At 43.3% G+C, this 57,659-nt stretch overlaps 1 protein-coding gene and 3 pseudogenes across 3 annotated transcripts, besides 1 other annotated feature; 2 read left to right on the plus strand and 2 right to left on the minus strand.

The window, feature by feature from the left end:
- On the plus strand, window positions 725-6,904 carry SSX19P (SSX family member 19, pseudogene; annotated as a pseudogene).
- Window positions 6,055-6,314: a silencer, noted in NCBI's record as "fragment chrX:48186958-48187217 (GRCh37/hg19 assembly coordinates)". NCBI's record gives its function as "represses an EF-1alpha promoter that drives an FKBP-Casp9 reporter gene in an ReSE screen in HepG2 liver carcinoma cells {active_cell/tissue: HepG2}" and the evidence as "EXISTENCE:reporter gene assay evidence [ECO:0000049][PMID:32094911]".
- S100A11P9 (S100A11 pseudogene 9) lies at window positions 15,429-15,729 on the minus strand (annotated as a pseudogene).
- Window positions 24,959-35,235, minus strand: SSX3 (SSX family member 3). 3 transcript variants are annotated; one of them, NR_176964.1, is made up of 9 exons: window positions 35,166-35,235; window positions 33,713-33,801; window positions 33,164-33,278; window positions 32,531-32,626; window positions 30,632-30,681; window positions 28,519-28,654; window positions 28,072-28,119; window positions 26,032-26,980; window positions 24,959-25,567 (listed from the first exon to the last, which is right to left on the minus strand). NR_176964.1 is itself a non-coding variant. In NM_021014.4 (8 exons), the coding sequence occupies exons 2-7, from the start codon at window positions 33,779-33,781 to the stop codon at window positions 26,036-26,038; spliced, it is 567 nt and encodes a 188-aa protein (NP_066294.1). In that variant the 5' UTR covers window positions 33,782-33,801; window positions 35,166-35,235; the 3' UTR covers window positions 24,959-25,567; window positions 26,032-26,035. The 3 variants fall into 3 exon arrangements, 2 of the variants coding, with proteins under 2 accessions (NP_066294.1, XP_011542187.1); NM_021014.4 differs by lacking the exon at window positions 28,072-28,119 and having other exon boundaries at window positions 26,032-26,136; XM_011543885.3 differs by lacking the exons at window positions 24,959-25,567; window positions 26,032-26,980 and having other exon boundaries at window positions 27,929-28,119.
- LOC791093 (ornithine aminotransferase pseudogene) lies at window positions 35,521-38,991 on the plus strand (annotated as a pseudogene).

The raw sequence follows: 57,659 nt of genomic DNA on the forward strand, positions 1-57,659 counted from the left end.
TCCTGACCTTAGGTGAGGTGCCTGCCTCAGCCTCCAAAGGGCTGGGATTACAAGCGTGAGCCACGGCACCTGGTCCAGTCTTTCTATTCTCTACCTCTGCAACTTCTATTGGATGAACGTTGAAACTTCTGGGCTCTATCCTCCATTTCCTTTACTATTTTCATTTCATACTTTCTATTTCATAATCCTTTTCTCCTATACGGTGAAGTAGTGCCATGCCTGAACACATTTTTTCATTGGGTTGTTCCAGTTTCTCTTACTGATATGCAAAATCTTTGTTGTATATTAGAGATGGTTACTGTTAATTTATTGAGGATGCTTCACCAATTTCCCCAACATTTGCCTTTTTAAACAGTTTTGTGGTGTTTTTTGAATTAGATGATACTTTAATTTTTACATTGTTATGTCAGATTCATTGTTCATAGCCTTAGTGTAATATCAGGAAGTGCCTATGACACCTCCAGATGTCTTACACTGTAATATTTTGCTAAATTTTCATCTAGTTCTTTATGACTTCACATTTTCACGTTTAAGTAACTGATTTTTTAGAATTTATTATTTTATGTGGTTTAAAGTAAGGATTTAATCTTTATTTTTTCAAATAGATAGATACTTGTCAAGCAATCATTTATTATACAACCCATCATCTTTTGCCCACTGTTTGAAAATGCATGCTGAAATTTGCGTATAGATTAGTCTGTTTCTTGACTTTCTATTTTGTTTCACTAATAAATGTTTCTATGTGCATTCATTTTTTATTGCAGCTGTAACAAATTTTCAATAGCTTAGACAACGCTAGGTACAGTGGCTCAGGCCTATAATCCCAGCACTTTTTGGAAATCTTTACCAACAAAGAAAAATTCTGATGTATTCTCTTTCAGTTGAATGTCCTCAGATGACTTTCAGCAAACTCTAGAGAATCTTCCCGAAGGTGAGTATCTCTCAAATCTAAATGGCCAGAGAACCTTTGTCCCTCCATGGATGCGAAAACTGGTAAGAGTGGGAGAATATCAAAAATGCCCTCACTGTCTCTTTTTCCCATGTCTATCACAACACCTGATGTAGCATTGACGGCTTGATAACACTGACAGTTGTAATCCTTAATACTTCTTTTGTTTTCATAGTGCTGCCAGATATTCTAAGCAGGTTACATGGATTAATTTATTTAATCCTTAAGAATACGTCTATGACGTTGTTTCTGTTATTATCTCCAAAGAATAACAAGTCACACACTTTGGTTGTCATCCATATAAAAGCCATGTAACTTGGCGCAAATCTTCTAAGTTCTCTGAGCTCCAGATTCCTGGTCCATGAAATGGAAGTAAAGAATCATAGTTTATGTTTTAGATCATAGTTATCAGCAGCATAATAATAAAATGAGGCTATCATTGTACAGAGATGTTAAAGAGTTTTCCTGGGGCACAGTGTCAGTGGTAGTCTAATCCAGAGCTCCAAGCCATTTAAAGCTCATTCACGTTTGCATTTGTTTATGAAGTTCAGATGTTGCTCACTAGGGCTTTACCCCATAGGGCCTGCTGGTGCTTCCATTGAGACACCCACTCTCGCAACAGGAAGGACCAGCTGGCCTCTGATCCGTTACTAGAGCCACTCGCATGGCTTAGGAATCGGTTTGACTGTTGGCCCCTCCCTACTGCGAGCTCCTTGAGGGCTTTGTCTATACCTGGTGCATCCAAGAAGCCCCCGTCCCAGCCCAGGGGATTCCTTGGAGGCCCCTGAATGAGTGACTCCACAAGTACGTATTATACTCCGGTTTAGAGGGTAAAGGAATCTGGGATTGGGTTGCCAGTATGGAGGCCAAATTCAAAGAAGGATCATGAAAGGTATTAATTGTTATTATTACTATATTTAAACAGTGTTTATAAGCTCAGAGAGGACTTTCCCTTAGCCTATTTTACATGTATTATTCACTATTACATAATTGAGGAAGCTGAATAAGTGTGGCTTAAGACTGTTGGTCAGTGACCCACCCCAATGCAGCAAGAATTGATATGGGTACCACCTCACTGAATTCCACATTCAATGTTGATGCCTCAGTAGGGTGGTATGCCAGATCTGGTACTGCTTTCTTTGCTGCCTAGATTAATTTCAGCAAACCATTTCTTTCCCTCTCCCTTCCCTGTATACATCTCCCCACACCATCTTTCCCAGCAGTGTTTTGTCCCCTCCCTATGTTTTTACATTTACTCTCCCAACAGCTGTCTACAAGCTTATATGGGATCCCTTGTATTTTATAGAAGCTCTTCCTTTTGTAGACCTGTGAATTCTTAGAATGCTATGCCCCAAATCTTCTGTATATCACACTCTCAATTAAATGGAGATTTTTGCTGTTTGCAAGAATGTGAGTCTTAAAAGAGTGTGAAGATAACCAATCTAACCCTGGAAACCCCATTCCTTTAGACCAATCCTTTCCCTTCTAACCTCCCCTCCCAGGTTTCTCCTAATTTAGGCAAGTGTAACTCTCCCAGCAAAGTTGAGAACATTGATTAAGGTAATGCATGTGAAGACTCTTTGTAAGCTCTAAAGCACTATAGAAATGTCACCGATACTGTTTATCTGTGACCTTCATATTATAAAGATCATGCCCAAGAAGCCAGCAGAGGAAGGGAATGATTAGAAGGGAGTGCCAGAACCATCTGCCCTACAAAACGATCTGAAGCAGCTGTGCCCCCCGGGAAAAGCAAATACCTCTGAGAAGATTCACAAGAGATCTGGTAAGAGGAAACAATTCGGGAACAAACCCTCTGGCTTTCCTGGCTATGTTCAGGTGTGTGGATTGGGTGTGTGGCATGGACCCCAGACAAGTCTAGGTCCCAGCTGGACTGAGGAGCTTGCCCAGCTCCAGAAGAGATGTCAGACATGACTTCCAGAGACACAGAGTGGAGTTGTCATCCATATAAAAACCACGTGACTTGGGGCAAGTCTTTCAAATTTTCTCAGCTCCAGATTCCCAGTCTATGCGATGGAAATAAAGAATCATAGTTCACAAATTGTTTGGAGGCATTAAATTTAATCTAGAAGGCCTGATGACATGAAAGGTGCTCAAGCAATTCTATCTGTAATTACCTGGGATCATATCTTACGCAGCTCAATGCCTGATAACCAATCAGGTGTACTTCAGAGATATTGCAGGTTCTGTTCCAGACCACTGCAATAAAGTGAGTCACACATTTTTTTGTTATTGTCATTTCACAGTGCATAAAAACTTTATGTTTACACTATCCTGTAGTCTATTAAGTGTGCAATAGCATTGTCTAAAAATGTACATACCTTAATTTTAAAATAATTCATTTATAAAAAATGCTAACAATCTTCTGAGCCTTCAGTGAGTCACACTCTTTTTGCTGGTGGAGGGTCTTGCCTCGGTGTTGATGGCTGCTGGCTGATCAAGGTGGTGGTTGCTGAAGATTGGAGTGGCTGTGGCAGTTTCTTAAAAGAACACAGCAATGAAATTTGCCACATTGATTAGCTCTCCCTTTCATGAAAGATTTCCCTGTACTGTGTGATGCTACTGGATAGCATTTTACCCACAGTAGAACTTCTTTCAAAGTTGGAGTCAATCCTCTCTAGCTATGAAAGTCCTAGATGGCATCTCCTTCCAATAGAAGGCTATTTTATCTACATTGAAAATCTGTTGTTTAGTGTAGCCACCTTCATCAGTGATCTTAGCTAGATCTCCTGGATAACTTGCTGCAGCTTCTCCATCAGGGTTTGCTGCTTCACCTTGCACTTTTATGTTATGGAGATGGCTTCTTTCCTTAAACCTCACGAACCAACTTCTACTAGCTTCACGTGTTTCTTCTGCAGCTTCTTCACCTCTCTCAGCTTTCATGGTCGTGAAGAGAGTTCAGGTCTTTCTCTGAATTAGACTTTGGCTTAAGGGAATGTTGTGGCTGGTTTCATGTTCTGTCCTGACCACGCAATCTTCCTCTATTTCAGCAGTAAGGCTGCTTTACTTTCTTATTCGTCTGTTCACTGGAGTATTAGTATCATTATTTCCTTCAAGACCTTTCCTTTGCATTATATACTATTATTTCCTTCAAGAACTTTTCCTTTGCAATCACAGCTTGGCTGTTTGGTGGAAGAGGCCGAGCTTTCAGCCTGTCTTGGCTTTCAGCATGCTTCCTCACTAAGCTTAGCCATTTCTAGCTTGTGATTTAGAGTGAGAGACATGCGACTCTTCCCTTCCTTTGAACACTTAGTGGCCATTGTAGGGTTGTTCATTGTCCTAATTTCAGTATTGCTGTGTCTCAAGAAATAGGGAGGACCAAGAAAAGGAAGGTAGGCAAGGAAGAGCTCATCGGTGGAGCAGTCAGAACACACACAACATTGATCAATTAAGTTTGTCATCCTCTGTGGGTGCAGTTCCTGTTACCCCTAAAACAATTACCCACAACAGGGTGATTATTATCAATAATTACTTAATTGTACATTTAAAAAAACTAAAAGAGTGTAAATGAATTGTTTGTAACACAAGGATAAATGGCTGAGGGGATGGATACCCTATTTTCTATGATGTGATTATTATGCATTGCATGCATGTATCAAAACATCTCACGTACCCCATAAGTATATACACCTACTGTGTACCCACAAAAATAAAAAAAATATTTTAAAAGACTAAAGAACAACAAAACAATTGCAATCATAATATCAAAGCTCATTGATCACAGATCACTATAACAGATATAATAATAATGGAAAAGTGTAAAATTGGTGAGAATTTCAAAAAAAAATTACAGTATCTGCGAAGCAGGATAAAAATGAGGTGCCATAAAGCAAGGTTTGCCTTGTGCCCTTAACAAATACGTGCAGCATGAAAGGAGGTATGGGTGAGTGTTCCCATAAGTGAAGAGGTTGGGAATCTAAACCTGACAACGGAAGGAGCCAGAAGCTAAAACTTTAATTGGTATTTGTCGTGTATTGGTGTGGATCTAAGGCCTCAGCCTCTCTAAGCCAGAGAATGTGAAAAACTGGATAAAGAAGGCCCATGGGCACTTGGTGGTGGGGAGGCATCTACTTTTTTGAGAAAACAGAGCCTAACACTCTCCAACCCACCCAACCCTCACTTTCCAACTCTTCTCCATCATAGGACCCAAAAGTGGGAAACATGCCTGGACCCACAGACTGCATGAGAGAAAGCAGCTGGTGATTTATGAAGAGATCAGCGACCCTGAGGAAGATGACGAGTAACTCCGTAAGTGAACCTCCCGCTCATCCCCCACATCCCTGCAGATGTGCTATTCTGTTATGATACTGGTATCCCATCTGTCACTTGCTCCCCAAATAATTCCCTTTTCTAGGGTACAGCATTGAGGCTGAATGATGAGATTTCCCATTCTCTTTCTTTCTTTCTTTTCTTTCTTTCCTTCTGTCTTTTTTTTTTTTTTTTTTTTTTTGGAGGGATTCTTGCTCTGTCGCCCAGGCTGGATGTGGTGGCCCGATTTCGCCTCACTGCAACTTCTGCATCCCGGTTCAAGCAATTTTCTTGCCTCAGCAACCTGAGTAGCTGGGATTACACGTGTGCACCCCACACACCCGGCTAATTTTTGTATTTTTAGTAGAGATGAACTTTCCCCATGTTGGTCAAGCTGGTCTCGAACTTGCCTCTCCACCTGCCTCGGTCTCCCAAAGTGCTGGATTTACAGGTGTGAGCCACCGCACCCGGCCGATTTCCCATGCTCTTTCTACTCCCTGCCCTGTATATCCAGAGATGCTCCCTACCCAGGATGCTGTGGGTTCCCAAACCCCAGGTCAGCCCTGATATGCGGGCCACACCTTCCTCTAGCCTAGGAATCGATAAACCAGGTGAGGAAGTCACTGTAGCATGAGCAGATGGTTCACTTCGAGGAACCGTGGAAGGCGTGTGCAGGCCCTGAGGTAGGGCAGAATCAGAGTGTGCAGGGTCTGCAGGTCAGGAGGAGTTGAGATTGAGTTGTCATGTGGTGGGAACTCACTGCCACTTTCTTTCCTTCTCTCTTCTTGCCTCAGCCTCAGGGATATGACACATGCCCATGATGAGAAGCAGAATGTGGTGACCTTTCACGAACATGGGCGTGGCTGCGAACCCCTCATCATAAGGTGCATAGCAAGTGAAAGCAAGTGTTCACAACAGTGAAAAGTTGAGCGTCATTTTTCTTAGTGTGCCAAGAGTTCGATGTTAGCGTTTCCGTTGTACTTTCTTACAGTGTGCCATTCTGTTAGATATTAACATTTTCACTGTTCAGCAATACATGCTTAATGCATATTTCGGTTTGTGTATCCATGCACCTACCTTAGAAAACAAGTATAGTCAGGTATTCTCTCCATAGAACAGCACTACCCTCCTCTCTCCCCAGATGTGACTGCTGAGGGGAGGTCTGAGTGTTTAATTTCAGATTTTTTCCTCTGCATTTACACACCCCCCCACACACACACACACCAAGTAACACTATAAGCACCTCCCATCTGCTTGTACTCCCCTCATCCGATTCCCCTCTATCAGTCACTGACAGTTAATAAACATTTGCAAACGTTCCCCAGTTGTTTGCTCCTCTCATTATTGTGCACACAGCTCTCTGCATGTGTATGAATATTTCTTTAGGAAAGATTCTTAGAAGTGGAATTGCTGTGTCAAACGAGTCACTTATTCAACAAAAAACTAATGAGTGCATACTCGTGCTGAGCGCTGTTCTAGGTGCTGGAGAGACATCAGGGAACAAGGCAGACAGATGTTTCTGACCCCCATTCTAGAGGAGGATGTTTCCCGTTGTTGGGTTTCTTGGTTTGTTTGTTTGTTTCTTCTAGAGATGGGGTCTTGCTCTATCCAGGCTAGAGTGCAGTGGCATGATTATAGCTCAATGCAGCCTTGAACTCCTGGGCTCAAGTGATCCTCCCACAGCAGCCTCCAGAGTAGCTGTGACTACAGGCATGCACCATCACGCCCCGCTGATTTTTTTAGGTTTTGTCTAGAGAGTCTCACTATGTTACCCAGGCTGGTCTCCAACTCCTGGGCTCAAGCAATCCTCCCACCTTGGCGTCCTAATATATTGGGATTACAGGCGTAAGCCACCGCACCTGGCCTTCAGTTTTTATTTTGATAGAGACTATACACTTCAGTCCTGGAGCAGGATTCTGCAGCAGGTGGTTGGGCATCTTGGCCTTCGCTCTCTGAACCATTTTCGGGTTCTAGGGCTAGGACAGTCCATTTGGGAGTATGTGGGAGGAGACACAGATGAAATCGTCATCTGGGGAATGTGGAGGGATGAGGAAGATGCGTGCACTGTAGACCCTGTGATGGCCAGGGAATAGAAGAGTCCACTTAGTCTCCATGCAAAGGATCAATGGTGGAAAAGTCTCCTGAACAGAAGCATGAGACTGCCCATCAAGGGTCTCACCAACCAAGGGCCTGGGGGCTGGGGTGGGGACGATGATTTGGGAATGGGACAGTTCTTTCTCACAGGTCCCACTGCACGGTGCGGAGGTGAAACAGTTGTGGGGAAGGGATGGGCAGAGGGAAGTCCGTTTTAGAACAAACCAGTGTGTGTGAATGAAGACATTAAACCTCCAGTCACACACAACAGACTTGAAACACCAGCCCCAGGTGGAGGCAGGATTGGAGCTGTTTTGAACATCCATAGCCCATCACCTTGGCCTCCTGTTTCTCCCCAGCCTCAGAAGGAGCACACTATCATCATTATGCCTATATGATAGATGAGAGACAGAGTCCCAGAGAGATGGTAGGCGTCTTGTCACAGGTCCTACAGCTGGCAGGTGCAGGAGGGGCTGAGTTTGGAGCTCACTGACTTCAGAAACATTAAGGAGGAAAGGTGTGTGTGGTGGAGGGAGGGAGAATTGAACAAACTCCGGGTTCTGTCCCCAGTCGCAAGGTAGAGGTTGTGGGTTCATTTTCCAAGACAAGGAGCCCTTAGAGATGGAGAGTGCAGGGAGGAAGAGGCAATCGTGGACATAGTGGGGACAGTGGGAGACAGAGATGTGCAGCCTGGGCAGAAGAAGGGCAGGCAAAGAAGCAGGGGATACCCAAGGCCAAGTGTGGGCTGTCACAGCCACCAGAGGGAGAGGGTGCCAGGAAGGAGGTTGTGGGGCTCCAGGAGAAACAGAGGTTCCCCAGATCTGTGAGCATGCCCTGCCTGGCACTGCAGGAAGAGGTGGCTGCCCCCCAGGTCAGTGTGGACGTACCTCCACCTGTGTCTCAGAGGAAACAAATTCTATTTTATCCCAATATAGTTCTGTATTACACAAATGTAATATTCCGATACTAGAAATTGAGTGCCTTATCCTCCATGCAAATAGAGGAGAGGATACCCTAAAGGAGATACTGAAGGATTTGATTTTTCTTTCTCCCTGGGAAGATGGGATCCATAAGTGGGGTCCCCCAGCCCACAAGACAAGTGCAAGGAAGGGTGGCTGGAAGATTGTGAGTTATGACAGGGAATATTTTTCCTTAGGTTCCATGAGTATATAAAGCTCCCAACTATCTGTCTATCATGGATAGATAAAGAGTGAACATGGTCCCCTCTCCACAAATGTGTTTCTCTCCTTCACTATTACAGTGAAGGTCTGAAGTTCCGTCAAGTTCTGATACATTACTTTTATTACTATTTTTCGTTTTTTTCTTTTTTCTGAGACAGAATGTCACTCTGTCGCCCAGGCTGGAGTGCAGTGGCGAGATCTCCCACTGCACTTCCCAGTTCGAAGGAATGTTGAGTAGGGCATGGGATCTATCTGCCATCTTGCTCCAATCATCTGGTTTTAGATATTTTATGTACCTTTGTCACTATATACGTGTAATTTTTCTCAATTAGGATTTCTAAATGGTTATTATTGGTATGCAGAAAACCTATCTATTACTATATATAATATTTTGTTACCTGTCTGGGTGCAGTTTCCCCTGCCTTTTGGCACAAGACTCAATCTGTTTTATTCTCAAAAAAAAAAAAAAAAAACTGATAATCTGGGTGTGGTGGCTCATGCCTGTAATCCCAGCACTTTGGTAGGCTGAGGTGTGTAGATCACCTGAGGTCAGGAGTTCGAGACCAACGTGGCCAAGATGGTGAAACCGCATCTCTACGAAAAACACAAAATAAAAAAAAATTAGCCACGCCTGGTGGCGCATGCCTGTATTCCCAGCTACTAGGGCAGCTGAGACGGGAGGATCACTTGAACTCGGGAGGCAGAGATTGCAGTGAGCCGAGGTGGCATCACTGCACTCCAGCTTGGGTGACAGACATTCTATCTCTAAATAAAAAGAAAAAGAAAAAAGAAAAATCACTTCACAGGCAATAGATAGTTATAAAAGGATACTTTATGGAAGATTTCATAGAGGAGACTGATGGAAAGAAAGAAGTGTATATTTTACAGAGCTGAGCAGTTCACAGCAAAAATCACCAGAACTGCCTTTTTCTCCAAAATTATTACCCCTAAGCTATTCTACTACTGGTTCTTCTAGTCCTTCCCTCTATTCCAAATCCTCAAATTGTCCATTTTCTTATTGCAATAATTTTCCTCTGTGCAGATCTAGGTCCTCCACAACACTTAGCACTCTCTTCGAGTGTTTGCATGCCCATTGTTTTAGCTCAGGTTCCCAACGAAACAGAATTTGGGCCATTCCAGACACCTCTAGACAGACTATACCGAGAAACCATGCCTGGAACGGTGCAGGGGGAGAGGAGAGGAGAGGGAATTTACATACCTGGCTCTCACTCCTGGTTCCTTTTCTTAACGGTCAAAATTTATCCCACAGGCACGAGCTCCCCTACACTTCTAGATTGCATCATCTGCCCCCTTGGCAGCTGTCTGGGAAGCCAGATCCCACACTTGGAAGTGTAGTGTTTCATACAATCCAAAAGTGGTAGCAGAGGCCAGGTGTGGTGGCTCACGCCTGTAATTCCAGCACTTTGGGAGGCCGATGCAGGCAGATCATGAGGTCAGGAGTTCGAGACCAGCCTGGATAGCATGGTGAAACCCCGTCTCTACTAAAAATACAAATTTAGCTGGGCATGGTGGCGTGCACCTGTAATCCCAGATACTCGGGAGGCTGAGGTGGGAGAATCGCTTGACCTCGAGAGGCAGAGGTTGCACTGAGCTGAGATCTCACCATTACACTCCAGCCTGGACGACAGAGAGAGACTCAATCTCAAAAACAAAACAAAACAAACAAACAAACAAACACAAAAGTGGTAGCAGAAGTCAGAAAGTCCAGGTATGTAGCTACTTTGCCTAGTTGTAAAGCAGCAGCCAAGGGTGAAAACTGAATACTCCCAGGCAAGTCCTAAGTTCACCGAGTAACTGGAGTACCCATCTGTGTTAGTTAATTGCCTTTATCTGAAGGAAAAGTAAAACTCATGTCTCTGTGACAACCAGGTGCTTACAGCTTGGAGCGAGGCACCTAGGCTAAACTCCTCTGGTGACAGGGAGACAAGGACATCATCTTCCTCAATGTTCACATTTCAAAGAGATGGCACCAAGGCCCTGAAGAAAGACATTCCTAGGGGATGGGCGTGGTGGCTCATGCCTGTAATCCCAACACTTTGGGAGGCTGAGACTGGAGGATCACTTGAGGCCTGGAGTTCAAGTTCAAGACATTCCTGGGTTCTAGGATGGCCAGAGGCTTACAGATCAAAGGAAGAATTTACAAATACAAATTTTCTCAAGAAAATGCTCTAAGGAAAGTGAAATGGGGAAAGGTCTCTTCTTCCCTTTTGGCAACAGGAAAAATTCAATTTTATGTTTAGTTACCCTTACAATTTCCCCCTTTTGTTATTGTTTTATAGTAACACTGCAATTTTCTAATTATCTCCACTGCTGTTTCTATCTTTCTCTGTGTAGTTTGCAGCCACCTAGATATCCAACAAATCCATAGTAAGATGCAAAGCAAAGCAATTATCAGGATTATAATAGAATGATTTTTTTTTTTCAGGACGGAGTTTCACTTTTGTTGCCCAGGCTGGAGTGCAACGGTGCGATGTCGGCTCACTGCAACCTCTGTCTCCTGAGTTCAAGCGATTCTCCTGCCTCAGCCTCCCGAGTAGCTGGGATTACAGGCATGTGCCACTACGCCCAGCTAATTTTGTATTTTTTGTAGATATGCAGTTCCACCATTTTAGCCAGGCTGGTCTTGAACTCCTTACCCCAGGTGATCCGCCCACCTTGGCCTCCCAAAGTGTTAGGATTACAAATGTGAGCCACCATGCCCTGCCTAGAAAGAATTCTTAAATTCAGTATAATACTCCCCTTGTTTGGGCGGGGGGACCTTTAAACACATCATACTGGTTAATTGTGTCAAAGTCAAAGTAAATTATAGAGACAAATCCCTAAATCAAATGCTGTATTTGGGAATCACAAAATTGCAATCCAGGGCATATACAAGGACTAGGGTGGTCTTCAGTGTGTCCAACGAACAAACAGAAGTTGGAAATTTTATTAGAAAGAAAAATGTTACATATTGTTTTGAAATGAGGCTCATTGGCCCTAGAGAAGCTGGTTCATTCACACAATCAGCTTTCATATTCCCTCTTTTGATCAACATCTTTGTTTGAAAACCTCACTGATTAACCATATTAAAGTGAGGCTTCATTGTCACTCCATGCCAGGATGGACATGGGCCGGTTGTCTTTGTCCCATGTCAAGGGAAAGGTAAGGGAGTCTAGATCAGGGACATGGGCCATATTTGAGCCACAAAGAGGCCAGAAGGAAAAAAAATTCAGGTAGGTTTGTCTGGAGTTCAGCATCAAATTCCATCTTGTTAGTCCCATCTATATTAGCATTCATCTTGAAGCACTAGGCCAACATTTTCCTGTTGGTAGAACTGGCTTAACAAATATTAGACAGGCAACAAGAATGGAGCTCAAAGATCATAATACAAAAGTAATTAGCTATCGTTATTTTATTTTATTTTATTTTATTGCAATGCAGTCTTCCTCTGTCGCCCAGGCTAGAGTGCAGTGGCGTGATCCCGGCTCACTGCAACCTCCACCTCCTGGGTTCAAGCGAATCTCCTGCCTCAGCCTCTCGAGTAGCTTGGATTACAAGTGCTCACCACCACACCCGGCTAATTTTTGTCTTTTCAGTAGAGACAGGGTTTCATCATGTTGGCCAGGCTGGTCTCGAACTCCTGACCTCAAGTAATCCGCCCTCCTTGGCATCCCAAAGTGCTGGGATTATAGGCACAAGCCACCGCACCCAGCTATAATTAGCAATAGTAGAATAAATTTAGTTTGTACAATGATTTTGAACTAAGATCCCAAGCCTAAGGGCCACCAGCTAAACAAATCAAAAGACTATGGGGGAATTGAATGAGACCTCTTATAGTCTTTGAGTAGCATTTGAGGACTGGGTTGAATTAAAGCAGAGTGCCAACTCTATAAAAGGGACCACTCTATAAAAAGGATTCACTAGGTGAATCAAAGGATTTGGGAGTCATGGTCTGCCAAGTGAAAAATGTAGACATTAAGGGGATAAGGGTCTCATTATGATATGAAGACTTATTCTGATGTCTTCGGAAAAGCTGTCTACAATGTGGAATCGTCAACTTCTCATCCTGATTTGTGGTTCGAATGTCTCTGGTTATGGCATTCGACAGTTTGGCGAACTCTTTGTGTGGTCCATACATCAGACACGAGACTTGTTCCTTAAAATGTATGCAGTTTGGATGGGTGCAGTGGTTCATGCCTGTAATCCTAGCACTTTGGGAGGCTGAGGTGGGCAGATCATGAGGTCAGGAGATAGAGACCATCCTGGGTAACTCGGTGAAACCCCGCCTCTACTAAAAATACAAAAAATTAGCCGGGGATGTTGTCACGTGCCTGTAGCCCCAGCTACTCGAGAGGTTTGGGCAGGAGAATCGCTTGAACGCGGGAAGCGGAGGTTGCAGTGAGCCGAGATCTCACCACTGCACTCCAGCCTTGGCGACAGTGTGAGACTCCGTCTCAAAAAAAAAAAAAAAAATTATGGTGTTTTTATCTTAGAGTATTTGTAAACCAAAAATAGCATCCTAAGCACCCCCACCCTTAACCATCTGAATGGACGTCCTCCTCAGCAAGGGCTCTTTTAAAATTAACCTGGGAGACTGTTTTAGGCCATGACAGGACGTGTTCGTCAGACATGCCTCATTATACCTCTCTGGCATCAATATCAACACAGACTTAAATCTCACAAGAAACGTGTTACAACCTAGTCTCTCTGAAGACTAGTACCTGAAGGCTTCCTCTGCAAATAAGAACTTGGGTCACCACAATCCTTTATCTTAACCCAGGCATTCCTTTCTGTTGATCCTAGGCATGTTTGTTTGTTTGTTTGTTTGTTGTTTTGAGACAGAGTCTAGATCTGTTGCCCAGGCTGGAGTATAATGGTGCATTCTCTGCCAACTGTAACCTCTGCCACCCGGATTCAAGCAATTCTCCTGTCTCAGTCTACCCAGTAGTTGGGGTTACAGGCACCCGCCATCACATCCAGCTAATTTTTTTGTATTTTTAGTAGAGACGGGGTTTCACCATGTTGGCCAGGCTGGTCTCCATCTCCTCACCTCAGGTGATTCATCTGCCTCAGCCTCCCAAAGTGCTGGGATTATAGGCATGAGCCACCAGGCCCGGCCAATCGTAGGTTTTTAGAAAACCCAACCAATTGTCAACTAGAAAATTTTTTAATCTACCTATAAACTGGAAGCCCCTGCTTCAAGTTGTCCTGCCTTTCTGGACCAAACCAATGTATTTCTTAAATGTATTTGATTGAGTCTTCATAAAATCTATAAAACCAAGCTGCACCCAACCTCCTTGGGCAACTCAGGACCTCCTGAGGCTGTGTCATGGGCCGTGGTCGCTCCTATTTGGCTCAGAATAAGTCTCTTCAAGTGTTTTCCAGAGTTTGACTCTTTTCATCAGCAGGCTTCAGGAACAGAGCAATTTCTGTTTTTAGTAATTTTATGGGAAAAAGTTGGATCTAGTCTAGTCTGTATGTAGATAACAAGAACTCGGCCAGGCGCAGTGGCTCAGGCCTGTATTCCCACCACTTTGGGAGGCCGAGGCGGGCGGATCACACGGTCAAGAGATTGAGACCATCCTGGCCAACATGGTGAAACACCGTCTCTACTGAAAATACAAAAATTAGCCGGGCGTGGTGGCATGCACCTGTAGTCCCAGCTACTCGGGAGGCTGAGGCAGGAGAATCGCTTGAATGCGGGAGGCAGAGGTTGCAGTGAGCCGAGATCCCGCCACTGCACTCCAGCCTGGTGACAGAGCGAGACTCTGTCTCAAAAACAACAACAACAACACAAAAAGAAAAAAAAACACAAGAACTCGAAAAAATGCAGAGAGCTACAATCTAATAACTGGTCTATTAGAGCTTTTCTTTAGCAACATAATTTTTCTCTATACATTGATCACTTAGGAATCTCAGATTTAAAAACCTCTTGAGCATAGAAAGTCAAACCAAGGCCGACTTTAGATTTCACCTACCTTCTTAAGGTTCCTGGGCCTGACAGAAAGTGACCGTTTTTATTCACCCACTCTAAAGCTAAAAACACTTGAAGTCAGGCATTCCATGCATTTTGATGAAAGCCTTGGTAATACAACCAATTTTTTTTTCTTTTTGAGACAGAGTCTTGCTCTGTCACCCAGACTGGTGAGATCTCAGCTCACTGCAGCCTTCGCCTCCTGGGTTCAAGCAATTCTCCTGCTTCAGCCTCCTGAGTGGCTAGGATTACACATGTACACCACCATGCCCTACTACATTTTTTCTTTATAATTTTTAGTAGAGATGTGGTTTCCCCTTGTTGGCCAGGCTGGTCTCAAACTCCTGACCTCAGGTGATCCACCCACTTCAGCCTCCCAAAGTGCTGGGATTACAGGTGTGAGTCACCATGCCCGGCCTTATAACCAATGTTTTTAATTGTATCTGTCTATAAAGAGAGAGCAGATTTTTTTGTGTGTGTTTAGAAAAAAGGTGGGTCAGGTGCAATGGCTCACACCTAAAATCCCAGAGCTTTGGGAGGCCACTTGAGCCCAGAAGTTCAAGATCAACCTGGGCAACATAACTAGACCCCCGTTGCTAAAAAAAAAAAAAAAAAAAAAAAAGAAAGAAAGATAGAAAAGAGAAAAGAAGTATGGTTTTATAACTACCTGCAGGTAGGGCCTGCATGAGGCGGCGGGTGTACTTGAGAGAAGAGAAGAGGAAAGGAGGAGAGGAGAGGGGAGGGGAGGAAAGCAGGGGAGAAGGGCGAAGGGAGGGGGAGGAAGGGGAGGGAGGGGGAGCGGTGGAGCAGCATGGAGGAGGGAATGGTTTTATTACTACCTGCAGGCAGGGCCTGCATGAGGTGGTAATTGTGCTGGGCCCAGGGTATGTGTGGGCTGTGAGCAGATGGTGATGGTGAGGCTGGAAAGAAAGGGGTTGGCTTGGAAACCAGGCCCAGGGGATCCTCAGATCCGCTTCTTGGAATGGGCAGCCTTGAGAAAAGAGTCATGGTAAGCCACAGTCATGCCATCCATCAGATGCAGAAATTCTTGGAAATCTAGCTGCCCATCACTAGTGAGGTCCAGTTTCTTCATCATGTGGTCAAAGACACTGGGGCCCTCTGGTTCTTCATGAAGGCATCCAGTTCTGTATTCATGAAGCTTGGGAACTCCATCTTGGAGTGAGTGCTATTGTAACCATCCTTTCCAGCCTATTTCTGGAAAATAGCAATCAGGGACTCTCTGTAGGGCTGGAGACTTTTGCCATGTTGGAGTTGAATGAGGCACCAAGAGCAGGTTTTTACTGGACCTGTGTGAATAACCATATTGCCATAGGAATATTTACAAATAGTTTTTGAATTCTGGAGGAATTGAGTAGTAAGAAAAAGCAAACATTTCCATCTCAGTTTACAAAAGTATACTTCACAAAATTATTATAAACTATAGATAGTTTAACAGAGAAAATTTTCTCTTTGTTTTCATTTTTTTGAGAAAGGATTGTGCCCCGTTGCACAGGCTGGAGTGCAGTGGTGCAAACACGGCTCCCTGCAACCTCTGGGTCCCAACTCAAGTGATCCTCCCACCTCGGCCTCCCAAGTAGCTGGGATCACAGGCACATGCCACCATGCCCAGCTAATCTTTTTATTTTTGTTTTTGTTTTTTTAGAGACAGGATTTTGCCATGTTGCCCAATCTGGTCTTGAACTCCCGGGCTCAAGCGATCCTCCTGCCTTGGCTTCCAAAGTGAGCCACCACATCCCACCAGAAAATTTTCTTAAATGTGGAAAACAAAACATTTAGGTAAAAAACAAATAAAGTTTTATTTTCTTAATTTCTTTCAGAAACCGGGTCTCCTATATTTCCCAGGTTGGTCTTGAACTCCTGCACTCAAGAGATCCTCCTGTTCCGGCCTCCAAAAGTGCTGGGATCAGAGGTGTGAGCCACTGCACCTAGCCCAAGAATAAATAAAGTTTTAAATAAAGGTCATAAAAACATTATTGGTTATTTAGCCTCATATAATTAATGTTTGTTCTGCTTGATCTTGATAATCAGTTGCATGAACCCATCAGTTTTCATTAGAGTTTTCAAAAATTATTTATTTAGTTCATTGATCTGAAAGTTATTACAAATCTATATTCAACAGTACTTGTTAAAATATTTTTTAAGAATCTGATTCTGGATGCCTTTAGAGAAGAATCAGCACTGTAGATGATAAAGCTTAGAATAGTAGCGATGAAAATCTGACGAAAGTTCAATAATTGACAAGAAAATTCAGTTATTTCTATTATAGAGAGCATTTTAAGATAACAACCAGAATCATGACTAATAGCATCACACCAGGACCATCAGACCTCTGTAAATTTTACATGATCTTCTGAACATTAACGTCAATAACATATCTATGTAAATGTAAACAGCGATTAGTATTTTTTATTATTTGACATTGCTTTTCATATAATCTAACATATCAAATAAGCCTAATGAGAGACACATTCTTTGAGGCTCTCCAGGGGCCTCACTGGTAAATCTCAAAGTCAATTTTAGGTTAAAAAGACTTAAATTAGAGTTTGATTAGTTTGTTCAACAGCAGTAGTTAAATTAAAAAAGAATTGCATTTTGGGGAAGTTTGTCAAAGATGTTAAAAGGCTCAAAACACTTGTGCAAAACAGGATCATGGGTCACTGTGGAAATAATAGTCACTCATTTAACCAGAGTGATAGTCCACAGACTTCAAAAGCAATACAGAAAGTTACACGGACTTAAAAACTTACCCTTTCAAAGCTCAGTTTTCCTAAGCAAGAAGAAACCTAATTAGTAGGCCGGGCGTGTTGGCTCACGCCTGGAATCCCAGCACCTTGGGAGGCCGAGGCGGACAGATCACTTGAGGCCAGGAGTTCAAGACCAGGCTGAGCGACATGGCAAAACCCCTTTTCTACTAAAAGGACAAAATATTAGCTGGGTGTCGTGGCCCACGCCTGTGGTCCCAGCTACAGGAGGCAAAAGAATTGCTTGAACCCGGGAGACAAAGGTTGCAGTGAGCCAAGATCCCGCCCATTGCATTCCAGCCTGGGCGACAGAGAGAGACTCCATCTCAAAACAAAACCCTAGGATCAACAGAAAGGAATGCCTGGGTTAAGATAAAGGATTGTGGAGACCCAAGTTCTTATTTGCAGAGGAAGCCTTCAGGTACTAGGCTTCAGAGAGACTAGGTTGTAACATGTTTCTTATTAGACTGAAAGTCTGTGTTGATGTTGATGCCAGAGAGGTATAATGAGGCATGCCTGACCCCCACTTCCTGTCATGGCCTGAAACCATCTCTCAGGTTAAATTTTAAAAGAGCCCTGGCTGAGGAAGAAGTCCATTCAAATGGTTGTGGGTTGGCGGGGGATAGGATTTTATTTTTGATCTACAAGTTCTGTAAGATAAAAGTGCATACATTTTAAGGAACAAGTCTGCTGCCTGATGTATGGACCACACAAAAAGTTCACCAAACTGTCCAATGCCATAACCGGAGACATTCGAACGACAAATCAGGATGAGAAGTTGACGTTTCCACACTATAGACAGCTTTTCCCAAGACGTCAGAATAAGTCTTCATATCGTAATGAGACTCTTACCCCCTGAATGTCTACATTTTTCACTTGACAGAACCCGACGCCCAAATCCTTTACCTCACCTAGTGGTCCCTTTAGAGTTGGCACTCTGCTTTAATTCAACCCAGTCCTCAAATGCTACTCAAAGACTACAAGAGGTCTCATTCAATTCCCCCATAGCTTTTTGATTTGTTTAGCTGGTGGCCCTTAGGCTTGGGATCTTGGTTCAAAACCATTGTACAAACTAAATTTATTATACTATTGCTAATTATAGCTGGGTGTGGTGGCTCACGCCTGTAATCCCAGCACTTTGGGATGCCAAAGAGGGGGGATCATTTGAGGTCAGGAGTTCGAGACCAGCCTGGCCAACATGGTGAAACCCTGTCTCTACTGAAAAGACAAAAATAAGTCAGTCATGTTGGTGGGCACCTGTAATCCCAGCTACTGGGGAGGCTGAGGCAGGAGAATCGCTTGAACCCGGGAGATGTAGGTTGCAGTGAGCCGGGATCACGCCACTGCACTTCAGGCTGGGCGACAGAGCAAGAATCCATTGCAATAAAATAAAATAAATAAAATAAAATAAAATAAAATAAAATAAAATAAAATAAAATAAAATAAAGTAAAATAATAAAATAAATAAAATAAAATAAAATAAACAATTGCTAATTATTTTAGAATTATGATCTTTGAGCTCCATACTTGTTGCCTAATATTTGTTAAGCCAGTTCTCCCAAGAAAATAATGTTATCCCAGTGCATCAAGATGATTGCTAATATAGATGGGACTAACAAGATGGAACTTGATGCTGAACTCCAGGCAAACCTGCCTGAAATTTTTTTTCCTTCTGTCCTCTTTGTTGCTCAAATATGGCCCATGTCCCTGATCTAGACTCCCTTACCTTTCCCTTGACATGGGATAAAGACAACCGGCACAGGTCCATCCTGGCATGGAGTGACAATGAAGCCTCACTTTAAGATGGCTGATCGGTGAGGTTTTGAAAGAAAGATGTTGATCAAAAGAGGGAATGTGAAAGCTGATTGTGCGAATGAACCAGCTTCTCCAGGGCCAATGAGACTCATTTCAAAACAATATGTAACATTTTTCTTTCTAATAAAATTTCCAACTTCTGTTTGTTCGTTGGACATAATGAAGACCACCCTAGTCCGTGTATATGCCCTGAATTGCAATTTTGTGATTCCCAAATACAGCATTTGATTTAGGGATTTGTCTCTATAATTTATTTTGACTTTGACACAATTAACCAGTATGATGTGCTTAAAGGTTGCCCCACCCCCTGACAGGGTGAGTATTATACTGAATTTAAAAATTCTTTCTAGGTAGGGCATGGTGGCTCACATCTGTAATCCTAACACTTTGGGAAGCCGAGGTGGGTGGATCACCTAGGGTGAGGAGTTGAAGACCAGCCTGGCTAAAATGGTGAAATCCCATCTCTAAAAAAATACCAAATTAGCTGGGCGTAGTGGCACATGCCTGTAATCCCAGCTACTCAGGAGGCTGAGGCAGGAGAATTGCTTGAACTTAGGAAACAGAGGTTACAGTGAGCCGACATCGCACCATTGCACTCCAGCCTGGGCAACAAGAGCGAAACTCCATCCCGAAAAATAAAAAATCATTCTATTACAATCTTGATAATTGCTTAGCTTTGCATCTTACTATGGACTTGTTGGATATCTAGGTAGCTGCAAACTATGCAGAGAAAGATAGAAACAGCAGTGGAGATAATTAGAAAATTGTAGTGTTCCTATAAAACAATTAACAAAAGGGGGAAATTGTAAGGGTAACTAAACATAAAATTGAATTTTTCCTGTTGCCAAGAGAGAAGAAGAAACCTGTCTCCATTTCACTTTCCTTAGAGCATTTCCTTTAGAAATTTTGTATTTGTAAATTCTTCCTTTGATACGTAAGCCTCTGGCCATCCTAGAACCCAGGAATGTCTTGAACTTGAACTCCAGGCCTCAAGTGATCCTCCAGCCTCAGCCTCCAAAAGTGTTGGGATTACAGGCATGAGCCACCATGCCCGTCCCTTAGGAATGTCTTTCTTCAGGGCCTTGGTGCCATCTCTTTGAAATGTGAACATTGAGGAAGATGATGTCCTTATCTCCCTGTCACCAGGGGAGTTTAGCCTAGGTGCCTCGCTCCAAGCTGTAAGCACCTGGTTGTCATAGAGACATGAGTTTTATTTTTCCTTCAGATAAAGGCAATTAACTAACACAGATGGGTACTCCAATTACTTGGTGAACTTAGGACTTGCCTGGGAGCATTTAGTGTTCACCCTTGGCTGCTGCCGTACAGCCAGGCCAATTACCAACATATCTGGACTTTCTGATTTCTGCTACCACTTTTTATTGTTCGTTTGTTTTGCTTTTGTTTGTTTTTGTTTTGTTTTGTTTTTGAGGCGGAGTCACCCTCTGTTGCCCAGGCTGGAGTGCAGTGGTGTTATCTCAGCTCATTGAAACCTCTGCCTCCCAGATTCAAGCGATTCTCCTACCTCAGCCTCCCGAGTAGCTGGGATTACAGGCGTGTACCACCATGCCCAACTAATTTCTGTATTTTTAGTAGAGACGGGGTTTCTCCATTCTGGCCAGGCTGATCTCCAACTCCTGACCTCATGATCCGCCTGCCTTGGCCTCCCAAAGTGCTGGGATTACAGGTGTGAGCCACCACGCCTGGCCTCTGCTACCACTTTTGGATTGTATGAAACACTACACTTCCAAGTGTGGGATCTGGCTTCCCAGACAGCTGCCAAAGGGGCGGGTGATGCAATCTAGAAGTGTAGGGGAGTTCATGCCTATGGGATATCTATTGCCTGTGAAATGAATTTTCTTTTTTTTCTTTTTCTTTTTTATTTAGAGACAGAGTCTCTGTCACCCGAGCTGGAGTGCAGTGGCCCGATCTCGGCTCACTGCAATCTCTGCCTCCTGAGTTTATGTGATCCTCCCTCCTCAGCTGCCCTGGTAGCTGGAACTACAGGCATGCAACACCAATGCCTGGCTAAGTTTTTCATTTGTATGTTTAGTAGAGAAGGGGGTTCACCATCTTGGCCAGGCTGGTCTTAAACTCCTGACCTCAGGTGTTCCACCCGCCTCAGTCTCCCAAAGTGCTGGGATTACAGGCGTGAGCCACCGCACCCAGCCTGTCACATTTATTTTGGAGAATAAAACAGGTTGAATCTTGTGCCAAAATGCAGGGGAAGCTGCACCCAGACAGGTAACAAAATATAATATACAATCATAGATAGGTTTTCTACATACCAATAATAACCATTTAGAAAACCAAATTGAGAAAAATTACACGTATATAGTGACAAAAGTACATACAATATCTAAAACCAGATGATTGGAGCAAGATGGCAGATAGATCCCGTGCCCTACTCAACATTCCATTGAACTGGGAAGAAAATGTTTTCAAGGGTCAATTCTTAACAGTAGAGGAAAATAGGAAAGCGTGTCAGCGGTCCACCAGAAATATTGAGGCATTCCTGGGAGATAGAGTAGATGGGGTCAGACTGATAGAGAAACCCAAGGAGACAAGACCACAGCTCAAATCACTGTAGGCGAGAGATGCTGTTTGCTTTTTGAGACAGACTTACTCTGTCGCCAGGCTGGAGTGCAGTGGCGTGATCTCGGCTCACTGCACCCTCCGTCTCCCAGGTTCAAGGGATTCTCCCACTTCACTCCCTGCAGTAACTGGAATTCACAGGCCAGCCCACCACTACTGCCTAATTTTTGTATTTTTAGAAGAGACGGGGGTTTCACCCTGTTGGTCAGGCTGGTCACAAACTCCTGACCTCAAGTGATCTGCCTGCCTTGGCCTCCCAAAGTGCTGATATTACAGAGTGGGTCACCGCGACCGCCCAGGAGATTCTCTTTGTAACAAAGCCTCTGAAAATCCCCAAACCCTAAATCAAAAAAAACACGGAGCTGGAAAGGGCCTTAGGATAATCATCATGTAGGTTAATTTAAAAGTTCATTAGAGGAACCAACCCAAATGTCCAACAATGATAGACTGGATTAAGAAAATGTGGCACATATACACCATGGAATACTATGCAGCCATAAAAAATGATGAGTTCATGTCCTTTGTAGGGACATGGATGAAGCTGGAAACCATCATTCTCAGCAAACTATCCCAAGGACAAAAAACCAAACACCGCATGTTCTCACTCATAGGTGGGAATTGAACAATGAGAACACATGGACACAGGAAGGGGAACATCACACACCGGGGCCTGTTGTGGGGTGGGGGGAGGGTGGAGGGATAGCATTAGGAGATATACCTCAGGTTAAATGACGAGTTAATGGGTGCAGCACACCAACATGGGACATGTATACATATGTAACAAACCTGCACGTCGTGCACATGTACCGTAGAACTTAAAGTATAATTTAAAAAAAAAAGTTCATTAGAAACATCTGAATCAGCCAGATTCCCCTTCAACACCACAGACAGATTGGCTGGCAGTAGCCACTTTTGCCTCTAAGATGAAAAATCTGATAATTGCTCATTAAAGAAAGTGAAGGCCTGGCGAGGTGGCTCACACTTGTCATCCCAGCACATTGGGATTGGGAGGCTAAGGGAGGAGGATTGCCTGAGGCCAGGGGATCCAGACCAGCCTGGGCAACATAGTGGATGCCGTCTCTATAAAAAAATACAAAAACTAGCTGGGTGTGGTGGCGTGTGCCTGTAGTCCCAGCTAGATCGGAAGCTGAAGTGGGAGAATCCCTTGAGCCTGGGAGATCGAGGCCGCAGTGAGCTGTACTTGCATCACTGCACTCCAGCCTGGGCGACAGACTGCGATCATGTCAAAAAAAAAAAAAGTAATATATCAGGACTTGGTGTAACTTCAGCCCTTTACAGTAATAATGAAGGAGAGAAACACATTTGTGGAGAAGGGACCGTGTTCACTCTTTATCTATCCATGATAGACAGATAGTCAGGAGCTTTATATACCCATGGAACCTAAGGAAAAATGTTCCCTGTCATAACTCACAATCTTCCAGCTACCCTTCCTGGCACCTGTCTTGTGGGCTGGGGGACCCAACTTATGGATCCCATCATCCCAGAGAGAAAGAAAAATCAAATCCTTCAGTAAGTATCTCTTTTAGGGTATCCTCTTCTCTATTTGCTTGGAGGATAAGGCTCTCGATATCTAGTAGCCAAATGTTGTGTAATACAGAACTATATTGGGATAAAATAGAATTTGTTTCCTCTGAGACACAGGTAGAGGTACGTCCACACTGACCTGGGTGGCAGCCATCTCTTTCTGCAGTGCCAGGCAGGGCATGCTCACAGATCTGGGGAACCTCTACTGCTCCTGGAGCCCCACAACCTCCTTCCAGGCACCCTCTCCCTCTGGTGGCTGTGACAGCCCACATGTGGCTTTGTGTCTCCCCTGCTTCTTTGCCTGCCTCTCTTCTGCCCACCCTGCATATCTCTGTCTCCCACTGTCCCTGCTGTGACCACGACTGCCTCTCCCTCCCTGCACTCTCTCTCTCCTAGGGCTCCTTGTCTTCGGTAAATGAACCCACAGCCTTCACATTGTGATTGGGGACAGAGCCCGGGGCTTGTTCAATTCCCCTTCCCTCCACCACACACACCTGTCCTCCTTAAAGTTTCTGAAGTCAGAGAGATCCAAACACAGCTCCTCCTGCACCTGCCAGCTGTGGGACCTCAGACAAGACGCCTACCATCTGTCGGGAACTCCGTCTCTCATCTATTATATTGGCATAATGATGATAGTGTCCTCCTTCGAAGGCTGGAGAGAACCAGAAGGCCAAGGTAATGGGCCATGGACGGTCAAAACTGCTCCAATTCTGCCTCCACCTGGGGCTGGTGTTTCAAGTCCATTGTGTGTGAATGGAGCTTTGATGTCTTCATTCACACACAATGGTTTGTTCTAAAATAGACTCCCCTCTGCCCTTCCCTTCCCCACAACTGTTTCCCCTCCACACTGTGCAATGGTACATGTGACAAAGAACTGTCCCATTCCCAAATCATCGTCCCCACCCCAGCCCCCAGGCCCCTGGTTGGTGAGACCCTTGATGGGCAGTCTCATGCTTCTGTCCAGGGGACTTTCGTACCGATTGCTCCCCTGCATGGAGACTAAGTGGACTCTTCTATTCCCTGGCCATCACAGGGTCTACAGTGCACACATCTTCCTCATTCCTTCATGTTCCCCAGATGACGATTTCATCTGTGTCTCCTCCCACATACTCCCAAATGGACTGTCCCAGACCTTGAATCCGGAAATCATTCAGAGAGCAAAGGCCAAGATGCCTAAACACCTGCTGCAGAATCCTGCTCCAGGACTGAAATGTATAGTCTCTATCAAAATAAAAACTGGGGGTCAGGCATGGTGGCTCACTCCTGTAATCCTAGTAGTTTAGGAGGCCAAGGTGGGAGGATCGCTTTGGCCCAGGACTTTGAGACCAGCCTGGGTAACAGAGCAAGACTTTCTTGACAAAACCTAAAAAAATTAGTGGATCATGATGGTGCATGCCTGTAGTCACAGCTTCTCTGGAGGCTGAGGAGGGAGGATTGCTTGAGCCCAGGAGTTCAAGGCTGCATTGAGCTATGATCATGCCACTGCATTCCAGCCAGGACAGAGCAAGACTCTCATCTCTAGAAGAAACAAACAAACAAATAAAACCCAACAACTGCAAACATCCTTCTCTAGAATGGGGTCACGAACTCCTGTCTGTCTTGTTCCCTGATGTCGCTCCAGCACCTAGAACAGCGCTCAGCACGAGGACGCACTCAGTGTTTTGTTGAATAAATGACTCCTTTGACACAGCAATTCCACTTCTAAGAATCTTTCCTAAAGAAATATGCACACACGTGCACAGAGCTGTGTGCACAATAATGGCACGAGCAAACAACTGGGGAACGTTTGCAAAGGTTTATTTACTGTCAGTGACTGCTACAGGGGAATCGGATGAGGGGAGTACATGCTGACCAGGAAACAGAGTGAGGGAAGCCTGACCAGGACGCATGGCAATGGGAAAAGCAGATGGGAGATGCTTATACTGGTACTTGGTGTGTGTCTGTGTGTGTGTGTGTGTGTGTGTGGTGTGGTTTGTGTGTGTGTGTAAATGCAGAGGAAAAAATCTGAAATTAAACACTCAGAACTGCCCTCAGTAGTCACATCTAGGGAGAGAGGAGGGTAATGCTGTTCCATGCAGAGGTAACTGACAATACTTGTTTTCTAAGGTAGGTGCATGGATACACAAACCAAAATATGCATTAAGTATGTCTTGCTCATCAGTGAAAATGTTAATATCTAACAGAATGACACACTTCAAGAAAATACAATGGAAACGCTAATATCGTACTCTTGGCACACTAAGAAAAATGACGCTCAACTTTTCACTGTTGTGAACACTTGCTTTCACTTGCTATGCACCTGATGACGAGGGGTCCACAGCCATGCCCATGTTCGTGAAAGGTCACCACGTTCTGCTTCTCATCATGGGCATGTGTCATATCCCCAAGGCTGAGGCAAGAAGAGAGAAGGAAAGTAAGTGGCAGTGAGTTCCCACCACGTGACAACTCAATCTCAACTCCTCCTGACCTGCAGACCCTGCACACTCCGATTCTGCCCTATCTCAGGACCTGCACACACCTTCCACGGTTCCTCGAAGTGAACCATCTGTTCATGCCACAGTGACTTCCTCGCCTGGGCTATCAATTCCTAGGCTAGAGGAAGGTGTGGCCCGCATATCAGGGCTGACCTGGGGTTTGGGACCCCACAGCATCCTGGGTAGGGAGCATCCCTGGATATATACAGGGCAGGGAGTAGAAAGAGCATGGGAAATCTCATCATTCAGCCTCAATGCTGTACACTAGAAAATTATAAGAAGGGAATGATTTGGGGAGCAAGTGACAGATGGGATGCCAGTATCATAACAGAATAGCACATCTGCAGGGATGCAGGGGATGAGTGGAAGGTTCTCTTACGGAGTTACTCATCATCTTCCTCAGGATCGCTGATCTCTTCATAAATCACCAGCTGCTTTCTCTCACGCAGTCTGTGGGTCCAGGCATGTTCCCCCCTTTTGGGTCCTATGATGGAGAATAGTTGGAAAGTGAGGGTTGGGTAGGTTGGAGAGTGTTAGGCTCTGTTTACTCAAAAAAAGGAGATGCCTGCTTCCTCCCAAGTGCCCATGGGCCTTCTTTATCCAGTTTTTCACATTCTCTGGCTTAGAGAGGCTGAGACCTTAGACCCACACCAATATAGGCCAAATGCCAATTAAAGTTTTAGCTTCTGGCTCCTTCCCTTCTCAGGCTTAGATTCCCAACCTCTTCACTTACGGGAACATTCCCCCATACCTAATTTCATACAGCACGTATTTGTTAAAGCCACACAGGCATACCTTGTTTTGTTGCACTTCATGTTCATACTGCTTCGCAGATGCTGCAATTTTTTTTTTTGGAAATTCTCACCAATTTTACACTTTTCCATTATTATTATATCTGTTATAGTGATCTGTGATCAGTGAGCTTTACTATTATTACTAAAATTGTTTTTGTTGTTTTTTAGTGTTTTAAAATAATTTTTGTTCTTTATTTTGTGGGTACACAGTAGGTGTATATTCTTATGGGGTACATGAGATGCTTTGATACAGGCATGCAATGCATGATAATCACATCATGGAAAATAGGGTATCCATCCTCAAGCATTTATCCTTGCCTTACAAACAATCCATTTATGCTCTTTTAGTTTTTTTAAGTACAATTAAGTTATTATTGACTATAATCACCCTGTTGTGTGTAATTGTTTTGGGGGTACCAGGAACTGCACCCATAGAATATGACAAACTTAATCGATTAATGTTTTGTGTCTTCTGACTGCTCCACCGATGAGCTGTTCCGCGTCTCTCTTCCTTTTCTTGGGCCTCCCTATTTCCTGAGACACAGCAATACTGAAATGAGGATTATTAACAACCTTACAATGGCCGTTAAGTGTTCAAATGAAAGGAAGAGTCGCATGCCTTTCACTCTAAATCACAAGCTAGAAATGGCTAAGATTAGTGAGGAAGCATGCTGAAAGCCAAGACAGGCTGAAAGCTAGGCCTCTTGCACCAAACAGCCAAGCTGTGAATGCAAAGAAAAGTTCTTGAAGGAAATAATAGTATATAATGCAAAGGAAAAGTTCTTGAAGGAAATAATAATACTAATACTCCAGTGAACACACGAATAAGAAAGCAAAACTGCCTTACTGCTCAAATAGAGAAAGTTTGAGTGGTCAGGATAGAAGATGAAACCAGCCACAACATTCCCTTAAGCCAAAGTCTAATTCAGAGCAAGACCAGAACTCTCTTCAAATCCATGAAAGCTGAGAGAGGTGAAGAAGCTGCAGGAGAAACCTGTGAAGCTAGCAGAGGTTGGTTCGTGAGGTTTAAGGAAAGAAGCCGTCTCTATAACATAAAAGTGCAAGGTGAAGCAGCAAACCCTGATGGAGAAGCTGCAGCAAGTTATCCGGAAGATCTAGCTAAGATCACTGATGAAGGTGGCTACACGAAACAACAGATTTTCAATGTAGATAAAATAGCCTTCTATTGGAAGGAGATGCCATCTAGGACTTTCATAGCTAGAGAGGATTGAGTTCAACTTTGAAAGGAGTTCTACTGTGGGTAAAATGCTATCCAATAGCATCACATACTACAGAGAAATCCTTCATGAAAGGGAGAGCTAATCGATGTGGCAAATTTCATTGTTGTGTTCTTTTAAGAAACTGCCACAGCCACTCCAATCTTCAGCAACCACCACCTTGACCAGCCAGCAGCCATCAACACCGAGGCAAGACCCTCCACCAGCAAAAAGAGTGTGACTCACTGAAGGCTCAGAAGATTGTTAGCATTTTTAACAATGAATTATTTTAAAATTAAGGTATATACATTTTTAGACATAATGCTATTGCACACTTAGTAGACTACACTGTAGTGTAAACATAACGTTTTATGCACTGTCAAACAAAAAACAATGTGTGTGACTCACTTTATTGCAGTGGTCTGGAACCGAACCTGCAGTATCTCTGAAGGACACCTGTATTGGGTAACAGGCATTGAGCTGAGTAAGATATGATCCCAGGTTATCACAGATAGAATCGCTTGAGCACCTTTCATGTCATCAGGCCTTCTAGATTAAATTTAATGTCTCCAAACAATTTATGAACTATGATTCTTTATTTCCATCTTATGGACTAGGAACCTGGAGCTGAGGAAATTTGGAAGACTTTCCTCAAGTCACGTGGTTTTTTTTTATATGGATGACAACTCCAGTCTGTCTCTGGAAGTCATGTCTAACATCTCATCTGGAGCTGGGCAAGCTCCTCAGCCCAGCCTGGACCCAGGGTTATCTGGGATCCATGCCACACACCCAGTCCACACACCTGAACGTCGCCAGGGAAGCCAGTGGGATTGTTCCTGAATTGCTTCCTCTTACCAGATATCATGTTAATCTTCTCAGAGGTAGTTGGTTTTCCCGGGGGGCACAGCTGTTTCCCATCGTTTTGTGGGCCAGATGCTTCTGGCACTTCCTTCGAAACATTTCCTTCCTCTGCTGGCTTCTTGGGCATGATCTTTATAATGTGAAGGTCATAGATAAATAGTATCAGTGACATTTCTATAGTGCTTTTGAGCTTACAAAGGGTCTTCACATGCATTAGCTTATTCAATGTTCTCAACAACACTGGGAGAGTTACACAGGCCTAAATTAGGAGAAACCTGGGAGGGGAGGTTAGAAGGGAAAGGAATGGCCTAAGTGAATATGGTTTCCAGGGATAGAATGCTTATCTTCCCACTCTTTTAGGACTCACATTCTTGCAAACAGCAAAAATCTCCATTTAATTGAGAGTGTGATATACAGATGATTTGGAGAAGAGTAGCATTCTAAGAATTCACAAGGTCTACAAAGGGAAGAGGTTCTGTAAAATACAAGGGATCCCATATAAGCTTGTAGACAGCTGCTGGGAGAGTAAATGTAAAAACATAGGGAGGCGACAAAACACTGCTGGGAAAGATGGTGTGGGGAGATGAACACAAGGAAGGGAGAGGGAAATAAATGGCTTGCTGAAATTAATCTAGGCAGCAAACAAAGCAGTACCAGATATGACATACTACCCTACCGAGGCACCAATTGAATGTGGAATTCAGTGAGGTGGTACCCATACCAATTCTGGTTGCATTGGGATGTGTACTGACCAACAATCTTAAGCTGCTTTCTTTTTCTTTTTTTTTTTTTTTTTTGAGACGGAGTCTTGCTGTGTCGCCAGAATGGGGAGCCGTGGCATGATATCGGCTCAAGGCAATATCTGACTCCCGCGTTTAAGCGATTCTCCTTCCTTAGCCTCCAGAGTATCTGGGACTACAGGCAGGCACTACCACGCCCCACTAAGTTTTGTATTTTTAGTAGAGACGAGGTTTCACCATGTTGGGCAGGATGGTCTCGATCTCCTGACCTTGTGATCTGCCCGACTCAGCCTCCCAAAGTGCTGGGATTACAGTCGTGAGCCACCGCGCCCTGATCTTAAGCTACTTTTAATTCAGCTTCCTCCCTTATGAAATAGTGAACCATACATGTAAAATAGGCTACAAGAAAGTGCTCTCTGAGCTTGTAAACACTCTTTAAATGTAGTAATAATAACAATTAATACCTTTCACAATCCTTCTTTGAATTCAGTCTCCACACTGGCAACCCAACTCCCAGATCCCTTTACCCTCCAAACCAGAGTTGAATCTGCACTTGTGGGATCACTCATTCAGGGGCCTCCGAGGGATCCCCTGGGCTGGGACTGGGGCTTCCCAGACGCCCCAGGTGCAGACAAGGCACTCAAGGAGCTCACAGTAGGGAGGGGCCAACAATCAAAGCGATTCCTAAGCCATGCAAGTGGCCCCAGTAACACAGCAGAGACCAGATGGTCCTTCCTGTTGCGAGAGTGGGTGTCTCAATGGAAGCACCAGCAGGCCCTATGGGGTGAAGCCCTAGTGAGCAACATCTGAACTTCATAAACAAATGCAAACGTGAATGAGCTTTAAATGGCTTGGAGCTCTGGATTAGACTACCACTGACACTGCGCCTCAGGAAAATTCTTTAACATCTCTGTACCACGATAGCCTCATTTTATTATTATGTTGCTGATAACTATGATCTAAAACATAAACTATAATTCTTTACTTCCATTTCATGGACCAGGAATCTGGAGCTCAGAGAACTCAGAAGATTTGTGCCAAGTCATATGGCTATCATATGGATGAAAACTGAAATGTGTTACTCATTATTATTCGGAGATAATAGAAACAATGTCTTCTTAAGGATTAAATAAATTAATCCATGTGAACTGCTTGAAATAGTATCTGGCATCACTATGAAAACAAAAGAGGTATGAACAATCACAAATGTTGGTACTATCAAGCCGTCGGTGCTACATCAGGTGTTGTGATAGACATGGGGAGAAGAAGGCAGTGAGGGCATTGTTGATATTCTCCCACTCTTACCAGTGTTCGCATCCTTGGAGGGACAAAGGTTCTCTGGTCCTTTAGATCTGAAAGATACTCACCTTCGGGAAGATTCCCTGGAGCCTGCCGAAAGTCATCTGAGGACGTTGAACTGAAAGAGAATACATCAGAATTTTTCATTGTTGGTAAAGGTTTCCAAACTCTAGAGAGACTTCTGTCGCATCAGGGTATTCTGCAGCAGAGGCTTATGAGTCCACGCATTGTTGAGGAGTTATTTCAGATTTGCTTCTGAATTATGTTTAGTCATGGTTGATGCATTTATCTGTGGCATCAATTCAGAATTTTCCATCTCATGGTTTATCACATGGGGACTACACCCCATCACAGTCTCATCTTATTCGATTACATATCTTTTACTTTTTCCCAAATAATTAAATTGATTGGTTAGGAATCTGAACTGTATCCACTCAAGATGTGCAACAACTGAAAATCATTGTACACTTCAAATGGGTGAATCTTATGGTATGTGAATTAAGCTGTTAAATGTGTGGTGAACCACGGATGATTTGGTCCAGTGGCTCTGAAAGATTTTCAGTACAAAGACAGTCCTTTAACGTTAAAAACTTGGCAGATACTCAAGCACTGGCTTTTCAGATCTCTTATAGTGATTGCGGGAGATTGTAGAATCTGGCCTGTTTAGTTGGCGAGTAATAGGTCTATTGGAGACGGTTTGGACATTCTGACCTTGTCTTATAATTATGTTGTCAGAGTAGAAGAGCAAGTAAATACATATGTCCCCTTTATTTTCCTGAAATGCACAAAGCTCTCTACCCAAGAACCTGTCTTTTTTTCATCCTATGTTATCTCTGTTCTCTGACAAGTGGGAAAGCTCTCTGTGTTTTCGATAAGGGATCACTCTTTCAAACTCTCTTTCAAGCTCATCACAGAGAATCAGGGTTATTTGGGAATGAGAAGACTATTTGGTTTTGATAAAATACAGAGAAACAGCGATCTTTATTACATAATGTGTTCATCAACCTCACTCCTAAGATACCTATCCAATACCTACATGCTGTTAATGAAACAACCTCTGGAAGTTTTTGGCGGATCTACAGTTTTAACACTTTCTTTCTTTTTTTTTTTTTTCACTTGTAACATTTTCTTAACTGTCCTTTGATACATTAACAGTGCTTAGGAAGAACAACATGTCATTTAAAAAAGAAATATTTCAAACACACAGAAAAGTATGGGGAATAATATTGAGTCCAGTCGGATCTCAACATTACCCCACAGCTAAGTTAGGTCTGATTTATTTATTCAGAATATTAGAAAAACTGCAAACAGGCCGGGCGTGGTAGCTCACACTTGTAATCCCAGCAGTTTGGAAGGCTGAGGCGGGTGGATCACCTGAGGTCAGGAAGTTTGAGACCAGCCTGGCCAACATGGTGAAACCCCGTCTCTACCATAAATTAAAAAATGAGCTGAGTGTGGGGGCACGTGCGTGTAACCCCAGCTACTCGGGAGGCTGAGGCAGAAGAATCACTTGAACCCAGGAGGTGAAAGTTGGAGTGAGCTGAGATTGCCTTATTGCACTCCACCCTGGCCGAGAAGAGTGAAACTCCATCTCAAAAACAAAAACAAACAAAACACACTATCAACAAGTCACAGCTGAAGCTGTCTGTGCAGCACTCAGCAATCCCTGCCCTCCCTCCCTCCTCCACTTACAGCCAGTCACCTTAGTTTGATGGCTTTTTATTCACATTCATGTTTGTATACATTTACCATTTACTTATTATCCATAAAAATATATATTCTTCTTTTGCATGTTTTAAAATTTTATATGAATGACCTCTGTAGTTAACTTTCTGCATGCAATTTTTTTTTTCACTCTGCCCCGATGTGTATGAGGGAACAAATGCCTGAGGCTCTTTCCCAGGTAGCTGAGCTGAAAAGCAATTGGGCTTGAGGAGACCCTTTCCAGCCCCTTCCCATCTACTCACCCTGATTCCCACGGTTAGGGTCATTATCAAAATCATTCCCCTGGAAGTCTGTGACCCGTTTATTACGCATGAAAGATGGGAGGATGGCCTTGAAACCTAGAAAGAAGCAAAATGTTTATTCCTTAAGAGACAAGCTTGGGCCTGGTACGGTGGCTCATGTCTGTAGTACCAACACTTTGGGAGGCTAAGGCTGGAGGATTGCTTGAGGCCAGGAATTCAAGGCTGCAGTAAGCTATGATTGCACTACTGCACTCTAGCCTAGGTGACAGATTCAGACTGACTCAAACAAAAAAAAAAAAAAAAGAAAGAGACAAGCCGAGAGAAGGTAGAGTGGGTGTGTGTGGGGTGGGGGTAGGATGGTTGCCGGGATGCCACAGAGACAGTTGGGCTCATCAGAACAGAAGCCTAAGAGAGAGAAACGTGCAGGATCCAGGTATGAGCTCCACTGTGGCCAGTCACTGCCCTCAGCCCTGACAGGATATAGAAGAGCAGAACACCCAGAAGCTGCCTTGCGATTTTTCCCTACACAAAAGGAAAATGTGAGGTACTTTCTGCAGCCTAAGAAATAGCCAAAGCAGGAAAAGGGATGCTCATGTGTCCCCAGACTTGTCTGTACCTAGAACTTTCTGTTACCTAGTTTAGTCATGGCCTCATACTTTCTCTTCATATACACATAGACGATTTTCTCCGAGACTTTCATCTTTTCCCACTCTTCCTTAGAGAAGTATTTGGCAATATCATCGAAGGCCTACAAAAAAAAAAAAAAGGAATTATGGCAGGGACTCAGCTAGGCATGTCTGCCATTCAGCTGGAGTCGCTTCCTGTGTGCTGGATCTGGGAAGTGGGGATAATCCTTCCTGGTTGATGCCACGGCTAACTGACAGAACATGAGGGACCTTCCTAGCTTCACCCCTGCCACACTGTCGGGCTTTAATGCTGCTGGCTGGCTCTCCTCCCACCTTCCAGAATGGACTGAGAGTCACCAAATGTAGTGCAAGGTCACAGACTTGTCTCCAGGGATGCTAGGTGATGACAGAGTGAGGGTGGGAGGCTCCCAAGGGTCCAGATCTCCCCTGAGACCCTGCTCCTTGTCTCCAGTATCTCTGTCCTCCCCTCCTCAGAAACCGGGTCACCCCACACTGTCCCCTGGGTCACTACTCTGCTCCCTCTAGGTCACCTCACCTTTTGTATCTTCTCTGGTATTTGAGCACCAACCGTGGGTCTCCTTGCAAAGGTGTCATCTCCGTTCATGGCACAGGGAGTAGTCTGACCTGCAAGAGAAACAGATTGAGACTTTCCAGCCGCAGGACCTTTGGTCTTGTGGAGGGAGAAATCAGTGAAGGCCGGCCACTCAGTCACCTGGAATCAGGTGCTGCATTTCTCCATCCGGGGCTTATCTGTCCCTGAGTAAGGATATGGGGAGAAATCAGACGAAAACCAGGAACCAGGGGTCTCTGGGAGAAGTATTGATAGGGGATGACAGGTTTCCTATGGGCAAAGCAGCCTTGAGTCTTTGGGAGGGGGTTGGCTAATGTTGTTAGTAATTTCCCTGGAGCTAGGCTTCCCCTGAAAGATGTATGGACCCTTGTTGGGGAGGCAGGGACATGACTGTGTAATTTTATTCAGTGGGGCATGCTGACACCCCCGCTCAATAAATAAAGGAAGGGAAGTTAGTCCCAGAGATAACGTGGTCTCTTTGGTGATGGATCTGATCAGGCAGAGGGATGGGGGGTTCTGTTCTGCTGAAGAGAAATGAGCATCGCTAATATGAATGTGTTCAGAGGCTATTACTGGGTGATTTGTAAGTTATTAGAACGAAGAGAGCTAGAATTTCTGAGACTACAAGAGCCCGCCATCACTTAGAGAGAATGTGGGGCATTTCAAGTTGCAGCAATCAGCCAGGCGCAGTGGCTCAGGCCTGTAATCCCAGCACTTTGGGAGGCCGAGGCGTGCAGGTCACTTGAGCCCAGGAGGTCGAGACCCGGCTGGGAAACACAGCAAAACCCCCGTCTACAAAATAAACAAAAAGTTAGCTGGGGTTGGTGGAGCAGGCCTGTACCATCCCAGCACTTTGGAAGGCCAAGGTGGGCGGATCGCCTTAGCCCAGGAGCTTGAGACCAGGCTCACAAACGTAGCAAAACCATCTCTACTAAAAAAAACAAACAAACAAAATTTAGCAGAAGCGGGGTGGTGCGCGCCTGTAGTCCCAAGGCCTAGGTGAGAAGATCACTTGAGCCCAGCAGGAAAGATTTGAGTGATTTTTTTTTTCAGACAGGGTCTCGCTCTGTTGCCCAGTCGGGAGTGCACTGGCGTGATCATGGCTCACTGCAACCTCCGCCTCTTGGGTTCAGGCAATCCACCAGCTGTGGCTTCCAAAAGTGCAGGGATTACAAGTGTAAGCCACCACCCCAGGCCCAAATTTCTTAAGTTACTACAGAGTTCCTAGGAAAAATCCCATACCTGAAAAAGTTAGAAACTGACAGGAAAGATTTGAGATGGCGGTTAGAAACTGACAGGAAAGATTTAAGATGGCGGCCTGCCTCATATACACTCCTTATTAAAACTAGATAGCAAATGCACCACGGAGGAGGGGAGGGGTAGGAAGAATGGAAAAAGAAAATCAGTGTATTCTTACTCTGATTTTGGAAGAATCCAAAGAGAAAATCAGACCGTGCGTACTCTTGAGTATGGAAGAATCGAAAGAGAGAGAAAATCAGAGCATGCGTACTCTGAACTTAAAGTAGCGAATCCCAGGGGATGCTTTAGGCGGGAAAATTAGAGTCTCCACCCCCACTTTGAGAAGGTTGTGTCCCTGGAGCCGGGACTGATAGAAGCCACATCCGCTTCGCTTGTTCCGCCTACTGTTCTGACTTCTAATTGGCCAGATGGAGTTCACTAACTGCCCTGATTGGTCCATCATCCTTGGGCAGCGACATTGCAGAATAATGTCTCCTCCTCCAGCCACACCTTGTCGCCACTGCGAAAAAGTGGGTGGTCCTCAGGCGCCGTCAGATTTTGATCTCTCTGAAGACTGTTCCTGGATCTTGGGTTAAAAATCTGGATTCTAGTCTGAACTGTGGGAAGAAAAAAATAGTCAATCTGTGATTTTTCTACTTGAAAGCCACAATGTTTTCCAAACTAGCACATTTGCGGAGGTTTGCTATAATTAGTCGTGGAGTTCATTCTTCAGTGGCTTCTATATCTGTTGCCACTGAAAAAACAGTCCAAGGCCCTCCAACCTCTGCTTACATTTTTGAAAGGGAATCTAAGTGTGGTGTGCAGAATTACCATCCTTTACCTGTAGCCCTGGAGAGAGGAAAATGTATTTACTTATGGGATGTGATTGTGGTATTGGTTACATCTGCCTTGGCCAATCCTCCCGCCTCTGTCTCGGGACTACAGGCGCAAACCACCCCACCCCCACTAATATTTTTTATTTTTTGATTTTTTAATAGAGAAGGTTTTGCTGTGTTGGCCAGGCTGGTCTTGACGTCCTGGGCTCAAGCGATCCTCCCACCTCGGCCTCGGGACTACAGGCATTCACCACCCTGCCTACGCTTTTTTTTTTTTTTTTTTTTTTAAGTAGAAACCAGGTTTTGCTATGTTGGCCAGGCTGGTCTCATTGGCCAGGTTGGTCTCATCGTCCTGGGCTCAAGGCATTCTTCCACCATGGCCTCGAGACTACAGGCATGCACTACCCTGCCTACGATTTTTTTTTTTTTTTTTTTTTTTTTTTTAGTAGAAACCATGTTTCCCTATGTTGGCCAGGCCGGCATCAAGCTCCTGGGCTCAAGGGATCCTCCTGCCTCAGGACCGCAGCCACGCACCACCCTGCCCAAGCTATTTTTTGTTTTGTTTTGTTTCGTTTTAGTAGAAACCAGGTTTCGATATGTTGCCCAGGCTGGCCTCAATCTCTTAGGCTCAGATGATGCTTTCATCTTGGCCTCAGGACTATAGGCGTGTGCCATTCTGCCCTGCTCATTTTTATTTTCATTTATTTATTTATTTATTTATTTATTTATTTTAGGAGAGGCAGGCTATCGCTTTGTTGGCCAGGCTGGTATCAACCTCCTGGGCTCAAGCAATCCTCCCACCTTGGCCTCAAAACTACAGGAGTGAGCCACCCCACCCACGCTATTTTTTTGTTGTTCTTGTTGTTAGTAGAAATGGGGTTTCACTATGTTGGCCAGGCTGGCCTCAACCTCCTAGGCTCAAGCAATCGTCCTGCCTTGGCCTCGGGACTACAGGTTCACACCACCCCGCCCCCACTAATATTTTTAATTTTTCTACTAGAGACAGTTTCGCTATGTTGTCCAGGCTGGTCTCTACCTCCGGGACTCAAGTGATTCTCCCGCCTCGGCCTTGGGACTACAGGCATGCACTACCCTGCCTTTTGCTATGTTTCCCAGGTTGGTCTTGACCTCCTGGGCTCACTCAATGATTTGAACCTGGGAAGCCGAGGTTGCATTGAGCTGAGATCACACCACTGCACTCCAGCTTGAGCGACAGAGCAAGACTGAAAAAAAAAAAAAAAAGAAAGAAAGAGCAAGAGAGAGATCAGCGGAATCTCCGTAAGAACAGGGAGCTTTGTGGTATTTTAACTTACCCTTGTCCCATCTCGTGCTCCCAGCTTGGTTCTGTTCATTGCTGATGAAATACAGATAGGATTGGCCAGAACTGGTAGATGGCTGGCTGTTGATCATGAAAATGTCAGACCTGATATAGTCCTCCTTGGAAAGGCCCTTTCTGGAGGTTGATACTCTGTGTCTGCAGTGCTGTGGGATGATGGCTTAATGCTGAGCATTAAGCCAGGGGAACATGGGTCCACATACGGTGGCAATCCACTAGGCTGCTGAGTGACCATCGCAGCCCTTGAGGTTTTAGAACAAGAAAATCTTGCTGAAAATGCAGAAAAAAAATGGGTATTATCGTGAGAAGTGAACCCATGAAGCTACCTTCTGATGTTGTAACTGCCATAAAAGGAACAGAATTATTATTATTATTATTATTTGAGTCAGAGGTTCACTCTGGTTGCCCAGGATGGAGTGCAATGGTGCAATCTTGGCTCACTGCAACCTCTGCCTCCTGGGTTCAAGCGATTCTCCTACCTCAGCCTCCTGAGTAGCTGGGATTACAGGCATGCACCACTATGCCCAGCTAATTTTTGTATTTTTAGTAGAGACGGGGTTTCGCCACGTTGGCCAGGCTGGTCTCGAACTCCTGACTTCAGGCGATCCACCCGCCTCAGCCTCCCAAAGTGTTGGGATTACAGGCGTGAGCCACTGTGCCCGGGAGGAAAATAATTATTAAATGCTATTGTTATTAAAGAAACCATAGACTGTAATGCTTGGGAGGTGTGTCTATGACTTCGAGATTATGGACTTCTGGCCAAGCCCACCCATGGTGACATCATCAGGTTTCGCCTCTGCTGGTGATCAAGGAGGATGAGATTCGAGAGTCCAGTGAAATCATTAACAAGACCATCTTGCCGTTCTGAGGGTAGCAGCTGTTTTCAGTGGTTCCTGGGAGCCGGCTGGAGACAGGTGGTCCTGTAAAAGCTCTGCTCTAAATGTAGGCACATTCCACTCCCATGTGTCTTCAAAATCTTTTTGTGTATATATGTTTTTTCAGTTGATACATAATAGGACAATGTTTATGAACCTGACATTTGCTTTGTAGTGTTAAGAGAATGTAATGGCATCTATATTCAGTGAAAGTGTTTTGATGTGCACGTGTACTTTATAAGGTGAAATGCATCTGTATATACAGACAGCCTTTAAATCACATCCTTCAGTATACTTTATATATGCTTTTATAATTTCCTTGCTGGTATAAAGGTTTTGTATTTGAAAAAGATATCTCTAGCGTATTACATAAAAGGCTTCACCTTATAAAGTCAAATCATTGTTTTCATTGAATTTTAGGAACGATCAATGGTTAAGCATATAAAAAATACTAGTTTTTTTGTTTTGTTTTTGTTTTTGTTTTTGTTTTGAGACGGAGTCTCACCCTGTCACCCAGGCTGGAGTGCAGTGGCTCGATCTCCGCTCACTGCAAGCTCCACCTCCTGGGTTCACGCCATTCTCCTGCCTCAGCCTTCCGAGTGGCTGGGACTACAGGTGCTCACCAAAACGCCTGGCTAATTTTTTGTATTTTTAGTAGAGACAGGGTTTCATCGTGTTAGCCAGGATGGTCTCGATCTCCTGACCTCGTGATCCGCCCGCCTCATCCTCCCAAAGTGTTGGGATTACAGGCGTGAGCCACTGTGCCCGGCCTATAAAATACTAATATTAAGTAAACTTTATATTGACCAACACCAGGATATAGTCTATGGATGTCATTATTTTGAATTAAGAATTAGTGTTTAACATTCCTAAATTGTTTTGAGTGCTTGATTATAATTTGTAAAAAAAAGTTTACTTTTAATATTTCTTTACATTTTAAACAAAGCTTGTATTTCAGAAAAAAAAACAGACAGAACATGGCCGGGTGCAGTGGTTCACGCTTGTAATCCCAGCATTTTGGGAGGCCGAGGTGGGCAGATCACTTGAGGTCAGGAGTTTGAGACCAGCCTGGCCAACATGGAGAAACCCCGTCTCTACTAAAAGTACAAAAATTAACCAGGCATGGTGGCACCCGCCTGTAGTCCCAGCTACATGGGAGGCTGAGACAGGAGAATAGCTCAAACCCAGGAGGCAGAGGTTGCAGTGAGCTCGAGAGCGTGCCACTGCACTACAGCCTAGGAGACAGAGTGAGAATCCCTCTTGAAAAAAAAAATGTACAGTACATTTTCATCACCGCAATGCTATCCCTTGTGCTACTCATTTTTAGTAATACTCTCCTCCCATCCGCCATCCCTAATCCCTGGCAACCACAAATCTGTTTTTCGTTTCCACAATTTTGTCTTTTCTACAATGCTGTACAAGTGAAATCTTATAGTATATCATGTTTTATGGGCTTATTTCACTCAGCATAATTCCATGGAGATTTCTCCAAGATATTGATATTTGTGTATCAATAGTTCATTGTTGTTGTTGTTGAGACAGAGTCTCACTCTGTCACCCAGGCTAGAGTGCAGTGTCTCGGCTCACTGCAACCTCTGCCTCCTGGGTTCAAGCAATTTTCCAGTCTCAGCCTCCCGAGTAGCTCTGACTACAGGTGCGCGCCACCACACCCGGGTAATTTTTGTATCAGTAGTAAAGATGGGGTTTCAACATACTGGCAAGTCTGGTCTTGAACTCCTGACATCATCATCCGCCTGCCTCGACCTCCCAAAGTGCTGTGATAACAGGGTGAGCCACTGTGCCCTGACAATAGTTCATTTTTATTGCTGAGTAGTATTCCAGGGGATGGATGTAGCACAGTTTGACCATTCACTTATTTTAGGACATATTGATTATTTCCACCTATTGGCTATTACAAGTAAAGCTGCTATGAACAATTATGTACAAGTTTCTGGATGGGCATACATTTTAATTTCTCTGAAGTGTAATTGTTGAATTGTATGGTCATTGCATGTTTAGTTTTATAAGAAACTACCAAACTGCTTTCCAGAGTGGCTGTAAGATTTTACCTTCCCAGCAGCACTTAATAAGGTGTCCAGTTTCTCTGCATCCTTGTCACCATTTGGTGTTGTCACTATGTCTTTTATTTTAGCTATTGTAATAAGTGTGTAGTGATACCTCATCGTGGTGTTATTCTGCATCTAGTGAAGCAAATGAGTGTTGAACATCTTTTCATGTGCTTATTTGCTTATTTCCTCTTCAGTGAAATGTATGTTCATATCTTTTCATGATTTTCTAACTGGATTATTTGTTTGTATTTTTTACCATTGAGGTTTTTATTATTTTTTTTTCTTGAGACAGAGTCTTGCTCTGTTACCCAGGCTGGAGTGCAGTGGCACGATCTTGGCTCACTCCAACCTCCGCCTCCCAGGTTCAAGTGATTCTCATGCCTCAGCCTCCAGAGTAGCTGGGATTACAGGCACGCATCATCATGCTTGTCTAATTTTTGTATTTTTAGTAGAGATGGGTTTTTTGCCATGTTGCCCAGGCTGGTCTTGAACTCCTGGCCTCAAGGCATCTGCCCTCCGTCCACCTCGACCTTTCAAAGTGCTGGGATTACAAATGTGAGCCACCACGCTCAGCCTACTGTTGAGTTTTGAGAGTACTATACATATCCATTACATATTCTGGATGTGAGTCCTTTCTTGGATATGTGGTTTGCAAACATTTTCTTTCAGATCATACCATATTTTTTCATCCTTCTAACAAGATTTCTTGCAGAGCAAAAGTTTTAAATTGGATGAAATCTAATTTATTTTTTCCTTATGTATTATGCTTTTTGAACCATTCACTATGCCCTAGATCTCAGACGCTTCTCCTATATTTTCTTGTAAAACTTTTTTTTTAGTTTTTTTGTTTGTTTGTTTGTTTTTTGAGATGCATTCTTGCTCTGTTGCCCAGGATGGAGTGCACGATCTCGGCTCACTGCAAGCTCCACCTCCCGGGTTCACACCATTCTCCTGCCTCAGCCTCCCGAGTAGCTGGGACTACAGGCGCCTGCCACCACACCTGGCTAACTTGTTTGTATTTTTAGTAGAGACAGGGTTTCACTGTGTTAGCCAGGATGGTCTCGATCTCCTGACCTCGTGATCTGCCCACCTCGGCCTCCCAAAGTGCTGGGATTACAGACGTGAGCCACCGTGCCCGGCCTTTTATAGTTTTATATTTTAGATTTAAATCTATGATCCACTTGACTTACTTTTTTGTATAAAGGTGTGAAGATTAGGCCTTTTTGGTTTTTTTTTTTTCTTTTTGGCCTATGGCTCTGCAACTGCCCCAGCATCATTTGTTAAGCAGATGATCTTTCCCTATTTTTGTCTCTTGGTAAAAAATCAGTGTGGGGCTATTTCTAGGATTTCTATTTTGTTACAGTGATCTATGTGTCTATTTTTCTCCCAATAATATATAGTCTTGATTCCTGTAGCTATATAAGAAGTATTGAAATATGGTAGAGCAATTCCTCCCACCTTATTCTTCTTTTTCAAAAATTGTCTTAGCTATATAAATATTTTTTGAGATGGAGTCTCACTTTTGTCGTCCAAGCTGGAGGGCAGTGGGGTGACCTCGGCTCACTGCAATCTCTGTCTACCGTGTTCAAGCGGTTCTCCTGTCTCAGCTTCCCGAGTAGCTGGGATATCAGGTGCACGCCACTACACCGGCTAATTTTTGTATTTTTAGTAGAGACAGGGTTTCGCCATGTTGGCCAGGCTGGTTTCAAACTCCTGACCTCAAGCGATCTGCCCGTCTCAGCCTCCCAAAGTGCTGGGAATACAGGTGTGAGCCACCGGGCCCAGTGTTGTCTTAGCTATTGACAATTTGTTACAGCAGCAATCAAAAATGAATACACTTAGAAATAGATTAATTAGTGAAACAAAATAATAAGTCAAGAAACAAACTAATTTATATACAAACTTAAGCATGCATTTCCAAACAGTGGGCAAAAGATGGGTTGTGTAATAAAGGATTGTTGACAAGTGTCTATCCATTTGGAAAAATAAACATTAAATCCTTACTTTCAACCACATAAAATAATAAATTCTAAAAATTCAGAGACTTAAATGTGAAAACGTGAAGTCATAAAGAACTAGATGAAATTTTAGGAAAATATTACAGTGTAAGACATCTTGAGTTGGCATAGGCACTTCCTGATATTACACCAAGGCTATAAATAATGAATCTGACATATTTAAAGACGTAAAAATTAAAGTATCATCTAAGTCAAAAGACACCATAAAAAACTGTTTAAAAAGGCAAATATTAGGCCAGGCACAGTGGCTCATGCCTGTAATCTCAGTACTTTGGGAGGCCAAGGCGGGCAGATCACGAGGTCAGCAGATCGAGACCATCCTGGCTACCACGGTGAAACCCCGTCTCTACTAAAAGTACAAAAAATTAGCCGGGTGTGGTGGTGGGCGCCTGTAGTCCCAGCTGCTCGGGAGGCTGAGGCAGGAGAATGGTATGAACCTGGCAGGAGAATGGCATGAACCTGGGAGGTGGAGCTTGCAGTGAGCCGAGATCGCACCACTGCACTCCATCCTCGGCAACAGAGTGAGACTCCATCTCAAAAAAAAAAAAAAAAGGCAAATTTTGGGGAAAATGAAGCATCCCCAATAAATTAACAGTAACCATCTCTAATATATAACAAAGCGTTTCCATATCAATAAGAGAAACTGGAACAACCCAATGAAAAAATGTGTTCAGGCATGGCACTACTTTATCATATAGCAGAAAAGGATTACAAAACAGAAATTACGAAAGGAAAATAATAAAGGAAGTGGAGAAGAGATCCAAGAACTTTCAACGTTCATCCAATAGAAGATCCAGAGGTAGAGAATAGAAAGACTGGGATGGGCGCGGTGGCTCACGCCTGTTATTCCAACACTTTGGGAGGCCAAGGGAGGCAGATTACCTGAGGTCAGGAGTTCGAGACCAGCCTGTCCAACATGGTGAAACCCCGCCTCTACTAAAAATACGAAAATTAGCCCAGTGTGGTGGGGGGCACCTGAAATCCCAGCTACTTGGGAGGCTGAGGCAGGAGAATCACTTGAACCCGGGAAACAGATGTTGCAGTGAGCTGAGGTCCTGCCACTGCACTCCAACCTCAGTGTCAGAGCAAAACTCCATCTCAAAAATGAAAAAAAAAAATAGACTGGAGAGAAGGCAGTACTTGAAGAAATAATGTTCTAGAATTTTCCCAGCTGAACAAAGACATGAATCTTCAACCTGAAAAGAGCCACCTAGTTCTGAGCCTGATTAACACACATGTGCACACACACCTGTGCACGCACGAGCGCACACACACACACACACCCTCGGGGTAAAATTTCTAGGATAAAGATAAAATCCTGAAAGGTCCCAGAGAGAAAAAGAGAAGAGAGAATGCAATGGAGAGGTTTTTCAAGGAGCTGATTTAAAATAACTTTGGGCCAGGCGCAGTGGCTCATGCCTGTAGTCCCAGCACTTTCGGCGCCAAGACCGGATGCTCGCTTGAGCTCAGGAGTTTGAGACCAGCCTGGCCAACAAGGCGAAACCCACTTCTACAAAAAACACAAGTAACCAGGTGTGGTGCCACATGCCTGTAGTCCCAGCTACTTGGGAGGCTGAGGCAGGAGAATTGCTTGAGTCCGGGAGGTGGAGATTGCAGTGAGCCGAGATTGTGCCATTGCATTCCAGCCTGGGTGACAGAGCCAGGCACTATCTCAAAAAAACAAAACAAGAACAAACAATAAAAAAAGTTGAACCTAGATATCTATATACAGCCAGGATAATCCAGAATGAGGGGAAAAATATTTCAGAAAATTCATGACGCATATACCCTTCAGAAATAATTATTGGTATACAGTCCTGTGAGAAGGGAAAACTAAATTTAGGAGGAAGGAGGTGATTTCAGTAAGCAATGGTGAGGAGAAAAATAGTAAAATTTATTGAAAAGTGTAAACTTTAGATTGAAAAATTTAAAAATTACAGTCTTGAACTAAAATTCCCAGTATTATAAACTTGGAAGATGGGAGCAGGGACAAGAAAGAAAAGATAAGCTGTTTTGGTGTTCAAGGAATGGATACAGATGCTAATGAATGATAGAATTTGGTGGTGCATGCCTGTAACCCGAGCTACTCAGGAGGCTGGGGCAGAAGAATCACTTAAACCTGGGTGGTGGAGGTTGCATTGAGGTGAGATCACACCATTGCACTCCAGCCTGGGAAACAAGAGTGAAACTCTGAAAAAATAAGTAAATAAAAGGCCAGGCACAGTGGCTCACGCCTGTAATCCCAGCACTTTGGGAGGCCGAGACAGGTGGATCCCTTGAGTTCAGGAGTTCGAGACCAGTCTGGCCAACAAGGTGAAACTCCGTCTCTACCAAAAATACAAAAATTAGCCTGGCATAGTGTCACACGCCTGAGGTTCCAGCTACTCAAGAGGCTGAGGCAGGAGAATTGCTTGGACTCGGGAGGCAGAGGTTCAGTGAGCCAAGATCGTGCCACTGCACTCCAATCTGGGCGACAGAGGAAGACTCTGTCTCAAATAAATAAATAAATAAGTAAATAGAAAACCTATTGGATAGATTGGATATGAAAACATTAACTGCTCAAATAAATAATTCAGCGGAATAGATTGGATGTTAAAACCGATATAGTTGAAAAAGCAATTACTGAGCTGAGGAAATGCATCTAAAGAATTCATGAAAGTAATCGGTAATGGATAAAGAAGAAGTAAATGAAAGAAAAGTTAATTAATAGGGAGGATAGAAGAATAAATGTCAAAACACATCTAATAGTAGCCTTATAAGAAGAGAATATAGTCATTAAAAAGGAGAGTGTACTTAAATAAGTAATCAATGAGAATTCCTCAGATTTAAAAAAATGACTTAAGATTTAAAGGTATTATAGTACACACACACACACACACACACACACAGGAAAAGTGAAATGTAAAATTGTGAAAGACAAAGAAAAAATATTTTAAAAATGAACAGAGAGAAATAGCAGGTTACTTACAGAGGAAAAATAATTAAACTGACATCGGATCTCTCAAATACTACACTGGAGGCAAGGATACAATCGTGTAATAATTCCAAGGTGTTGAAAAATATGATTTTTTTTTGACTGAGTCTCGCTTTCTCACCCAGGCTGGAGTGCAGTGGCATGATCTCAGCTCACGGCAACCTCTGCCTCCTGGGATCAAGCAAATCTCCTGCCTCAGCCTCCTGAGTAGCTGGGGCTACAGGCACACAACACCACACCCGGCTAATTTTTGTACTTTTAGTAGAGATGTGGTCTTGCCATGTTGGCCAGGCTGGTCTGGAACCCTTGACCTCAAGTTATCTGCCTGCCTCGGCCTCCCAAAGTGCTGGGATTACAGGCATAAACCACTGCACCCGACGAAAGAAAGGAATTTTTATACCGGTGGAGTAAAGACAATGTCAGCCATATGACTTCAGGAGATTGAAGACACAGGGAAATGTTGAAGCAAACAAGTATTTATTGGGCTTATTAAAGACTGTAAGGAAGGGCCAGCTGCAGTGGCTCATGCCTGTAATCCCAGAACTTTGGGAGCCTGAAGCAACAGGATTGATTGAGCCCAGGAGTTCAAGACCAGCCTGGGCAACATGGCAAAACCCCGTCTCTACAAAAAATTCAAAAATTAGACGGGCATATCAAGTTCCTGGGTCTGTAGAGAATTTAAATATATATATATATATACATGGCTGGATTTGGTGGTGCGTACCTGTAATCCCAGCTATTTGGTAGGCTGGGGCAGGAATATTGCTTGGGCCCTGGAATTTCAGGCTGCAGTGAGCTAGGATTGGGTCACTGCCCTCCAGCCTGAGTTACAGAGTGAGACTTTGTCTCTGAAAATAAAAAAAAAAAAAGATCGTAAGGACGATTTTACTCAGAGGGGGGACTACTGTGATAGGTACAGGGACCACTGCAATGGGGTCTTGCAGTGGGAGAGTGATATTGGGATCGACTTCAACTCCACAAGGACAAGTGGGGATTTGTAGTCAGGGAGTAGGAGCCGGGGGTCAGAAGATGGGAAATTACTTGGAGGAAGCCTCAGGTGCAGGGGGATTCTGGCTAAACCGACTTGACAGGTTTTTTGCTGAAAAAGGCTAAATGGGCAGAGTCCCTGGATGAAGGACAGAGCCTGAGGTTGAGACCTAGTCAGAAACAGGACTCAGAGGAGCCCGATTCAAGTTTGGTCAAAGGAGAGTGTCTCTGTCTGAAAGCATAAGCAAGAAAGCCAACAGCAGTAAAATGAATGGGTCACAAAGGAGAATTTTTGTGCATTGCTAAGCAGGGCTCTGCTTTAACCATTGTGAAAGAAGTGAGTCATTCTTTTTTTTTTTTAGATGAAGTCTCGCTGTGTCACCCAGGCTGGAGTGCAGTGCGTGATCTCGGCTCACTGAAACCTCAGCTTCCTGGGTTGAAGCGATTCTCCTGCTTCAGCCTCCCGAGTAGCTGGGACTACAGTCACGTGCCTCACACCGGACTAATTTTGTATTTTTACTAGAGACAGGGTTTTACCATGTCGACCAGGCTGGTCTCGAACTCCTGACCTCAAGCCATCTGCCCGCCTTGGCCTCCCAAAGTGCTGAGATTTCAGGCGTGTGCCACTGAAACCCACCTGAATTGAGTCATTTTCCACATACACAACTAGGTCAGAGTTGAGTGGCCAGGGGAGAAACCAATCAGGGCACATTGCACCTGCTCCAAGAATTGAATTTTCCACAAAGCTGGTGGCTGAAATGGCCTGCTGCCACCCTAAGAGCACTTTTACCTAGTAACTGCTGAAACAACCTGCAATGACTCTAAGGCTTGTTTTACCTATTGTCCACACTCACCAATCAGAGCTTCCAGCTCCTGAAAGCTTCTCTGGTGCCAAGGGACTTGCTTTAAAAACTATAGGTAACATTTCTGTTTCTAATAAAACTCTCAACTTTCTCATTGTTCTTTGGACATACCAAAGACCAGCCAGTTTGTGTGTATGCTTCAGATTACAATTCTATGATTCTCAAATAAAATGTTTAGAGATTCATGGGCGTGGTGGATCACGCCTGTAATCCCAGCCGTTTGGGAGGCTGAGGCCGGCGGATCACTTCAGCCCAGGGGTTCGTGACCTGCCTGGGCAACATGGTGAAATCCTGTCTCTACAAAAATTACAAAAAATTAGCTGGATGTGGTGGTGCATGCCTGTAATCCCAGTTATTCCAGAGGCTGAGTCGGGGAGGCAGAGGTTGCAGTGAGCCGAGATTGTGCCACTGCACTCCGGGGTGGACGACAGAGTGAGACCCTGTCTTAAAAAACAAAAACAAAAACCATAATATAACATCCTTAATATTGCGATTTAAAAAAGAGATTCATCTCCATAGGTTTTGACTTTGATATTTGTGGTGTCAGAAATCGGGTCCGAAGCTGACTCACCTTGGAGATATCAATGACCTCTGGAACTATGGCGTGAGGTCTGCACACTTGGTCCCCTTGAGCTTTTGCTTTTCTGGTTGCCTCTTTCCCCCCGGTGAGACTTTCTTGGATCAAACTGCCATTTGTCGGGGAGTTGAGTTCAGTTTTATTTGGGAATTTGTTAGGAAGGGTCTTTCTCTGTCTCCTGGTTATGAAACCTCCTCTTTTCTTTTCCTTTCTTTTCTTGTCTTGTCTTTTTTATCTTGTCTTTCTCTTTTCTTTCTTTCTTTTTTTTTTTTTTTGAGACAGTGTTTTGCTCTGTCGCACAGGCTGCAGTGCAGTGGTGTGATCTGGGCTCACTGCAACCTTCACCTCCCAGGCTCAAGTGATTCTCGTGCATCGTCCTCCCGAGTAACTGGGATTACAGGTGTGCGCCACTACGCCTGGATAATTTTTGTGTTTTTTAGTAGACATGTGGTTTCACCCTGTTAGCCAGGCTGGTCTTGAAGTCCTGAGCTCAAGTGATCTGCCCGCCTCGGCCTCCCAAAGTGCTGGGATTACAGGCGTGAGCCACTACACCCAGCCAGAGACGGCCTGTTTAAGAGGGATTTTCTCCCTCCTGGTTATGAGGCCGGGTTACAGAGATTTTTCTGTTAGAGAAGGCTTCTCATGCTTCCTGGTAAGTTTGTACTTTATTTTCTGAGTCGTTTGCATGCTTAGAGTTTAATTTGGCTTTTGTGTATTAGGCATTAAACCGAATCACCTAGATTAATTTATTTACACACAGGCTCTCAAAGTTCAAAGGCATGCCAACATAGTTCCCTCTTTCTGGGACGCCAGCTGGTAATATGTGCCAACATTACGGGGATCATTCACGCAGTCTGTTTTCCTCAAACTGAACTAAAATAATACAGTCCAAATGGGACTCCTATCTCAGTTGGTATCTTGAGGCTCCAGAACACATTCAAGACTCAAAGGCTGCCTCACTGCAAGATATTGTCTAAAGCTAGCTGAGATTTTCTTCTCCAACACCTTCCCCTCTCCTTCGTTTACCTCTTCCTCTTTATCCTTCTTTAAGCAAAACTCTTTTTCCAAAACTCCTCAGCTACTCTGGCATACTGACTATTAAAATAAAGACAGTTGAAAGACATCAGATACAAATAAAATAAAATCACTGACCTTTGTAGTGTTTCTTAAAAGCAAAAGATGAAATTCCCATGTAAAAGATCTCCTTCCTATACTAAAAGGAAAGACAACACTCTTATCTTCAAGGATGAGGAATTGAGACCAAGAGAACATTATACAAAGCTTATTGGAATACCTCTTATCTTTTGGGCCTCCTCACATAATTCAGTCACATTTTTACAGTTAACAATTCTTTGTCTAATTCAACATGTTGGTAACTGACTCAAACTGCTTTACCCAAAATTTGGGTCACCACCTTCATAAGATTACCTATTGAGGAGAAAAATCTTAAATAAAGTTTAGCCTTCTTCCATTTTGTCAGAAATATAATTTAGATCCAACGTCTTTTATAAATCGGTGAGTTTGTATGGTTTACTGTCCCATAATCAAAATTCTAAAATGAAAGTTATCTTTGTTTATGTACGTATCTGTGTTTGGGCGTATTCCTGCGTATGTACATGTGTTATGTTAAATGTGTCTACATGGTAAAATCCGGAATCGTTGGCAAACAATTATTTAAAGAATCCTATTCAGATTGGCTTAAATAGGTACTCATATAAATACACAGTAATTAACTAAAACGCATTTAGTTCATGCAACTTAATTAAGTAGTTGAAAAATAAGCTGGTTTTAAAATTGTTGGTAAAATAAAATGAGAAATGTTTTCAAAATTGTGACCACACCTTTTTGGCTGGGTTTACTGGTTCTATATTTGTCTCTGTTGGATGTGTTAAGGTTATGAAACATAAACCTAACCTAAAAACAGAATGGTCTTTTATGTGCAATTCTTTGATAAGTAAGACTAATTTAATATTGTGAGTGTAATAAAACAGCTGTATTTTCTGAGTTATTGGCAAAATACTCATATATTTAAGGTTTTTGCTCGGGTGGATACCTGACATTTACAGGCTATAATAATGTTTTAATAGGAGAATAACTCCAAATGACTAGCTTTATTTATTTATTTATTTATTTTTAAAATTTTTTTTAGAGCAGAGTCTCCCTCTGTTGCCCAGGCTGGAGTGCAGTGGTGCTATCTCGGCTCGCTGCAACCTCTGCCTCCCAGGGTCAAGAGATTGTCCTGTCTCAGCCTCCCAAGTAGCTGGGACTCTAGGCGTGCGCCCCCATGCCTGGATAATTTTTGTATTTTTTTTTTTTTTTTTTTTTGAGACGGAGTCTCGCTCTTTCGCCCAGGCCAGACTGCGGTGGCCCTATCTCGGCTCACTGCAAACTCCGCCTCCTGGGTTCACACCATTCTCCTGCCTCGGCCTCCCGAGTAGCTGGGACTACAGGCGCCCGCCACCACGCCCACCTAATTTTTTGTATTTTAGTAGAGTTGGGGTTTCACCTTGTTGGCCAGGCTGGTCTTCAACTCCTGACCTCAAGTGATCTGCCCTTCTTGGCCTCCCTAAGTGCTGGGATTACAGGCGTGAGCCACCGACCCCGGCCGACTGGCTTTGTTTAATATGTCAGTTTTCATAAGTAATCTAGGTATAACTGTTAAAATGAATAAATGAGGTAACTGTGAGATACATGTTTATAAGTGAACTTTTCATGTAATTTGAAATGTTTTTTCTCTTGCTCTTACCATATGGAGATGAAATATTAAAGTTGTGTTATGTTAGATTAAGTAATAGGTACTCACTAAATGCTGGGATCATTTCCAACTAAGAAAACAATGGATCCACCTGCCTAGGCCTCCCAAAATGCTGGGATTAGAGGCGTGAGCCACCATGCCCAGTGAGGAAAAGAAGTATTAAACGCTATTGTTATTAAAGAAACCAAAGATCGTGATGCCTGGAAGGTGATTCAAAGACTCGAGATAATGGACTTCTGGCCAAGCCAACCCATGGTGACATCATCAGGTTTGTGCCTCCACTGGTGATCAAGGAGGATGAGATTCGAGAGTCCAGTGAAATCATTAACAAGACCATCTTGTCTTTCTGAGGGTAGCAGCTGTTTTCAGTGGTCCCTGGGAGCCGGCTGGAGACAGGTGGTCTTGTAAAAGCTCTGCTCTAAATGTAGGCACATTCCACTCCCATGTGTCTTCAAAGCCTTTGTGTGGAATATCCATTTTTTTCAGTTGATACACAATAGAACAACGTTTATGAACCTGCCTTTTGCTTCCTAACGTAAGTAAGAGAATGTAATGGCATCTATATTCAGTGAAGGTGTTTTGATGTGCATCTGTACTTTCTAAGGTAAAACGTATCTATGTATACAGAACAGCCTTTAAATCACGTCCTTCAGTATACTTTATATATGTTTTTATAATTTCCTTGCTGGTATAAATGTTTTGTATTTGAAAAAGTTATCTATGGAGTATTACATAAAAGACTTCACCTTGTAAAGTCAAATCACTGTTATCATTGAATTTTAGGAAGGATGAATGGTTAGTCATATGTAAAATACTAATATTAAGTAAACTTCATATTGGCGAACACCAGAATGTATTCTATGGTTGTCATTATTTTGAATTAAGAATTAGTGTTTAAAATTCCTAAATTGTTTTGAGTGCTTGATTATAATTTGTAAAAAACGTTTATTTTTAATATTTCTTTAAATTTAAAATAAAGCTTATATTTCAGAAAAAAAAAAAAGATACAGAACATGGCCAGGTGCAGTGGTTCACGCCTGTAATCCCAGCACATTGGTAGGCCAAGGTAGGCAGATCACTTGAGGTCAGGAGTTCGAGACCAGCCTGACAAGATGGTGAAACCTCGTCTCTACTAAAAATACAAAAGTTAGCCAGGCGTGGTGGCACGTGCCTGTATACCCAGCTACATGGGAGTCTGAGACAGGTGAATGGCTCAAACCTGGGAGGCAGAGGTTGCAGTGAGCCGAGAGCCTGCCACTGCATTCCAGCCTGGGTGACAAAGTGAGACTCAGTCTTGGAATAAAAAAAAAAAAAAAAAAGGTATAGACCATTGCCATCACCACAATGCCATCCCTTGTGCTACTCATTTTTAGTAATACTCACTCTCCTCCTATCCACCATCCCTAACCCCTGACAACCACTAATCTATTTTTCATTTCTACAATTTTATCTTTTCTACAATGCTGTACAAATGAAATCTCATAGTATATAACATTTTAGAGGCTTGTTTCACTCAGCATAATTCCCTGGAGATTCATCCAAGATATTAATATTTGTGTATCAATAGTTCATATTTTTGTTGTTGTTGTTGTTGAGATGGAGTCTCACTATGTCGCCCAGGCTGGAGCGCAGTGGCGTGGTTTTGGCTCACTGCAACCTCTGCCTCCCGGGTTTAAGCGATTCTCGTGCCTCAGCCTCCCAAGTAGCTGGGACTACAGGTGCACGCCACCATGCCCAGTTGATTTTTGTATTATTAGTAGAGACAGGGTTTCACCATATTAGCCAGGCTGGTCTCGAACTCCTGACCTCATGATCTACTTGCCTCCTGACCTCATGATCTGCCTGCCTCGGCTTCCCAAAATACCGGGATTACAAGTGTGAGCCACCGTGCACGGCCAATGGTTCATTTTTATTACTGAGTAGTATTACATGGTATGGATGTACCACAGTTTCACCATTCACCTATTGTTGGACATATTGATTATATCCGGCTATTTGGCTATTACAAATAAAGCTGCTATGAACAATTATGTACAAGTTTCTGGATGGGGATAAATTTTAATTTCTATGAAGTGGTAATTGATGAATTGTATGGTCACTGCATGTTTAGTTTTATAAGAAACTACCAAACTGCTTTCCAGAGTGGCTGTAAGATTTTACCCTCTCAGCAGCATTTTACTAGATGTCCAGTTTCTGTGCATCCTTTCCAGCATTTCGTATTGTCACTATGTCTTTCATTTTAGCTGTTGTAATAAGTGTGTAGTGATGCCTCATCGTGGTCTTAATTTGCATCTAGTGAAGCAAGTAAGTGTTGAACAGCCTTTCATGTGCTTATTTGCTTATTTCCTCTTCAGTGAAATGTATGTTCATATATCTTCATAATTTTCTAATTGAATTATTTGTTTGTTTTTACCGTTGTTTTGTTTTTGAGACAGAGTCTCGCTCTGCTACCGAGGCTGGAATGCAGTGGCATGATCTTGGCTCACTCCAACCTCTGCCTCCTAGGTTCAAGCGATTCTCATGCCTCAGCCTCCCGCGTAGCTGGGATTACAGGTGCGAACCATCATGCCTGTCTAATTTTTGAATGTTTAGTAGAGATGGGTTTTGCCATGTTGCCCAGGCTGGTCTCGAACTCCTGGCCTCAAGGGATCTACCCTCCGTCCACCTCGACCTCCCAAAGTGCTGGGATTACAAGCGTGAGCCACCACGCCTGGCATACCGTTGAGTTTTGAGAGTACTATACGTATCCGTTATATATTCTGGATGTGAGTCCTTTCTTGGATACGTGGTTTGCAAACATTTTCTCCCACTTTACACCCTGTTTTTTCATCCTTTTAACACGGTTTCTACAGAGCAAAAGTTAAATTGGATGAAATCTAATTTATTTTTTTCCTTATGGATTATGCTTTTTGAACCGTTCACTATGCCTAGATCTCAGACGTTTCTCCTACTCTTTCTTGTAAAAGTTTTTTTAGTGTTATATTTTAGATTTAAATCTATGAGCCACTTGAGTTTTTAATATATGTATATATATATGTATATATATATGTGTATATATATGTATATATATGTGTATATATATGTGTATATATATGTATATATATATGTGTATATATATGTATATATATATGTATATATATATGAAGATTAGGTGTTTTCTTGTTGTTGTTTGTTTGTTTGTTGTTGTTGTTGTTGTTGTTGTTTTGTCTATGGATATGCAACTGCTCCAGCACCATTTGTTAAGCAGACGATCCTTCTTTTTGTCTCTTGGGGAAAACAGTGTGGGGCAATTTCCAGGTTCTCTGTTTTGTTCCAGTGATCTATGTGTCTATTCTTCTCCCAATACTACACAGTCTTGATTCCTGTAGCTATATAAGAAGTATTGAAATATGGTAGAGCCATTCCTCCCACCTTATTCTTCTTTTTCAAAAATTGTCTTAGTTACATATACATTTTTTGAGAAGGAGTCTCACTTTTGTCGCCCAAGCTGGAGGGCAGTGGGGTGATCTCGGCTCACTGCTGTCTCTGCCTCCCGTGTTCAAGCGATTCTCCTGTCTCAGCTTCCCAAGTAGCTGGAATTTCAGGTACCCGTCACCACACCCAGCTAATTTTTGTATTTTTAGTAGAGACGGTGTTTCTCCATGTTAGCCAGGCTGGTCTCAAACTCCTGACCTCAAGCGATCCACCCATCTCGGCCTCCCAAAGTGTCTTTGTTCAGTTCAGAAAATTCTAGAACATTATTTCTTCAAGTACTGCCTTCTCCCCAGTCTTAATATTCTTTTTTTTATTTTTTTCACTTTTGTGACGTAGTTTTGCTCTGTCACCCAGGGTGTAGTGCAGTGGCAAGACCTCAGCTCACTGCAACCTCCGCTTCCCAGGTTCAACTGATTCTCCTGCCTCAGCTTCCCAAGTAGCTGGGATTTCAGACGCCCGCCACCACACCGGGCTAATTTTTGTATTTTTAGTAGACACAGGGTTTTGCCATGTTGGACAGGCTGGTCTCGAACTCCTGACCTCAGGTGATCTGCCTGCCTCAGCCTCCCAGAGTGCTGGGATTACAGGCGTAAGCCACTGCGCCCGGCCCAGTCTTTCTATTCTGTATGTCTGGAACTTCTACTAGATGAACGGTGAAACTTCTGGGATCTATTCTCCATTTCCTTTATTATTTTACTTTCATACTTTCTATTTCGTAATCGTTTTCTACTATACAGTGAAGTAGTGCCGTGCCTGAAGTTTTTCATTGGGTTGTTCCAATTTCTCTTATGATATGCAAAAGCTTTGTCGTATATTAGAGATGGTTACTTTTACTGCGGATGCTTCACCATTTTCTCCAAAATTTGCCTCTTTACACAGTTGTTTATGGTGTCTTTTGACTTAGATGATACTTTAATTTTTACATCTTTAAGTATGTCAGATTCATTGTTCATAGCCTTGGTGTAATGTCAGGAAGTGCCTATGCCAACTCAAAATGTCTTACACTGTAATATTTTCCTAAATTTTCGTCTAGTTCTTTATGACTTCACGTTTTCACATTTAAGTCAGTGAATTTTTAGAATTTATTATTTTATGTGGTTTAAAGTAAGTATTTTAATATTTATTTTTTCAAATGGATAGACACTTGTCAAGCAATCGTTTATTATACAACCCATCTTTTGCCCAGTGTTTGGAAATGCATGCTGAATTTTGCACATAACTTAGTCTGTTTCTTGACTTTCTATTTTTTTTTTCACTAATCTGTTTCTATATGTATTCATTTTTTATTGTTGCTGTAACAAATTGTCAATAGCTAAGACAACGCTGGGCTGGGCACGGTGGCTCACGCCTGTAATCCCAGCACTTTGGGAGGCCGAGACGGGCGGATCGCTTGAAGTCAGGAGTTCGAGACCAACCTTGCCAACATGGCGAAACCCCGTCTCTACTAAAAATACAAAAATTAGCCGGGTGTGGAGGTGCACGCCTGTAATGCCAGCTATTCGGGAAGCTGAGACAGGAGAATCCCTTGAACCCGGGAGGCAGAGTTTGCAGTGAGCCGAGATCACCCCACTGCCCTCCAGCTTGGGTGACACGAGTGAGACTCCATATCAAAAAAAAATTATATAGCTAAGACAATTTTTGAAAAAGAAGAATAAGGTAGGAGGAATGGCTCTACCATATTTCAATACTTCTTATATAGCTACAGGAATCAAGACTGTGTAGTATTGGCAGAAGAATAGACACATAGATCACTGGAGCAAAATAGAGAACCTAGAAATAGCCACACACTGATTTTTTACAAAGAGACAGAAAGAAGGAAGGATCGTCTGCTTAACAAATGGTGCTGGAGCAGTTGCATATCCATAGGCAAAAAAAAAAAAAAAAAAAAATAAGACCTAATCTTCATAACTTTATACAAAAAAGTAACTCAAATGGATCATATATTTAAATCTGAAATATAAAACTAAAAAAAAAAGCTTTTACAAGAAAACATAGGAGAAACGTCTGAGATCTAGGGCATGGTGAACAGTTCAAAAAGCATAATCCATAAGGAAAAAAAGTAAATTAGATTTCATCCAATTTAAAACTTTTGCTCTGCAAGAAACCCTGTTAAAAGGATGAAAAAACAAAGTATGGACTGGGAGAAAATGTTTGCAAACCACATATCCAAGAAAGGACTCACATCCAGAATATATAATGGATATGTATAGTACTCTCAAAACTCAACCGTAGGCCGGGTGTGGTGGCTCAGTCGTGTAATCCCAGCACTTTGAAAGGTCGAGGTGGATGGAAGGCAGATCCCTTGAGGCCAGGAGTTTGAGACCAGCCTGGGCAACATGGCAAAAACCCATGTCTACTAAAAATACAAAAATTAGACAGGCATGTTGATGCATGCCTGTAATCCCAGCTACGCGGGAGGCTGAGGCACAAGAATCGCTTGAACCTGGAAGGCAGAGGTTGGAGTGAGCCAAGATCATGCCACTGCACTCCAGCCTGGGTAACAGAGAGAGACTCTGCCTTAAATAATAATAATAATAATAATAATAATAATAATAATAATAATAACTCAAAGGTAAAAAAAAACCAAATAATCCAATTAGAAAATTATGAAAAGATATGAGCATACATTTCACTGAAGAGGAAATAAGCAAATAAGCACATGAAAAGATGTTCAACACTCATTTGCTTCACTAGATGCAGAATAACACCACGATGAGGTATCACTACACACTTATTACAATAGCTAAAATAAAAGACATAGTGACAACACCAAATGGTGACAAGGATGCAGAGAAAATGGACACCTCATTAAGTGCTGCTGGGAAGGTAAAAGCAGTTTGGTAGTTTCTTATAAAACTAAACATGCAGTGACCATACAATTCAACAATTACACTTCAGAGAAGTTAAAATGTATGCCCATCCAGAAACTTGTACACAATTGTTCATAGCAGCTTTACTTGTAATAGCCAAAAGCTGGAAATAATCAATATGTCCTGCAATAAGCGAATGGTTGAACTGTGGTACATCCATACCATGGAATACTACTCCGTAATAAAAATGAACAATTGGCCGGGCGCAGTGGCTCACGCATGTAATCCCAACACTTTGGGAGGCCGAGGCGGGCGGATCACGAGGTCAGGAGATCGAGACCATCCTGGCTGACACGGTGAAACCCCATCTCTACTAAAAAATACCAAAAATTAGCCGGGAGTGGTGGCGGGCGCCTGTAGTCCCAGCTACTCAGAAGGCTGAGGCAGGAGAATGGCATGAACCCAGGAGGCGGAGCTTGCAGTGAGCAGTGATTGCGCCACTGCACTCCAGCCTGGGCGACAGAGTGAGACTCTGTCTCAAAAAAAAAAAAAAAAAAAAGAATTACCCGGTCGTGGTGGCACGCGCCTGTAGTCACAGCTACTCGGGAGGCTGAGGCAGTAAAATCTCTTGAACCTGGGAGGCAGAGGTTGCAGTGAGCCGGGATCGCACCACTGCACTCCAGCCTGGGCAGCAGAGTGAGACTCCGTCTCAACAACAAAAACAACAATGAACTACTGATACAAAAATATTAATATATTGGATGAATCTCCATGGAATTATGCTGAGTGAAATAAGCCTGTAAAATGTTATATACTATAAGATTTCATTTGTACAGCATTGTAGAAAAGACAAAATTGTAGAAATGAAAAAGATTAGTAGTTGCCAGGGGTTAGGGATGGTGGACGGGAGGAGAGTGGGTATTACTAAAAATGAGTAGCACAAGGGATAGCACTTTGGTGATGGAAATGTCCTGTACCTTTTTTTTTTCTTTCTTTCTTTTTTTTTTTTTTTTTCCCGAGAGGGATTTTCACTCTGTCACCTAGGCTGGAGTGCAGTGACACGATCTCAGCTCACTGCAACCTCTGTCTTCCTGGTTC

The sequence above is a fragment of the Homo sapiens genome, chromosome X (genome assembly GCF_000001405.40).
Source record: "Homo sapiens chromosome X, GRCh38.p14 Primary Assembly".
In the NCBI taxonomy this organism is placed as follows: Eukaryota; Metazoa; Chordata; class Mammalia; order Primates; family Hominidae; genus Homo; species Homo sapiens.

Coding starts and splice junctions, on each gene's coding strand:
- SSX3 (NM_021014.4), bottom strand. CDS start 33,781: ATGAACGGAGATGACACCTTTGCAAGGAGACCCACGGTTGGTGCTCAA. Junction 32,627..33,163: donor TGAGGCCATGACTAAACTAG/GTAACAGAAAGT, acceptor GCTTCTTTCTAG/GTTTCAAGGCCATCCTCCCA. Junction 28,655..30,631: donor TCCAGGGAATCTTCCCGAAG/GTGAGTATCTTT, acceptor CACATTATAAAG/ATCATGCCCAAGAAGCCAGC.